The sequence below is a fragment of the Haliotis rubra genome, unplaced genomic scaffold, assembly GCF_003918875.1.
Source record: "Haliotis rubra isolate DU_JTF1 unplaced genomic scaffold, ASM391887v1 Scf120, whole genome shotgun sequence".
Lineage (NCBI taxonomy): Eukaryota > Metazoa > Mollusca > Gastropoda > Lepetellida > Haliotidae > Haliotis > Haliotis rubra.
The window spans coordinates 2,023,674-2,095,762 of NW_025765115.1; the positions used below are offsets into that span (position 1 = coordinate 2,023,674).

General features: G+C 39.9%; 1 protein-coding gene across 1 annotated transcript; it reads left to right on the top strand.

The window, feature by feature from the left end:
* The first annotated feature begins 9,807 nt into the window (after window positions 1-9,807).
* On the top strand, window positions 9,808-58,900 carry LOC124263576 (potassium voltage-gated channel subfamily C member 1-like). Its single transcript, XM_046698235.1, is given in 7 exon segments — window positions 9,808-10,919; window positions 48,160-48,381; window positions 49,018-49,136; window positions 49,138-49,294; window positions 49,296-50,144; window positions 51,270-51,474; window positions 57,988-58,900. Coding segments are annotated over 7 exon segments (1,848 nt in total). The 5' UTR covers window positions 9,808-10,640; the 3' UTR covers window positions 58,005-58,900.
* The last annotated feature ends 13,189 nt before the right edge of the window (window positions 58,901-72,089 follow it).

A 72,089-nucleotide genomic window follows, 5' to 3' on the forward strand; every position in this document is an offset into this window, starting at 1 on the left:
AAAAGGTTTTTATTCAAACGAAGTTTTGAGTTAACCATCTGACTAATCGTTGAGGCGATTCACAAAGCTATGTTACCATATATCTGCATTAATTCTAAAGTCAGACTTCACAACAGCTTAAAGGTAAATGTGATATTCATTATAGATTCATACAGAGCAATTGGTGTTCAATAATCTTCAGTAACCCATGCTTGTCGTAAAATGCTACTAACGGGATCGGGTGGTCAGGCTGGCTGACTTTGTTGACACATGTTATCGTCTGTGTAGATCGATGCTCATGCTATTGATCACTGGATTGTCTCGACCAGAGTCTTTTGTTTACAGACCACCGCCATATAGCTGGAATATTGCTGAGTGCGACCTTAAACAGCAAACCAACCAAATCAGTAATCGTACGACCTCTCTCGAACCCCGTATTATTACCATCCTTGTTGTGCTGTACAATTAAGGTGGAATAGTGACGAACATGCATGCCAATGTGTGTCTGTGTGTGCGTGCGCGTGCGTGCGTTCGTGAGCGAGTCGATTTGTGATTGCATGACTAATGCTGGTTTTATAGTGTTCGGAGCTGAGATGTCTTGCCGCAGTACTTACTGATACTCCTCTCAAACACAGTATAAAGATCCCGAGATGGCCAGTCCTTGGTACCCTTAATTAGAGCCCCAGACAGGTAAACAATAAGTATCATTTGTTTATTTGACGTGGCAGAAGTGGAACTGCCGCTCAGATTGCGCTCTCCAAGTAGACGGTCTATCCGCCAGGCCACTGTGGGCTTAAGTAAACAAAATAATTTCTTTTTCAGCATAGTGTAGAAGATACTAATTTCGAAATTTTGCTTCTAAGGCTTGAAACATGGAGTTACTTCCAAATGAAGCACTGATCTCATGAACGAGTGGCCTTATTCAAAATATGGTTAACATCTGGCTCAAGGACAGAAAAGAACAGTCATGTGTTACACGTGCTGAAGTACCTGTTCTTGAGGGTAGGTTTCATGAAAAATTCAATATTCCTGTCAATGCTATTTCCGTGGGACACGCAAGGTATAAAAAGCACGTTGTAAAGGTTAATAATTAATCATGTAAACATATCGAGTATCGTCTACCATGTGCATCACACTGCTAAAACAAGCAGTGTATTTCCTCAACAAGGAATATAAGGGGCAGTGGTGGTAGCCTAGTGGTTAAAGCGTTCGCTCGTCACGCCGAAGACCCGGGTTCGATTCTCCACATCGGTACAATGTGAAGCCCATTTCTGGTGTCAACATTGCTGGAATATTACTAAAAGCGGCGTAAAATTAAACTCACTCACTCACAAGGAATATGACTTTGGTGGTTTAGTGTGTGTTTACATATGGCATACATGGCTCATACACAGGTGTATTATAAGTACTCGGTGTCCATGAAACCGTTACCCCAGCTACATTCGCTGGAAAATACAAGTGACAAGTTTATTTTCGCATTTGAGGCCTCATGGCCCATAGTGCTAAGATACCAAAATCATACAATGCAAGACTACTTGACATGTTACATTTCTTTTGAGGAACAGATATATTTTCTTTATAAGAAGGGGCGGAGGGGTAGCCTAGTGGTTAAAGCGTTGGCTCGTTACGCCGAAGACCCGGGTTCGAGTCCCCACATGGGTACAATGTGTGAAGCCCATTTCTGGTGTCCCCCGCCGTGATGTTGCTGGCATATTGCTAAAAAGCGGCGTAAAACCAAACTCAGTCAGTCAGTCAGTCTTTATAAGAACAGAATATGCTGTTGACATTTAATGAGACAAAGTTATCAACAGATCCTAAATGACACTTCGAGCATAAGAGTTGGTTATGATCTTTCAAACGTTTAAAACGTAGTAACTGAGCATTATTTATGCGATGCACAATGAAATGTATAGTACACACTCTTAAGAGATCCCTTGACTGGAACAGCTCTAATACATACTTCTTACACATCATACAGTGCGCGAGAAATATTGATATACAATGCAAGACTACTTAACATGGTCAACCATGTTGGAAATTAGCAAATTGAACGAATTGGTAAATGAACCTGGTAATGTTCTATAGGTTTTCCGGAACAGTGTTTGTGCTGCTCCCTTTTACCAAAGTGTCGAATCACTTCGAGCTTTCTCCCGGGCTGAGGCATACCTCAAATACTGCTCAAGCTGTAGGTGAGAGAGTGGCTGAGCGAATTTGGTTTGACGCCACTAGCCATGTGGGGAATCGAACCCGTGTCTTCGGCTTGACGAGCGAACGCTTTAACCACTAGGCTACCCCACAAACTATAGGTGATACTCTATGAGATGACGGCTCATCATAACTTCGTCTGAAGAAATCCTACGTTATTTCACATTTGTATTTTCTCGTTTTCGTAGTGTTATTTCTTAATGGAATCGATGGCTAAAAGAAACCCAATTTGCACTGGTAATTTTAGCCAACACTAACCCTTGCAGATATACTTGCCCACGAACATGGTCAATTCATAGTGCAGAAAATATGGAAATCGTTAGAGTACAATATTCTCTATTGTCTTTGTGTGTGGCCGGGGACACATTTTCGAAATATGCCACGGGGCAAAAAAAATATACACTTGGAAACTGGATTTGGCCACACAAAAAAGAAACTATAGTTAGAAAAACAAAGTTGTCTGAACATCAGAAAAAGGGTCATTATTATTATTAATGACTATCTATAAGGCGCCTGTTTTCACGTACTTGTGCATGCTCAGGGCGTTAACACATTATTACCCCGGATACAACAGTCATATGACTTATCCCACCGGGTACCCATAACACACAGATGACAACCGTGTCAAATATACAAGGAAATAGATGTTGAAAACACATGTCCTGGTAATTTCAGCTTTTGCCACCATCAAACATCGGTGTATATTTCCTTTCGCGAGACAGTATTATGATCCGGTGTATAGGACTAAATCAATCGGGAGTGGTTTCGTGTTGGGATCAGATCACGCTCCTCAGGATCATAACACTCCCTATTTGCAGGATGAAAAGAATCCCCCCTCATAACACATCCTCCCCTTTTACATCCTGAATTATGTATTGTAATGTGTAGTTTTCTTCTTAAAACGTATCTTTGTAAACACGCCATTTTATTTCTCTTTACGGGAAGTCTGTTCTCCAAACAACTTTCAATAATAATAATAGCATTCTTGTACTGCGCATATGTCCATGTCTAAGCAAGCTTAAAGCGCACAAGCAATCGGATGATTATTACCCGGTTAACCTAAGCTGCGGATGAAGCGCTGGAAGGTTAATAGCCGCATGTCTTATCCCACCGGGTACCCATTTTCGGCTGGGTAAACAGAAGCAATTTTGAACAAACTCACTTGCATAAGGTTCGACCACATGTATCACACGTGCTTGTTGTGGGGCAGGACTGAAGTCCAAGAAACTCTCAGAAGTCAAGCTTCCACAGACGGTCATCCATCCAAGGACTCTCCGCGCTCAACGTTGCTTAACTTCAATTTATTGTGGCATGAGCTCTGCGCACAGGACCACACACAACAATAACTAACTACCCATTTCATGTTGACTACTGTGCTATATGGTGTTGTTCAGCAAAACAGACAGACAGACAGACAGACAGACGGACAGAACGCACCTTCAGGCCAACAGATGAAGCTTGGCAAAACCATCAGTGTGCTAAATTGGAATTTATGTGACCATCGAAGGCTTTAACCACTAGGCTACCCTACCGCCCCACCAACGACAAGAACAATAAATATTGCTCTGGATATTCTAGCATGGCTCGGTATTAACAAATTACAACGATTTAACAATACTGCAGCAAGGATTGTTACACTGACCAAGAAATCAGAACACATCACTCCTGTTCTCCATAGCCTTCACTTCACACCGTATCACCTTCATGCTCCTTTGTCTTGTCTTCCAGACTCTGTCCGGTCAGACTCCTGACTACAAAACTGATCTGATTAAAGCCTACACCAGCAAGAACTCTACGTTCCCAATCCAAAGCCCTGCTCCATGATACCAAGGTAAAAACATCCCGCTATGGAGAGAGACCATTTGCATTTTCAGCCACATAAGCCTGGAACTCTCTGCCCCAGTACCTCAAAGGCTGAATCATTGTCATTGTTTAAGTCCCAAACCTACCTGTTCAGACTTGCCTTCTCTTTGAAAAATTTCTGTCATCCCCCCCCCCCACACACACACACATGTGCACTTAGAGCTTGTACTGTGCATGGATTCAGCGCGTTACAAGTGGACTATTACTATATTATTACTGTATTGTCGGAGAGTGGAATGAACCAGAATGGTTGGTTGCCAACTGACATTCAAATGGTAGCAGCATCCGCTTTAACACATACATTGTTATCCACACCTAGGACAGAAATGGACACAAACCTGGGATTCAGTAGGACTTCCCGCTCACTGTACCACACGCGTCCTCGACCATCTGTAAGCCGGACACTGCAATCATGTTTTATAGGCACAGAGACATGCATGGGGACGGCAGCTTCCATTCAAAGTGAGTGATTGAGTTAAAATTCTTTACATTGCTCCGACAATATTCCTACCATATATGACCGCCTCCGCTTCCTCCTCCTCTTCCTCATCCTCACTAGGACCGCCTCCTTGGTGTAGTGGTTAGAGCGTCCGCCCGGAGAGCGAAAGGTCGCGAGTTCGATGCCCGACCGCGTCATACCAAAAGTATGGTACTTGTTGGTCCCTGCCTGGCGCTCGCTATTAATGGGTACAACAAGGACTGGTCGGCTCGGAGTCAGTATAATGTGTCTGAGTGGGGTATTCATGCTTCACTGCGGCATGGTATCGTAGTGTGCACTATAAAACCAGCTTAAGTCTGGGCTAGTACAAGCAGCCGCACATACACATACACACGCATGCACGTCGTCATATGAGCGAAATATTCTCAAGCACGACGTTAAACCCAATTTCACCTCACCTCACCTCCTACCATATAGCCACTCTTATGTATAAGATTTGAAAACAGAAGTAGTTTTGAAACTAATTTTAATACACTGTCATTCAAAGGCAATAGTGCACAATTTGTTTAGTATGGTAGCTTAGTGGTGAAAGCGTTCGCTCGTCACGCTGAAGACCTGAGTTAAATTCCTCACATAGGTACAAGGTGTGAACCCATTTCTGGTATACCCCGCCGTGATATTGCTGGAATATTGCTAAAAGCGGCGTAAAACCAAATTCACTCAGTCACACTCACATTTGTTTAATCGTAAACTACTATAGTGAAACTGTGGCGTTACGCCAATAATGATAATCGCTACATGCAACCAGATATTTATCTAAATATTCATTTTAAGGAGTGATACTTTTCATATGTTTCTAAAGAATGCTGCATTCATTTACATTATTAAATATATACACAAAGAACTTAATTAAGCACCCCCTGTACTTTTGCAATGATATGTTTTCAACATGTACATAAGACTTCTCGTAGTGACCATGATGGAAAAACATGTTTTTCTGACCCGTATGATCCTTTGATGCATGGAAAAACAACAAAGTGATTGAAATCCATGTTGATTTTATGATGACACTTGCTCATTTAAAAACCCATCAACACTGATTTTCATACAAAACCATGTCTGTACAAGTATGGCCCTGGAATGTTTAATGTTGAATTTATTGGTGAATATGAACATTCGAAAATGTCATTTTGCGTGTCTTACACAATTCAAGGTCAATACCGAGTGTAACCTCCATGTGACTGTATGGCAGCCAGCACTCTCCTCCTCATACCCCCTGATCCTCTGAAGGGGCAGTCTACGCCATTCCTCGTGTAAAGCAGCTTCCAATTGGGCCAGGTTCTGTACAGGAGGATCCCTTTGTTGCACAAGACGACCAATCATGTCCCAGATATGTTCCAAAGGGTTAAGTTCGGGGCTCATTCAATCGTGAGATATGTCAAGGGGTGCTTGACTAAGTTCTTTGTGTGGAGTTTATGGATTTTTAATGCTTAGAATGATTTATAAATTGACTTAAGTTTTTTTTCTACTTGGGGATTGCGACAACTATGCCCTGTGCCCTTAAAAATGAATACCCGGTAGATAGTTTTGTGGCATTTGGTGCCATTCTTAAGTTGAGTTATGGCATTTCCAAATACAAATAGTGTACATTTCGCATTTGTTTCCGAGAGAGTTATCCTATCCTGAGAGTTATTGGTTCTATCAAGAAGGGAGTGTTTCGATCCAGAGATGGGAGCGATTTAATTCTGGAATAATTTGAATCTGGAATGTATCAGATGTAGGACCATATCACTCTGGAGTGGATCTGTTATAGGATCATATAACTCTGGAGTGGATCTGTTGTAGGATCAGGCCACTCTGGAGTGTATCTGGTGAAGGATCAGGCCGCTCTGGTGAAGGATCAGGCCACTCTGGAGTGTATCTGTTATAGGACTATATCACTCTAGAGTGCATCTGTTGTAGGATCAGGCCTGGGACAGGATACCGTTATATACCTACTTCGCGTTGCTAGGATACCGTCATACCCTAACTGCGGGTGGCTAGCTTACTATTATACACTAACTTCGCGTTTGCTAGGATACTGTCATACACTAACTGCGGGTGGCTAGCTTACTATTATACACTAACTTCGCGTTTGCTATGATACTGTCATACACTAACTGCGGGTGGCTAGCTTACCATTATACACTAGCTTCACGTTGCTAGGATACTGTCATACACTAACTTGCGGGTGGCTAGCTTACCATTATACACTAATTTCGCGTTTGCTGGGATACTGTCATACACTAACTGCGGGTGGCTAGCTTACCATTATACAGTAACTTCGCGTTTGCTGGGATACTGTCATACACTAACTGCGGGTGGCTAGCTTACCATTATACACTAACTTCGCGTTTGCTAGGATACTGTCATACACTAACTGCGGGTGGCTAGCTTACCATTATACACTAACATCGCGTTTGCTATGATACTGTCATACACTAACTGCGGGTGATTAGCTTACTATTATACACTAACTTCGCGTTTGCTGGGATACTGTCATACACTAACTGCGGATGGCTAGCTTACCATTATACACTAGCTTCACGTTGCTAGGATACTGTCATACACTAACTGCGGGTGGCTAGCTTACCATTATACACTAGCTTCACGTTGCTAGGATACTGTCATACACTAACTGCGGGTGGCTAGCTTACCATTATACACTAATTTCGCGTTTGCTGGGATACTGTCATACACTAACTGCGGGTGGCTAGCTTACCATTATAGACTAACGTTTGCTGGTATACTGTCATACACTTACTGTGGCTAGCTTACCATTATACACTAACTTCGCGTTTGCTAGGATACTGTCGGGTGGCTAGCGTTATACCATGTATACACTGCGGGTGCTAGCTATACACGTTGCTGATACTGGATAACTGCGGGTGGCATACTATTATACACTAACTTCGCGTTTGCGGATACTGTCATACACTAACTGCGGATGGCTAGCTTACCATTATACACTAGCTTCACGTTGCTAGGATACTGTCATACACTAACTGCGGGTGGCTACTACCATTTACACGCGTTTGCTGGGATACTGTCATACACTAACTGCGGGTGATTAGCTTACCATTATACATTAACATCGCGTTATCTAGGATACTGTCATACACTAACTGCGGGTGGCTAGCTTACCATTATACACTAACTTTGCGTTTGCTGGGATACTGTCATACACTAACTGCGGGTGGCTAGCTTACCATTATACACTAACTTCGCGTTTGCTGGGATACTGTCATACACTAACTGCGGGTGGCTAGCTTACCATTATACACTAACATCGCGTTTGCTAGGATACTGTCATACACTAACTGCGGGTGGCTAGCTTACCATTATACACTAATTTCGCGTTTGCTGGGATACTGTCATACACTAACTGCGGGTGGCTAGCTTATCATTATACACTAACTTCGCGTTTGCTATGATACTGTCATACACTAACTGCGGGTGGCTAGCTTACCATTATACACTAGCTTCACGTTGCTAGGATACTGTCATACACTAACTGCGGGTGGCTAGCTTACCATTATATACTAACTTCGCGTTTGCTAGGATACTGTCATACACTAACTGCGGATGATTAGCTTACCATTATACATTAACATCGCGTTTGCTAGGATACTGTCATACACTAACTTCGGGTGGCTAGCTTACCATTATATACTAACTTCGCGTTTGCTAGGATACTGTCATACACTAACTGCGGGTGGCTAGCTTACCATTATACACTAACATCGCGTTTGCTGGGATACTGTCATACACTAACTGCGGGTGATTAGCTTACCATTATACACTTACTTCGCGTTTGCTATGATACTGTCATACACTAACTGCGGGTGATTAGCTTACCATTATACACTAACATCGCGTTTGCTATGATACTGTCATACACTAACTGCGGGTGGCTAGCTTACCATTATACACTAACTTCGCGTTTGCTATGATACTGTCATACACTAACTGCGGGTGGCTAGCTTACCATTATACACTAACTTCGCGTTGCTAGGATACTGTCATACACAAACTGCGGATGGCTAGCTTACCATTATACACTAATTTCGCGTTTGCTGGGATACTGTCATACACTAACTGCGGTGGCTAGCTTACCATTATAGACTAACATACCATTTGCTGGTATACTGTCATACACTAACTGCGGGTGGCTAGCTTACCATTATACACTAACTTCGCGTTTGCTATGATACTGTCATACACTAACTGCGGGTGGCTAGCTTACCGTTATACACTAACTTTGCGTTTGCTAGGATACTGTCATACACTAACTGCGGGTGGCTAGCTTACCATTATACACTAACTTCGCGTTTGCTTGGATACTGTCATACACTAACTGCGGGTGTTTAGTGTACCGTGATGTACACTAACTATCATTAGTTGACATGAGAAAGACATTCGCTCACACCGTATGAATTTAGCAGTACCTGGAGCTGTACGTTGCTGAACATGGATTAAACGCCGACAGACAGTTATACAGGACGTTCACGTCTTCCTCTTTGGTCAGATTCACAAACTCGGACACAGTGTGGGCGACCAAATTGCCATAATCTGGAGAATAATCGGAGAATACACTTGATCCAATAAGCTTTATGAATAACCTTGTATTAAATCTCCCTCCGGTGCAATTTAAATGTGTTTTTCATGCTCGTATTTATTTCATTCATAAATCATACTTCAATTGTAAATACGGTAATTGTGGTTTATTGAGCGTATAAACATACACGATCATGACAAACTGTAATTAAATTTATAATGCGCGATGCGCTGGCAAGACAATGTGTACACTTTTTTACATGTTCTCCGATACTGATGGGCAATCATTATTTAATTTCCCGTCTGGATATTTTTACTCGAACATGAATAAAATATTATGCATAGAGGATTTTTCTAAATTGCATTTGCATGTCCAAGTTGTGTAACGCATGCGCAGTCAAAGCAGCAACCGGAAATCGTCTGCATCTGAACACGAAGTGACAGGTACAACGTGAATACTGCGTCAAATAGTAACACTTCAGTGGTCACTGCCCAAAACGGAAACTATCGAATATCCTACTCAGAATTCTATCTCCTTTTAAAATGGTTGTAGTCATTTAAGGTAATCAATAACCGATGGCGTTGTTTAATAGAATTCGATTTGGGCTATTTAGACTCAAAACCTGCAAAACATGTTCGGGGGTATTGGCCTTAAAGCTTCCCATTAAATGACAGCAAAAGCATTGATAATATATGTCCCGCTAAACCTAAATAGCTTTTCATTCTCCAGTCACTCGGATTCAACTTGTATGTACCTGAAAGCATCTTTAAAGTTTTACTTATTTGATGGCAGGAGGTTTAAATGGTGACCGGTGATTGTATTGAGAGCGATATCACGACTCGGGATTTATTGATTGCTAGTCAGTTAATGGTGGTACGCAATTGTCCTAATCCTCGAGGGAATAGGCTGGTGCCTATTGTAGATACGGTCGACTCCAATAGCAGACGGAACGATCGGAGGGACAATAGCGCAGGTAGATTTCTCCCGCACCTGGAGGTGGAGAGTCGTTGGGTAGTCCATTACATACTGTCAGTCGCTAGCACGGGCCACGTCGCCTGACTCTGTTCTCATGTTTAGTTAGGACAACAGTTTTGCGAAGCCTTGAGGTTTACAAGTGCAGTTTGGTCTTGTGCTCTTACTAGGCAGAATTGGATTATTGGAATCTGTGTGGAGGAAGGTTTCGAGTTGGATTGTAAAGGTGTAATCAGGCAATGGGCAGTAAGAATAATTCTGGATGTCAAGTGCGTGTATTCCTGTGCCACATGGAATTGGTCCGTGTTCAGTTCATAGTTCCCGAACCAAGATAAATTCACAACACGTAAAACGTGTGGAGGAACAATACACACGCTAATATCAGACAGAACAAACCCCTTTTGAATAGTATTCCTGGACCAACTTTGTACCATTATAGTCGAACACTTATTTAAAACTTACATACTCTAAACACGATGCTAGTGGTTCCTTTATAGGAGCCAGACTGAACCCAAAGTGGATATCTTAAAGGACTGCGATGACCGGCTGAAAGAAGTTCGTATACCTATATCAGTGGACAAGGACATGGAGTCTCTACTGACCAGGGCCCGGAAGCTTGACCGGCGGCTGACCATCAATGTCGGAGGGGTGGCCTTTCAGACCCTGAGAAGCACCCTGGAGCGCAAACCGGGAACCCGTCTTGCCACCATGGCTATTCTTCACGAGCGAGACGAGAGCTGGGACCCTGACACCAAGGAATTCTTCTATGACAGACACCCGGGGGTGTTCGCTTCTATCCTACATTACTACAGAACGGACGAACTTCACACGGACCATAACATCTGTGGTAACATTATACGAGGGGTAAGTCCATGGAGTTTGTTTGATAGTGTCCTAAAGTTGATGTTAACAGGCTTCATAAACCTGCATTGCAAAATGTTTGATAAATGTCAGCACATACCAGTTGCGCAGATCGATGCTCCTAATGTCAATCACTGGATTGTCTGGTCCAGGAGAGATTATTAACAGACCACCGTCATATAGCTTGAATATTGCTGAGTTAGACGTTAAACAACAAATTAAATCAAATCTAAAATGTTAAACGATAAACAGAAGAGACGGCAGTAAATCATTATTTATTATGATACAAAATACTCATATACCAAAGGTAATCTTGCATGTAGTATTGTTTAAAACTATTTTGACATAAACCGTATGGAACCTATAATTGATACCCTTAATATATGTGTTCGTGAGTGGTGTACATTGCGAAACAGTGTTTGATTCCAGTCTTTTGCTTACTAACAATATTTGTTACTACTATTTTGTGTTACTTTCGTACTATCTGTAGTGGTTGAATTATACATGTATCATGTTTGAAGAAGAAGAATTTATTTCGGTATATAGGCCATTGGCCCGTGTACAATAAATGCAAAGTGGTATATGATATATAGACAATATGGTTTAAACATATACATAGGTATATATATACATGTCTCTTCTAACATTGGATAGAATTCCTTTTAGATAGTGCATGTTTAATAAATAATGAAATTTTTATAAGTAAATTCTTATCTTTGCATGTTAACAACTTATGATATTTGCTTAAAACAGATGGACAATTAAATTCTGGTAGGTATTTGCTTCTTAAATTTGCATATGCATCACAGACAAGTACAAAATGTAATTCATCTTCAAAATTATAGCGGTTACACATTTTGCATATTTTGCTTAACCCACTGTCATCTTGACATCTTACATTACATAGGAGAGGCAATTGTTGAATACGTAATAAGCATAAATAACGGCGATATTCCTTTAGATGTACATTAGAAATATAGTATTCAACATCCAGTAATGACTTTAATGATTTGTAATAAGATAAATGTGCTGATTCATTTATTTTGCTAAACATATTTGGCTTTGCAAAATCTACAAGTCTTTGTTTAAACATAAATACAAAATCATTTACACTACCAACTTCTTGGCTTACCCACACAAAACCAAATCCATACGTGTTTAACAATATTCTTATATAAGATGCCCAAGTAATTCTGCTACAATCATCAAGCTTTTGTATCATGTTTGCAGTGACATGTCAATCTTTGTAATGGTGTGCATCTTTGTACAAATGTACGTTTGTTGATTGCCGAAAAGAAATGAGATTTTGGTGCTATTTGTTACAAAACACAAATTATGGATGCTTCTGTTATCACTGATGTTAACATCAGAAAAACACAAATTATATATACGAAATAATATTATATTATATAAGCGTATAAGCGTCCTCGTACTTTAACTATAATAGTTCAGGGGAAAATTGTACTTTATTACACTACGCATGGGAAAGAGTGAACTGTGTTTCTTAAGCCAAGTATTGATACTAGTATACTTAAAAAATGCTTCTGTCTATTTATCACCCTTGCTCAGTACTTGTTAGTATAGTATGAGCAGCTTTTCATTTCAGATAATGTATTCTTCGCAACATAATTATTCAATGAAGAATTTCTATGGAAGTGAGCTGCCCTTAAGAAACAAGCTATGTCTTTGTCGCTATTGCAATATATTAGCTTCAGTGGCAGCGTATACCCATAGGAAAAGACATTCATTCATATTTCAGTACCTTTTTGTAACTAATTGGCACAGCCCTTGATTTTGTAGCTGTTATAACGAACAAAGGATGCATTGATTTCCTTCGACACGCTTGGCGTATATTTACACCTGTCCGTACTTACATCGAGTCACATTGTAAACAGTGACGGAGACAATTTTAATAGTTGATATGACACAGGTATTAAAGGCCACTGTCAGTGAACAATAACACTGTATTATCTGCCGAAAGAGATGTATTTACTTGAGCATGAAGTGTGTGTAAATTACATTAATGGATGTCATCATGTTGTTATGACACCGGGTGGTCGCGAAGGTACACACTCACATATATACTGAGAGAAACAAATAAAGGAACACAAGAAAATTCAAGAGTTCCTTTAATATTTTCCAGTGTTCACCACCAGCTTTGAATAGAGCTGTGGGAGGAAATCTGAGAATAAATAAAGGAACACTGCCATGAAGTGGTGTTCCCTTATTTGTTTCCCTCAGTATATATAAAGTTGTGCATGATGAACGGATTTATTGTTAATCACGTATGCCCATTATGCCATCAGTGTTGGATGCCAACTTACTGAATCAAAACACTGGAAGAATATTTCATATAAAATCTGAGTTCAATAACAGTTTATGAATATTTTGTGGTGAAGTATTATCTAATAAAGCAGTTCGTGAATATTCATTACCGAAATATCTATATTTAGGAACAAGTAGTGCAATACATTCAAATGACAGAATGTAAAGTTGTCTGATAAAACAGATGGTGAAACGATTTCTACATACAACTTTATTAAACATGCTACAAGAGTTATTACTGATGAGGGGCGAAACTTTAACTCGCTCTAATAATAACGTCAAGATGTACAAACTGGTAGAGGGCATTTCCACATGAAATATCATGATAGACGACAATTGGAGATTGTTGCAAGTGAATTTCACTTCACAACTGTTGGACACACCATGATGTCAGATGCAGCAGGTTCTACACCAAATAATTTCTTACTAGCAAATATGTTTACTTTTTCTCTTTGTTCAAAATGGCGCATGCCCTAAATTTGTGCCACATAATTGTATTTATCTTAACATAAGTATTCTAAAGTAAGACGTTTAAGATGTTTAAACCATGTAAGTGCAAAAGATTATTATACCTCACCTTTAACTTGCGATATCTTTACAAAACATAAATTCCTGGATAATCCTTCTACATGAAATATTACGACATAATACCAATAACTGTATTGACGTACTTCTTGTAATATTATGACGTACGAATCGTTCATGGAAAGTTATGAACCATTACGATACAAAATCCTCTTAGTATGGAAACACTATTGACTGTTTTAGTATATATTCCCTATCGGAAACTATTTAGTTAATAGACATAGAAAATGTGGAGCTTAAACTTGACGGGGCACTTAAAGATATCTAAACCGTTTTGTCAGGAAGCAAGTCTGAACGAAGAATGAAATTATCCTGCAGAGATTATTTAATGCTGACTATTTGCCAGGATATATTATCATATTTCAAAATGACATAGCACATTTGGGCATGTTATATTACAACATTTTGACACGTAATATTACGACATATAAGCGCAATAGAGTGTTTTAGTTCCTAAATCATATAGGGCGCTATACACACGTTGTATGTTAATTTATTATTTCGATTGTCAGCTTTTGGCGTGACATATCATCACATTTTGACAAGACATTGTCATATTTCTACATGACATTTTATCAGATTTTGATACATCACATTTGGATATAGCATATTACGACATTTCGACATATTACTACATTTTGACTGAATATATTACCTTCATGGCATCAACAGATTTGGAAAAGGCGTAGATATACTAACAGTTGACATGACATATTACCACAATCCTACATGACATATTACCAACTTTTGACGTGACGTATCACATTTCGACATGACATGTTGCAACGTTTTGACATGACATATTACCACATTTGGAATTATTGCCATATTTGACGTTATTTTTAGTTCGCAAAGATGTTACACGTTTCAATGCTCCCGGTGTTGACTTACCTTGCAATGCGTGTATGTTAAATATTTTTCAATCCTACCTTTCCGTTTGATCAGGCCTCGTGATATGTTCGATATATAGTCTTTGATCAGATGTCCGAACCATTTTGAACAAACATTTTACATTGGAGATGAAAGACAGGTTTAGTTACGTTCATGGTCAATAAACATTATATCGCTTCGAGGACATTATGTTTACTTGTGATATGATCAGGGTACCCATTATTCCGAAGTCTCGTAATTCTCAGAACCTCTCGGCAAACATATGATACGTACGCCTGGTTTGATAATGAAATATAGCATTCTACCACACCGGACATTATTTTCATCAATAATACTACCGTGCTTCAAATGAGGCTATTGATGTCATGTTTATCGGATCATTGAAATATTGTTTTTGTTATCGACACGAGGAAGAAAATGGAATGCTGATTATTCGATCGTTATATAAGTGATTATTTCATCGCGTTTATATCTAGATAATTATCGATCAGGGTGGCAGTCAATATCATAACGACTCCCAAGAACGATCAGCTGACCATGTAACATTTGGTGTGACACAGAGATAATATGCATCTTGTTTGGATGAGGTCTGACGCCTTCAGTAAGAGCTTGTGGAATTTGTTTATTGATATTAGTAGTTTCTTACAGATACAACCATACCCGCCATTTTCGATGATGATACAGTTATACTGTAAATATAAAAATCAAATATCGAATAATTATTGACCCCGTGTGTGTTTGTTTATGGTTGTGTACAGGCCCCCTTTGTTGATATTTTTTGTAATTTTGTAGGTATCCGATATTTGGCAAGGGTCACTATTTCTGTCTCACCAACACTTTTAACAAAAGACGAGTGACCAGATATCTTAGGCATCCGTAATGTATTGAGACTTCTTGATTTTATTGGACAGTTTAACTTGTTCATATAGTAAAAGTAACTGGATCTCTGAGACATCTTTGATGTATGGAAACATCTTCTTCTGAGGGACAATTAGTTTTTACTTATTACAACGAAAGTTGGAGCAAATTTGTATACTTGCGGGTAGGGCTGACAAAATGATATCAGGTAATGAACAGTTAGTGTCTTAACACCGCTCGTAATGCTGGTATTTATATATGAATGGTCTTTACATTTTAGGATTAAAAATTAATGAAATACGTGTAACACGTTTTACATGTGGCGAGTGCTAAGGTTTGTCTGTCGAACCTCAGCTCTTTTTGAAGATCTGTATTTGAAGTGTCATGGTCAGACCAAGCTCCCTGAAATCATCATCAAAATGATACAGACAAAAACAATTCAAATTCAAACAGCCAACACCAGCCCTCCCCCTCCAATGAAACAAGAACAACAACACCACCAACAACAAAAAAAACCCCCAAAACCCAAACAAAACAAAAAAACACCAACAAAACAAACAATAAAACAAATACCCTCCAAAAACCCAAACCAAACCAAACAAACAAACAACTCCCCCCAAAAAAAACCCCAAACAAAACAAAACAAACTAAAAAAATAATAATTAAAAACAAAAAACAAACAAAAGATCCAAGAGGACCAGTATCACGTTTTCCCACAATTAAACCGTGATATAATCACAAACCTCACATCATCAGAGCACTAGGCAGACCACATTTTCTGATTTCTTTCCTGACGCGTAAAGAGCATATGAGGGGTAAATTATTTGCCAAACACCAATGTGTGTCCCAGTGACAATACGTTAGTAGCACAGGGCTACCAAAGTAACATGAAAACAAAAAACAGTCCACATAAAATCAGTACTTCTGTTCTCAGTTTTATCGGGACTGCACCCTTATAAACCCTGGGGTTAATTACAGATTTTGCCCATTTTAATGGAGTAACGTTTTATCCAAATTGAAGCCCAGAACTTAAACACGAAAAGAGAACACGAAAACATGATACGGAGACTGAATCTCCCGTGTTTAATGAAACAGCGCGCAATGCTCACAGACGGAACAAGATAACAACGTTTTAACACATGGGTCTGATATATCATAAACTGTGAATTCAGAAGGGGGTGTTTCTGTACGATTGGTGATGCTTTTCCATAGTGTTTTAAGCAGTGAGAAGCACATCGCTAAATAAGCTTTTTAGGAGCTCTATTTCACCCATTGTGACTGATGATATCTTAAATCTAATGCCTGTTAATTGGCGATAAGATTCTTATTGTGCAAAACAACATTTGACTGTTTCATGATGCATGGTCTGCTAGTACTCTGGCTTCGCCATTGTTTCCCGCAGCATGTGATGTAGTGGTCGATACCTTTTGTATTCACTTGACCGATGTTGTGCTGCTTGACAGACCCACAATAATAAATACAGGTGAATCAATATCTAAATGTCGGGGTTCATGTTTTCTACTGGGGGCAAACTGTCTGACACTGCAACTGTGAAACATTGTTTGCCAGGACAACAGCATCAACAACGAAACGAGGACGATGATGTTGATGATGATGTTTATGAAGGAAATGATGATGATGATGGTGTTTGTGAATGCAATGATGATGTTGATGATAATGTTTATGATTGCAATGATGTTGATGATGATAATGTTTATGAAAACAATGATGATGATGATGATGTTGATGCATTCGATGATGATGATTTTGATGATTTTGATGATGATGATGATTTTGATGATGATGATGATGATGATGATGATGATGATGATGATGATGATGATGATGATGATGATGATGATGATCGTAAATGTACATGACGCTATATCATAATTACCCTGTCTTTGGATGGAGTATTCATTCAAATTTCATTCTCACCATTCTTGCTCTGAAACGTTTACTTTGGTATCTGGTACTCAATTAGCCTTAAGTAAAAGAAAGAATATTACGCTAAAGCTGACAGTCTAAGAATCATAACCCACACTACCGGTAGGATAGAACATGCTGATTCATCGTCTAGATTTACTGGACGCTCTGCCAACCGCCGCCTGGTTTAAAATATATATATTCCTTGATACATTTACAACCTTGTGAAACTCGTGACCATCAGGCTAACAGGCCAAGAATAACTGACAATACAGACACGTCCAGACACCTAATTCGTGAACACCTCTGGATTGAACATTGATGGCTTCATTTCTGTGGTGCACGTTTCTTTTCATGTGTCTTAAATACGAGTATGACTGACTCGGGGCTATCGACGTTCTGATTAGTAGGAAGGAGTATAACCACTGCTGACATTATCAACATGTATGCCTAGGAAATTGCCTGTTGTGTAGAGGAAACATAGTACAACTGATCAAAGAATCCACTGTGTTGATAATGGATCTGTTCTTCTCTCTATCCCTACCTGGACATTCGCACGAGGCACTGTTGGTCCAGGGTTGTTGTGGGTGTATGAATGTGTTTGTGTGCGTACGTGTTCGTGTTTGCGTGCGTGCGTGCGTACGTGTTTGTATGTGTGTTTTAAAGCTGTCAAAGAGTGTTCACTGCACGGAAATTGGCCTAGGATCAGTTTTCATACCTAAACCAAGATGGGACATCTAGTATATTTATAATGATACTTTTGTTGGGGATTGGGGTTCACGCATATCTGTATCCGCCTCTGCATCCACAAATTGAGGCTAGTAACCCTGATTGTAGTCACGATCAAGCTATTCCGAACGAATGCTAAAAGTACACTAAACTATACAGCTCATAGTTATATATTGCATGTGTAGCAGGGATAACTGACTTGATCTTTTGTATATATCGTCTGTTTTCTTTATTTAATTGTATGTTCATCTTTCCATTTGTTGCATCAGCCATCTTTCATATCATTATCTGTTAAATGTCCATTTGTTATATGTTGTCCGTGTTTGCCGTTGAACGCCGCCTCTTAATTTTCACCTTTTTATCTGTTTCCAGGAGCCTTGTTGACAAGGATTTCCCTTCACCTCTGTTCTATTTTTTGATTCAGTACCCACCTTCTGGGCTTTCCCTATTCTATTTATAAGTCACATCAAAGGCTTTCTTTGATGTGTTATCTGTCCTCTAATGGGCTATTGTGTCCCTCTGTCTACTTCCTTTGGCATACCTGTCTTCCACCTCACTCCAATTGCTGTTGCTGAGGTGGAAACATCTTTTCTTTCTTCAGGTATGGCCATTTTCTAATCCTTTTCCATCTGCCTCAATCTTATCTTAACTTCTATATAAAGGTGCTTAAAACTGTAATTTAAAACTATTAAGGGTAATATTTAATTTATAATTATAAACTTTAAAGCAATTAATTATAACTTGTATACATTGTATTGACCATGTACATGGACCATGTGCATGGACCATGTGCTCTCCATACATTTACAAATTTGTTTTGCAAAAGGTTTATTGATTACTTTGGCTAACTGATACTTGTTTACAATGCATAATATAGTTAATGTAAATTTAATATTTTAATGACTGACTCCAATTGCTGTTGCTGAGGTGAAAATCTTTTCTTTCTTCAGATACCTCAGCAACAGCCTAATAATAAAATCATACCATCATCACAATTGTTTTGTCTTGCACCCAACGGCCCAGAGCCGAAATTCCCCAGGCGACCTCGGCTACACATGTATAGCTATAGTATTTTCATCGTGTATCAACCCCATTTCAACCATTGATATTTTAATATAGCAACCCCAAGAGTATCAAACTCGTGTTTCATTTAGGTGTCCTCATGCTGTCCTAATAGGAGGCTTCTGTAAAACACTGAGTTGTAACATTGTTGAATTAGCCAGGGTTGTAGTCTGCTGCCGACCTTGTTCTGGCAAAATGATTATTCCTTAGAAATGATGCATCATTATAACTCCGGTTGAGCAGGAGCCGATAGAAATTGATACTGTCCCTTAGGACCCGGTCTGTGCATTATATAGAGCTGTTGTTCTCGTTAGTATTGAAAGACGTGTTGAGAATGGGTACGTATTGTCATGGAACAATAATTGTGTGACGTTGGTGGTGACACAAGCAAGTCCTATTGGTCATCAATGAGAAAGTGGGATTGTGTCAATTCATATCCCAGTAGGCTGGATAGTTTCTATGAAGAATAATTTGTCGCTGTTTTGCTGCTTTTGTTACAATACGGGAGCTTGACGATTTTTGTATCTATACTTGAACTGCCAGATAACCAGACCAGTATACAGATGGTATTAAAAGACACTGATGAATGAAATACAGTAAACGAATGATTGGGTCATTGACCATTTTTCAGATTGAAGACCTTCGAGACCAATTACCATGTCCATGACACAGACATTTTATGGTTGGGTCTTACAGTCCACAACGATCATACGAGAAAAGCGGAGTAAAGGTCACTGGCCAGGTCCTACTGTGTATTCAAACGCCGTGCTGTTCTTATTTCAAATAAGTGCCCTCACTGAAAATTACCTGCGCTCAGAGGTTGGCGTTTACGCTTGGTTATTCAGATTGATCGAAGATTCCCATGGCCAGGACCACCGTATGGGTATTAATGAAGGCGGCAGGTGACGTATGTTCAGCTTGCGTGTGTAATGCCATCAATGTCGTGTTGACGACGTCGATATCGTCCTAGATGCGATGGCAACATGTCTGACATATGTAAATACCCAACCCGCTCGACTGTAGTTTGTACCTTCCACTCCGTCTGGTGCCTTACGCGTGATGTGAAATGAGACATGGTTTTGACATGTTTGCTGTAAGCGCTGCTGTTTACAAGAACACATAACCTGTCACCAGATGGAATTCTCTGGACGTGCGTTTGCACTGGTGTATTTCGCAATGATACTGTTTATGGGTATGCGGGCATGTAGGTATGTAAATGCAGGGATCTGGCTAACTATTCTCGAAACGTCCATAGCCCTACGAACTTCTTGAGCCCATTCTTAACACATTGTCTACGATCAAAGTTAAGAATTCTTAGGGCTACGAACGTTTCGAGTATAAGGGTCCTGGTCGTTATGACGTTCGTCCTCACGCAAATATACTCGAATGTGTTTCCGATCAGTCTCCGAGATAATGCCGGAATTATGCGGCGTAAAACATCACTAACTCACTCCCAAATACTGCAGAGAAGATTGATACGTCACTAAGACACACGTTAGAATGCAGAATGGACTATGTATAGGCGCTGGTGCATGTGTGAGTTAATGTTATTTCACGAAGCAGATAGAAATATTGCAGACGTCACGCTCGAACGTGTGCAAGAAAAGCCAATGGTTGAAACTAAAAGTGCAGACTGAAAAGGACGTACCGTTTAAAGTACTTGTTCAGAGCTATCTTGCTCACTAAAACACAGGACCCGTTTAGATCCGGGTAAGAATATTTTTTCAGAAACTCATGCTTACCGTAAGAGGCGACTAACGGGATTGGGAGGTCAGGCTCGCTGACTTTGTTGGAATGCGTCATAGAAATCCAATTGCGTACATCGATGCTCATGCTGGTTATCACTGGATTGGTTGGTCCAGAATAATTATTTACAGACCGCCGTCATATAGGTGGAATACCGCTCTTGTAGCGTTAAATAACAAACAAACAAAACACTAAAAAAAGCCAAGCCAATAATGGATAGAAAGTATTAGAATTTGTCCGTCAGCATAACAGTGTATGGCACCCACTTATTTCCATTTTTCGTCCAGTTTTGTAAGTGATCATACGTAGGAACGCTGTAGTATTTAGGGTCTGGTCTACCTTAGTGTACATCTTAAGAGCAAAGAGAAATAAAGAAACAATACATCATAACTTTAAATGACATATGCATATTTCAAATGTGAATGTTAAGCGGATTTGTTCTGACAGAAATAAAGAAATGATTTTATTAGTTATGTATTTCATAAGGACATCACAAGCTACTTTGCTTTTGAGTAAGATGTTCAAGACCTGCGGATTACATCGGATCATGTCTCATACATGGAGAATGTCGGGCCTCGTGATACATTTTTATCAAACAAAGAAGATTATCTTATCAAATAGCCGGACTACCAACCCATTGCAAGATAATAGTGATTGAGTGAGTTAGTGAGTATGGTTTTTCGCCGCTTTTAGCCATATTCCAGCAATATCACGACGGTGGACACCAGAAATGGGCTTCACACATTTTACCCATGTGGGGAATCGAACCCGGGTCTTCGGCGTGATTAACGTACGCTTTCACCACACGGCTACCCGACCGCCCTGCAATATGACAGCCTTTGCAACCGTAACTTTTTTGAACTGAGAAGACAAACTCACAGGCCTGTTTGTTGCGTGATGTAACATCATTTGGTGTTAATGGACTGGTATAGAACTCAATATAGATCCAGTTTACTTTTTGATCATTCTGACATGAATCCAATCAATTACGATATCAGTCATCAATTGGTATGGAAATGCACTGCTACACTATTGTCTGATACAGCTGTTTCATAGGAAATTGATAACGAACTTTTTTGGTTGAATCGATATAATATATGATGCAAAGGATATAATCTTCCACTAAACATGTATCCTTTCCTAAGTACAACAGAGTGTCAAAACATATATTTATTTTCGTTTCAAACCATCGATTCCAACTGATTGATCGACCAGATATAATCCCACGATAAGCCCTACATCATAATACACTCTTTGTTGCCAAATTTAACCAGGGAGTGGGTAGACCTCAAAGCTGGAATCGATCCCTGAAACGGAAATTGAGAACACGTTTTTCGTGAGCTGCTTTTTAAGACCTGTCTGTCAGGATTGAGAGCGCTCGACACACGCTGAGACTGCGCAGTAATCCTGCTCTCTCACAATAATCCTACCCTACACGAACAATTTGCAGTCATTATGTATTATTCACATGAACGTAGCGAGTTTCGTAATTTATCCATAGTTATCAGGAATAGAATAGTATAAGCACCACCAATACTCGTTGGCTTATGTACGCTAGACTGCTGACCGAATACCGAAAGCTAGACTTGCACAAGTCTTTAAGGTAATAACTAATAGTTTAAATGATAATGTCTAAAAGGATATAACTATCCATCTAACAGACTGGCGTCCTGTCCGCTTATCTAGACTTGCCTACACATCCATGGGCTCAGCCTTCAGTAGTACAGCCTTGGAGCAAGGCTAACCGAACGCCTGATAGAACATCTGCATGCGTACCAGATAAATCTGAATTGGATGACAATAAACTTTTTACAGATACCTGTAAGTAAAGGTTTAAACATTCCGACGTTTTATTATCCGTTCAATGTTGAAACGCATCTGCACTGGTTGTGTGTTGTGCACATAAAAGATTTGAAATTAACAATTCATTGTTTGGCCAAGAACAGAGGACATTCCGCAGAGGCATTGAGATCAGTATAAATCCGATATATGTTTATAGTTCTATTAGTAAATTTGTTTCGAGCATGTCTCAGTTATCGATTACCACTTAAAATTTACACAGTGGCAATTAAGGTAATGTGTGATGTGTCGTTCGCCCTATGTTAGGAGACATACAAATAAAGTACTTTGCTTCGTTCCCATGGGAACCGTGTTGTTTACTTGTACACGTTTCTCGTTGTAAATATTGATACGGCCATTGGTTATGCTGCATGAAGACTTTTTATTATGAAAACGTGACTGGTATGATAACCTGTCTTCTCTGAATCCAGGTCCATATGTAATGTCATGAATTCTGTGAGTGAGTGAGTGAGTATAGGTCTACGCCGCTTTTAGCAATATTCCAGCAATATCACGACGGGGAACACCAGAAATGGGCTTCACACATTGTACCCATGTGGGGAATCGAACCCGTGTATTCGGCGTGACGAACGAACGCTTTAACCACTAGGCTACCCCACCGCCCCGATTTCTGAGAGACCTACTCAGATGAACATCAGATGATGAATATTTCATGCCAGAGAATCGCACACATTAGTGCCCTTGTGAAGCAGTGTATCGTTGTGATATATAATAAATGACGTGACGTCATGCTTTTGTTATTTCGACCCTCTGATATAATGCGTCCCATTTACGATTTTGTACAAACATTGTGTTACCATGAAACCAACAAAGCTTTACTATCCTTTGTTGTGGCAGTAATCCTGTCACAATGCATGTGTTAGGTAAAATATTGTTTCCAAGTGTAGAAACATATTGATTAGCTTGGCCAGATTCAGTACTTTTAATGCCTCATCTTATTTTGTTATTGACAATATTCTGCATCGTATTGATGTATTTAATGATACTTGCTTCGTCGCCCTTATATGAATTTGAAGGTGTTTCTTATATGATGTTTCTTATATGAATTTGAAGGCGTTTCTTATATGATATTTTTATATGAATTTTAAGGTGTTTCTTATGCATTTTAAGACTGGTGTTTCTTATATGAATTTAAGGTGTTTCCTGTATGAATTTTAAGACGGGTGTTTCTTATATGAATTTAAGGTGTTTCTTATATGATATTTTTATATGAATTTTAAGGTGTTTCTTATGCATTTTAAGACTGGTGTTTCTTATATGAATTTAAGGTGTTTCTTATATGATATTTTTATATGAATTTGAAGGTGTTTCTTATATGATGTTTCTTATATGAATTTTAAGGCGTTTCTTATATGATATTTTTATATGAATTTTAAGGTGTTTCTTATGCATTTTAAGACTGGTGTTTCTTATATGAATTTAAGGTGTTTCCTGTATGAATTTTAAGGTGTTTCTTATATGAATTTAAGGCGTTTCTTATATAAATTTTAACGTGTTTCTTATATGAATTTTACTTATATGAATTCTAAGGTGTTTGTTATGTTGGCTCAACTGCGTCTGCGTGTTGAGAATGTACTTTAACTTGTACTGCCGTGTACTTCATGGTATTTGAATTCCTGCGAATGTCGTTAAAGTATCGAATATGCATTAATCACGCCACATGCATACATGTCATATCCACCATTCCATTTACCGTGTGCAGAAATAGTTCGTTAAATGGGAAGTTAATTGATTATGAAAATTGTTCGAATTTACCAAAATTAAAATAACATTAAACGATTTTTTCTATTTCAAAATCTTCCCAAAAGTGATTTGGATTTTAAAATCCGACCCCTCTTTCGCTAGAGTTATATAACGAGGCTTGTAATCGAGATGGTTTCAGTTGGGTTTCCAAGGCTATTAAACAAGCGACAGGAGAAACGGCTCAATGCACTCAGTAACACAGTGATCAAATGCGAACGGCTATGGATCAAGTCGATTTACATGATTATGGTGATCAATAATCGATCTCAATTCTTGCAGATTGTTTATTACAGAACAATGCCTAAGGACCTACCGACAAACACGTGACCAGATGAGAACACGAGCAGATTTACGACAACACTTTACATAGTTGGATTCGATACGGCTCTTCAGAGTTCTATCGACACCAGTGTTGCTTTTGTGCTTTTGTCCGTATCCTTGATCGAGCGATGATTACGTGGATTGATAGAACCCGTATCAATACATCGGTACCACGTTGACCTTAACATAAAATTACCCAGGTACACAACAGGTGACAGAGTTATTATGGCCCGGGTTCGAAAATACACCACGGCAGCCAGATCCGTGTGCACAAAGTGGGCTCAGAGTTTCGTTTATTGTTCCTGTTCCTGTGAAGCTTTGCGACAGTATTCACCCAGCAGTGAATGGGTACCTGTTTATTGTTCTTGTTATAGTACAGGCTTTCCAGTGAATGGGTACCCGGTAGGATAAGTCATATGACTTAACCTTATAGAGCCTCACAGGCAGTTTGGGTTATCCGGGGTATTATTGCCTTTGAGCATGCACATGAGCAAGATTCTCATTGTCCAAACCCCAGTCGTCATTGTGTCTAGCTGATTCCCATTTACACCAACAGTCAGCGTAAGATGTGGTATGTATTATTCACTGGATTCTCCACTGGGAGATTGCCGAATGAATTACAAAACAAACGAATTATAATGAATATTTAACCTCAAGTGGCAGACAAGCCAGATGATCTACTCAGTCGGTGAAAGCAATGTTAGGCGTACATTGTGAAGGATTGATTTTGTAAGTCCCACACCAACTCAACAATTTTCAACATCAGTATCATGAAAGAGTCTACATTTTTAATAAGTTCGACTTCCTTTATATAACTTAACGGTTTTCAGAATATCGATTGCATTGGCGTCTTGGTGACAGTTGTTGCAACCAAAACAGCCTTGTCAACAAATATACCAGTTTTGCCAATTATTCAATGGGTTTTTATGATAAAATAAATACTGTTCCGTAGTTCCACTTGAAGAAAAAAAAACCCGTTATTTTTTCCCAGGGCACTGTCAAGTGTTAAGTGTTTTTATGCAAAATTGGAATCTCAATAAGGTTGAACCATTAGAAAACGTAGATGTAATCGATAACGACAGGTATACTGTAGGTATACAGGTGAGCGTAGGTCGATGTGTGTGTGTGTGTGTGTGTGTGTGTCTCTCTCTCTCTCTCTCTGTGTGTGTGTCTCTCTCTCTCTCTCTGTGTCTCTGTGTGTGTGTGTGTGTGTCTCTCTCTCTCCCTGTGTGTGTGTCTCTCTCTCCCTGTGTGTGTGTCTCTCTCTCCCTGTGTGTGTGTGTGTGTGTGTGTGTGTGTGTGTGTGTGTGTGTGTGTGTGTGTGTGTGTGTGTGTCTCTCTCTCCCTGTGTGTGTGTGTGTGTGTGTGTGTGTGTAGGAACCGTGCCACGGTTCGACGTATATTATATATATACCCCACGCAGATAGGCTATACTGAGACTACGACGGTCATGGTCGGTGGGGGTAGATAATGGTTACATCGTTCGCTCGTCACGCCAGGGTTCGATTCCCACATGGGCACATTATGTGAAGCCCATTTTTCGTGATATCACTGTAATATTGCTAAAAGCGGCGTAAACTGACTACAACTCACTCTCTCACATAAAGTGGCTAATATGACTTATATACAACGTCAGCATAACATCTCAAAGTTGTCAGATTAAGTTCCCGGATTATGTGTGTCCCCCTCCGGAACAATAGCTCAGTGGGTAAAGAAAGGACTCGAGTCTACATGTGGGAATGTTGTGTGATATACAACAAGCTATACTATATTTACAAACTAAATTTACAGAACCTGGCGCATCCTTGATAACAGAAGCGCAAGTATCTCCATTCTTCTATGATATATGACAAGGATCCATTCGCTACAATCACTTCATTACAAGCCCGACAGAATTTACACGACCTAAAATGACCTTTCCAAGCTTATTACGACTGTGGTAATCTGGACTGCGCGCGTTGATGACGGGAGGCGATCTCAAACCTACGAGTGTGCTACCGATAACTGTATGTGCTGAATTAGTAATACAGACATTGAGATGGCGATGTCATTTCCGTGATGAAGCTCCCAGTGGGCTATGGGAAATTAGGGGGCGGGTAGCTCAGTCCTCATTTTATGTGCAATTCTATGATTATATTTGCCAGATAAGCAAGACATATTTTTAATCGAAACTATGAGCCTATATTAAAAAAAAAACACGTTGAAATTTCTAATTTTAATTATTGTTGTGTTTTAATGGTCGTTCCCAATGAGACATGGTACTGTCACCTCCCGAACTGAAAAACGGTTGAAAGCGGCGTTAATGCCCAACCCACTCATTGTCCCAATGATTTCAATAGTATTGATAGATAGTATATATAAAGGGTAATATGGAGTAAATTAGGGACATTATTGTTGGGAATCGGGCAACGAGCGCACCCTACGACATTCCTTTGTCCTCACTTATCTCCTTGTTTCTGACATAATCCGCCTAGAAAATAAACCGATAAGCTAATTTTCTACCGCGGAGCATAACATCCCTTCTAGAATACAGATACACGTCTCATGCGTAAACCCTTTGTAAATTCTTAAGAAAGATAATATTTTACTAGATGCTCCTAAACAAGACCATGTGGTTCCATTTCGTTTCAAAGCCGATCCGTTCCATCACCAGTTGAGCGTATTATTATTGTACCTGTCCTTGTTATACATAATACTCATGATAACTCTGTTTAGAACATTCTCGTTAAGAAACAAAGTCTACGTTTTTACTTTTTCAATTTGGTTTTGTCTTATATTCCTACAAGAAAGGATCCGATATTCAATAAGCTTGCAAAACTCACTCTCTCGAAATCTTCTTAGTATTTTCCACCACATTCTTTTAATGTTATCATTTTCCTTTGAAGAACAAAATTCGCTTTGAGGTTAACCCAATCATTGTCCATTAACTAGGCCGGACTGTGTTTCTGAAACTGTTTTCCAAGCTCGCTCGGTAAACTTACTGTAAATCTGCACGGTGAAAAGAGTGTTCTACAACACCTTCTTTTGACGTGATTATTTTTCTTTGAACAACAGAAATCCTTTTGAGGTTTAAACAATCATCATCGATCAACAAGGTTGGGTTGTGTTTTAGTCGATGTAATCTATAGAAATAGAATGTCACGCAGCTCCTGAAACAATCGATACGGTAAAAACCTGGCTAATATATTGGTATACATCCTCGAGGCAATCGGACTGGTAAACAACCGGCTTCAGACAGTAAACTGTGGTTTATGTCACCATGGTGCTTAACATATGGAATATATCAAATCACTGACCAAAGCTCTGGCAACTGACTGATGATTCCACAAGACACACTATGCGTTTGCTATCTCGTTTCCACGGCTCCGTTTAATCTTGATGAAGTACGACTAAAAAGCTACAATACTTGTGAGAGATGGTCTCCTAAAATTAGCTCAGACCTAGATATGGTATCTCGATATACACGACGCGTTGCGATCGTGTCTTGAATAAGACTAACCTTGTATTCGATAGCCGTGGAGTTGAGATTGCGCCATGACATAAACCCAGTCCAGAATATGGCAGTGGTAGAGCGACAACCGTTTCCTGAAAAAGACCCCAGTCTGAAATACGATAATCATAGAGTTGAGATCGTGTCGTGAAATGAACGCAGTTCAGAATACGACAGTCGTAAGGTTTAGATCACGCCCTGATGGAAACGCAGTCCGACATTCGTAAGGTTGAGATCGCGTCCAGAAATGAACTCAGTCCAGAATACGACAATTCGATTCCCGAATGGATACACATTGTGAAGCTCATTTCTGTTGGCGATAGCCGTGCTGTAACATTGCTGAAATATTGCTGAAAGTGACGTTAAGTCTAACTCAATCACTCAAAGACACCCACCAAGCACAAACAAACAAAAACAGAGTCTGACCTTCTAACCCCCGCCCACGTAGTGGAAGACATGCGTGTGAATATGCATTGCCAACAATACCCTTGCATGTTCAGTGGCCATACAAGAGGCAACCTGATGAGAAGAGCAATTGGAAAACATTAGGACATCGATAAGATTCCATGTGATATTTGTATTTGGTTGTATCGTCCAGCCACGTGGTCTGCTTTTGTTGTGTGTAGATAAAGAAACACATCTAGTGACACAGATAGATCAATGTTCGATGTTATATGGACTGTTCGCGTCAAAAGTGGCCTCATGGCCTCTGGCGGGCGTCAGTAAACATGTTTTCTTGGTGACGGAGGCTCTGGTTCGGAAATAGGTGAAGGTCGCGACATGTATATTGGTTAGTATGAGTGAGTATTGTTTTATGCCTCTTGTAACACGGCGGGCATACAGAAATGGGTTTTATGTAATGTATCCAAGTGGAGAATCGAACCCGGGTTTTCTTCTACTCTGGTTTTGAGTCACACAGTTTCCGCCAGAGACTGGTCGAAGGTTTTGAAAGGAGGAGGGGTGGAACAGGGTTTGAAATGTATTTTCATAAGATCCATGACCGAGGGTGCAGTTGACATGTAAGGTGTCTAACAAAAGGGGGAGGGTAGGATAGGATAAAATTCTTCTCAAAATTGCTACATAACCAATGGTAATCTGATATGTGACTGGTAGCGCGTTTATGTCGTTAGTGCGTTCGGGCGTCAGTAGATGGTACTACAGTTAAATACCAATATGACCGTTCCACATTGTCAGGGCACATGTAAGCTCAGGGTCTCCACTCACCTTGTCCGTCGAGGAGTGATAAGTCAAGGAGTGATGGGTCGGATGATCGTGACTCCTAACTAACCACATTACATTCATGTCTCTATTGATCTTCTTGTAACTCACGACATTCTGTCACAATTCTCTCCAAACCTTAAAGCACTCATGAGAATAACCGCAAGTTTATATAAGGAATCCGATGTCATTTTCTAATGGTTTAGGGGTGCATTTTACCTTATAAAATGTATAGCCGTCCGGTGGCGTGCACAGGGGCTTGTAACGCTAAAAACTGTCATCAAGGTATGTACCGTCACTAACGGGGTCTTAGCACTATATAAAAGGAAAGGGATGCAACGAGGTCAACACACCAAGTTCGTTTCCCATTTAAAGTATGCACACATTTCAAGCCAATAGATTTACCTACAAAATAAGACATAGAGCACAAAAACCGAGGCAAACTTTGGGAGCTAGGGTCTTCGGAAGCTCGAAAAATCGTGATTTCTCTATTCCGAGCCAAAATCCCTGCTCAGAATTCGTAGCGGTAACTCACCCATTTTCTTGTTTATTTCACAGCATACGCAAACGACAAGCATCAAAGCATGTTGAACTGATGGCACCTGTCAGCGCGCTAGTCGCCATTCTTTCGGAGACACTTGCATCTCACTGTCATAACGAGTTTATGTACATTTATTCATCGCAAACAAAATTGTGTCGTGCCCGTTCGCCATTGATGACCTTGGCCTTAACCTGCCACGCGCTGAAAAGAGCAAGCGAGCTCATTGGCTATAAATAAAATATGTCCCATCAGATCGCTGACTCTTTTCGACGACCCTATTAGTGACAGTACATACCTTGATGGCAGTTGTTAGCGTTACAAGCCCCTGTGCTGGCATAAGTACTCATAATATCAACCTCAAGTCCAGACTCGATTTTAGGTCGTCGTTATGGATGGGTGAGTATGGTTTTATAACCAGCCAGGCAAAACATGTTAGCAATATCACTGGGGGTTGCATAAACCACGTTTGACACTTTGTTCACCTGTAGAAATAAAACCCGAACCATCGGCGTGACGAACGAACGAACGCTTTAACCACTAGAAATCAGAAACATCCGTGTCCAAACATACCCGGCCCACCTCACCCAATATTCCCCCACCCTGCCCACCACCCCACGTATCTATCTACTGAATCCCTAATCAGCTGGTTCCGCAGGTATTATGAGCCAATGAATCGAGACCCCCGCAGAGCTGTCCATTATCACGTCACCGCTCAGTTTTACCTAGTTTACAATACCCCCATCAACGCAGCAAAGTCGCACGGCCATGTCAACTCCCGCCATCTAACAGGACAAGCATGACACGTAGTCAATATCGCCTGCGATGGAAACCCACGGCAGCTGTCCGCATGTCAAACGTTGCCATTGTGCATGTCATTACATAATACGGCCCGCAGTCGATTAATTGTTACTATATATAGTTTGACAACACAGTTGATCGCCCGATTGCACTCATCAGCAAAAGCATTAGACCTTTGTAATGTAAGAGCATTTCAAACGCTTTAAAGAACCAGTACAAGATCTCGTGTTTGAAAACATCCCGTGTAAGAATTAGATTTGCATGACTGACATACCAAAGCAACTTCTTCGTGTTGGACAACACAGCACCTGAAGACGAAAGCAATATCGATTGGCAACTTCTTTATTGCAATGCTAACACCGTTGTCAGTCTACAAATTTTGTTCTTCATCATACCAGCTTCTAAATGTCAATCAAAGAGAAAATACAGTACCTTGCTAAGTTGCCTCTATACGCATCAGTTGCCCGTTGTAATGTGTTTTGCGTCGTTTTATAGAAACAGCCAGATATGTCACTTTCCTAATTACAAAGCAGACATTTTTTTTATGGACGATAACTATTTAATGTGCTGTTATAGCTAAATAGCAACTATACCCGTAAGTAATCATGTCGAAGCAAGCCTTCCTCGGATGGCCAGTGTAATGGATCATGTTTTACGCCGCTGGCAGTGGTATTTGAGTTATACCACGGCTTTGGACCTACTTAAACAGTTAAGTCAATACATTGTACCTACACAGGGAATCAGACTCAAGAAGAGCCAGTGCTTTGACCACACGTACGGACGTGTCTGTCGTGATTATAACGGACATGTTTTGGATTTCACTCGAATACAGATTTTCTCTCCTAATGTAGGCTTTGTTATAGCTCATTTCGCTGTTGAAAGTGACGGTATATGTCGGACGCAAAATACCTCCCGACGGTTCTGGAGAGGATTATCGAGATATATTTAGGCTTTATGAATAATATGATGTTATTGTATGATGAAAATGGACAAAGAAATTGGACATCTCATGTTAAGAACTTCTTATTCTCTATTGGCTTCGGAAACGTTTGGAATGCACAATATGTAGAATCACATACGTCATTCATTCAGTTGTTAACCATAAGACTTAAAGAAATATATCTTCAAACATGGTGTGAGAAAATATGTTTGTCAAGTAAGTGTTTTTACTATTCAAAATTTAAAAAAGATCTATTCAATGAAGTATACTTATCATGTGTTAATATAAAGAAATTTAGACGATCACTAGCAAGATTCCGATGTTCATCTCACGATTTGTTGATTGAAAGCGGCAGATATAAAAATGTTAAAAGAGAAGAAAGAATATGTACACTTTGTCGTTGAAATGAAATTGAAGATGAATATCACTTTCTCCTCATCTGTCCATCATATAATTCAGTACGTTGTAAATACATTAAAAGATATTACTATATCCATCCAAGCATCATAAAATTCTCTACTCTTATAAGCAGTAAAAATCAAAATATATTACAAAAGCTGGCCATGTTCATCCACATTGCAATGTTGTATAGAACAACAGTTTTATCACTGTAATGTAAATATATTTATTTATCTAATTCCCCATTATATATGTATATGTACTAAAGGCCTGTGGCCTCTTCAGTACGAAATAAAGATTGAAAGACAACACTGAAAGAGTCTGCACACAACAAGGGTGAAATGTGTGACGCCGTGATCTTACTGTATAGTCCTAAAACGGCAAAAACATTACTCGCTCACTCCCTGAAAAATTCTAAAAGGTTCTATTTAAAATTTGAATTCAGTAAAACGTTGAACGTTGGAAGTATAACCCGTGGTAAGTACTTTAGGTGTTATATCTCATTGTTTCAACAATCATGGCTTTGAAGATAGCTCTGTGACGGGTGCTATTTTAGTGATTGTATACGCCGAAAATCGGCGGATATCCTAAAATACTCCAGTATGAAGTCAGTGTATAATTGTGTATGATGGGGTTTACGATAAGACGCTACAGATGTCCTTGTTTGTCTCGTATCAATACAGTGTATGCCTTATTTCGGCGTTGACAAGGGACGACGTAGACGGTTGGGAACGACATCGCCCACGCGGAAATATGTCCACGGGCGGGACAACGTTGTATCGTGTATCTTCCATTGGCATCGAGCTAGTTTCTCAATTATCTGTTATTAGCTCCCTGGAAATGTCCCCGTGTGATTTATTGAATGACATTTGTCGATAATAAACCTTTACCTCAGTAATGACAGGCTGTTCTTTTAGAGGAGATCAAAAGTTAACGCAAATCATTTTGAAATGGAATATTGCAAAGTCAATGTCTTGAATCTAATCGAAACTCTAAAAACACGTTTGGGTTATATCACATTATAGTAATAGTTGTGGAACATCTACTGCATCCCGCCTGGCTGCCTACAGGTGGAGGAAGTTGCGATGGCACTGGCGCCAGGAAAGCAAATGAAATGAACAGAAGATGGCGAATAATTGCAAGGTTAACACTAGTCGAACGTAACTGTGCGTTAACACTCCACGCGAACACCCGTAAGGGAGGCTTACTTCACGCGAACACCCGCAAGAGAGGCAATATTATGCGTGAACACCCTTAAAGAAGGATAACTGTACGGCCTAATGCACATATAAACGCTCCATGCAGTTTTACAGTACGTGAACACTTCATAGGGAGATGTACTCTATGCTAACACCCGTAAGGGAGGCTTACTCCACGTGAACACCCGCAAGGGACGCTTACTATGCTTGAACACCCTTGAAGGAGGATAACTGTACGGCCTACTGCACATTAATCGCTCCAGTGAGTTTTACAGTACGTGAACACTCCATGGGGAGATGTCCTCTATGCGAACATGTGTGCTGGAGGCTTACCACATATGAACACCCGACTGCACACGTATTACTGTACGCCTACACCAGTCAGGGAGATAAGATACACTTAACAGTAAAAGAAGCAAGTTTAGTGACAAGAAATATATTCAGGAATTTGCTACATGTGTAAATCAGTCGGGGGAAAACGTGAAAAAAACGTAGTAAGTGCATGTGGACACTTTTAAGATTTACGTCACACAAACAAACGATGAGAAGATTTACGTCATGTAAACAAAGGCTGGAAAGATTAACGTCATGTGAACAAAAGGTGGGAAGATTTACGTCATGTGAAAAAACACTGGGAAGATATATACGTCATGTGAACAAACGCTGAGAAGATTAACGTCATGTGAAAAACGCTGAGAATATTAACGTCATGTGAAGAAACAATGGGAAGATAAATACGTCATGTGAACAAATGAAATAAAAAAATACGTCGCGTGAACAAAGGCTAGTTGAATTTACGTCACGTGCACAAACGCCAGGTGATCTTCCCGCACGCAAAAACCTGCCGGGAGGGCCGTTTGGCATAACCGGGAAGTGCATCAAACGTATGTTTATATTACGTTTTAAGTTTCATTGTATAATCGTGGCAGTGCGCTTAATTCTTTTGATATTTCGCCGCAGTGCTTTCGCCATCGATTAGCCCGTGCACTCTTTTCCCAGCGCTCTGTGATGTTTGTCAGACTCCGCCAGCCTATCGACGAGGTCTTAATTATGTTGACACTTACTACACAATATCAAAGCCATTGGAAATGAGGGGTAACAGGCCGGTAAACCGATGTTGTTATGTCAACTAGTCACTAACTGCATTCAATTACAGGGTTTGTCGTTGGTTACATGCATTTGGCCCAGCGCGGTTACAGGCTAGATAAACCATCTCTGTAAACGACTAGATCTAACATTGCTGTAAGAGACTATCTCTATCACTACTGTAAGAGACTTGATCTTGCATCAGATTAAGTTACAGCTTAGACCTAGAACCATTGTAATAGCATTTAACTGTATTGACGAAATCAAACACAGTAAGAGACTAGATCTAGCATCAGACTAAACCTAAGACCGTGGTTAGAGACTACATCTAGTACCATCATAATATGATTGATTTAACTGTAGCCGACAAAATCTAACACTGCTTTAACAGACTAGACCTAGCAACACAGTAAAAGACTAGATCTAGCATCAGACTAAGCCTAAGACTGTGGTTATAGACTAGATCTAGTACCATCATAATATGATTGATTTAAATGTAGCCGACAAAATCTAACACTGCTTTAACAAACTAAATCTAGCACCACACTAGCTGAGTATACCAAGTCGGGTCATAACATACTTTCATTTAGCAAATCAACAGATTATATCTTGCACCATAGTAACATACCTGATCTAGCACCATTGTAGCAAACTCGTCACTGTAACAGACTAGATCAAGAAACACTATCCAAATTAGATACAGCACCATTGTAATAGACCAGAACCAACGCTGATGTAACATACTAGATCTGGCATCATTTTACTTACTATATCTAGCACAACTGTAACAGACTAGATGTGACACGACTGTAACAGACTAGATCTGACACCACTGTAACGGACTGGATCTGAAACCACTGTAACACACTAGATCTGACATAAATGTGACAGACTAGATCTGACACAACTGTAACAGCCTAGATCTGACACGACTGTAACAGACTAGATCGGACACCACTGTAACAGACTAGATCGGACACCACTGTAACAGACTAGAGCTCGCATGACTGCAACAGAGTAAACCTAGCACGGCTGTAGCAGACTAGATCTGCATCCACTTCAGCAAGACTAAATCTAGCGCTTCTGATGTTACCACGATCCTCTGTCACAGGTGGCCACAATCATGAATCGTTAATCATGAATCGTCTGTCTATTTGTATACCTCATTGATCATGTTGTATCGATGGAAGACATTAAGGTTCTATCAGATTATTTTACAATTGTTAATGTTTTTAGAGGAAGACACGTGTTTGCTTGGTAGCGTCGTGATCGTGTTGTGAACACTGCCCTTTGAAACTAAAGCGATCGGGAGATCTTTATATACTGCGGTTGACAGTACCTTCACACCACGAAAGCGCAATGTAACCCCATATTCTTGTTATCATGTTATGGCAACAATGGTAGTGATGACGCATGTTCGTGACAGGTGAAATCATAAATATTAATAAAAATACAATATAAATGCTGTCTCCTTTGTGTGAGAGAGATATGATCTCTAAATATGCCGGGAGTTGAAGTCATCGACCGCTAGTACTGTTGCTTCATCTCAGTAAGACCGCCCCATGGTCTAGAGGATGGAGTTTCTGCCCGGAGAGCCGGGATTTCGATCCTGGTGGCGTCATACCTAAATGCGTTAAAAGATGGTGTTTTTTGTCACCCTGCCTGGCTCAAGGAATAATAGAAGAACAGCCGGCTCCGAGACACTAATACTTTCTGAGTGGGGTAATCCTGTTTAAACTACGGCATGGTATCTCAGAAGGCTAGCGCAATAAAACAACATTAGCCCGGACAGTACAAGCAATCATACGCCCCCATATACAGACACGTGCATGTACGTGGCTACACAAGTGGAAATCCTGTAGGAATTTCATCACATGCTCTTACTTGATATCAGGTCTCAAATAATTCCTGTTCTGTGCACAATGCATGTTTGCAAAATCGACTTCTCTTCAAAAGTTTAGACTCACTTTAAACACTCACTATATGGTTACATCGAAGATTGATTTCTCCACTAACTTGGGGAACCAACTGCAAACTTTATGCAGATGTGTTGCACGAGGATCATGCATCAAATTGCTGAAAAACATGTGCAAATATCGTGCATGTAATCAGCTGCGTTTTGGTGTAAAGTTTTGTTAAGAATTCGCCAATTTTCACTGATTTTCATCATTGACTGAACTCATGACAATACGCTTTTCAACGTTACGAATTTGTTTTCCAATACATCAGTTCATGTGTAAACAGTACTCCTAAACAGTATGGAACATTTTGCAAAATTCAGTTTAGAACAGTTGCCTGAAGTACGTGGCTATATTTACACTAGTGAGTCTAAATCTTTTATGAGAAGTATATATTGAGATTGGATCCTTACGGTGTGATCAATATCACCGGGTGTTCATGGTATCAGTCACTGATTTACCTAATCCGACATCCGATGATTTATAGTTGTTGCATTTATGTGTTTCCGTGGCGTTGATGAACATTGCACATATCACAAACTCGGCTCAAGTAAAACCTGCACTAAGACATGGCATGGTACACAAACAGAGGAACTATCGTTTATGAAAATGATGCATGATGCTATCCCAAATCATGGCTTCTACAAGGGGGTTTCATATCCCCTTACTCATTTTGCAATGTTCTTGGGAAACGTGTGAGCGACAGGTGGTTCCGGTAGAGCGGCAATGCTCATGATGTTTCCGAACACCTGGTGTCAACACTGATTTCTAAAGAACAATTCGTATCATTTCAGCCTGATTTTGCTTTTTACGCCATTTGCAGTCGGTTTCGGAATATATTGGACACTGATTTTGCCTTGGTGCTGACGTTGTTAATACATTTCAAAGATCATAAACCCGCATGCATTTCTTTTGAGAACTGTCGATGATCGTAATATAACACGCAATTCACGTGTGTAAACACTGGGCATCGTTTTGTCACTGTCATCAAATTGGGACATGTCCTCCACATATTTACCATAAAACTAAACCGTATCATAGCACATTTTAACTTCTTGGGATACAATTTAAACTTGATTTTGGCGATATGATAAATCTTAACCAGCGACGTTTGGTACACCATTGACATTTTAGGTAATATAATCGTCGGATGTGCAATTCGTACTCAAGCAGGCTGATGAGTTTTTTGGTAACAATTTGATTCGATTTGATGACAGCACGTGGAGCCGTTCAACCAATGTCAGCTCATCACAGTCTTATGATGGTTTCTATCACAGATATTTGTTTAGATGACCATTGTATAAACTCGTAAAAAATGAAACATCTAAAAACTTATACAATATATTGAATGGACTGTGTGAGATGAAACGAAACGTCACCTGACAACAGGCTGTGGCAGAGGTTCAATGCTGGCCGCATGGAACTCTGGGTAGGAGAGTGTGGGAGACAGTGATTGGTGTCGATGGTCAACATTTTGGGTGTGTTGATACCTGTTCAATAGTCGTGGAACGTATTGCCCATAGCACGCTGCTTTCGGTCACTTTCCAGTAAGCCAGTAGACACTCCGCACGTTTCAGACTCCACATTGCTAGTTCATACGGAAACAGTGAATACAAACACGCAAATCACAACTGTATGACAAGTAGAATCAATAAGCTTGACAGAAATAATGTCCCACAGCAATTAATCGACCTTCCTTGAAAGTGACAAACTGACACCCTATGCAGGTACTTTGCGCTACTGCGAGCGGGCTTGCAAACGATCGAATATATTTTGGTGTCGAGTTTTACAGACATAAATGCCCTGAAATGAGGTGTTTGTCGCCAGCACTTATCTTTGTTATAAATAACACTTGTATTGACAATTATACATAAACTTGAGACTCGTATTTTAGTGTAATACGCTCATGTATTTATGACGCTATTATCCTATCCTTGTAATGACTGTTCACCAATGTTAACGTGACATATGGAATGTCACCAAGAATCCGCTAACGACGCATTGTCGATGGAATGTTCGAAGCATTTGTGTACTCTTCGAACATTCCATTGGTTTCAAACATCTTTGAATAGATTTATCAATAAGGCTGCTTTTCCCGCTAGTGATAGGAGTTAATATGACCAATGTTGAAGCGCCAAAGTAGAAATCGCAAAGATGTCAATATAACCTGAGGATCTGAAATGCGGGTTAGTCGCAAGATACGTATACACGTAGCGTTGCTCCAAACCTTTATTGAATGGATATGGATATCTAGCAATTCTATCCTTTAAAGAGGCAAGTACAGATAAACGGACAGTAATGTCAGTCTGTTACAGGGGCAGCTAATGTACATTTATGAGAAATTATCATTAAAATCTAATAATTAGTGCTTAAGAGGCTTGTGCAAGTCTGCTATACAGACTAACATACTCTTTAACAGGTATCAAAATAATGACACCACGGATTCGATTATCTAACCATTTTGTTATTGATTTGTATGTTTTAAGAACAGAGTCACACGTTTTGAACGATCTGTTCACATTGCCTAGTCGTATATTGAATCTTTCAGTTATTTCAAATCGTATTTTTGTATCTTGAATCCTTCACTATTGAATTCTGGTCAAACAATTGTCATAGCTGATATCATTCTTTATTAAATGTTTTTTTTATTATCATGATCAGCTACAAACAAACTGACGCATTCTCCATTCAATTGTGAAAAATACTTGTGATGTTAATAATGACGTGATGCCAGTTGGCAATGCAGCTTCACCTCGTAAAGTGATAGGAACGAGTGAGTGAGTGAGTAAGTGATTAAATGTTCCTTTAACCCGCATCAGCAATTTAGCAGCTATTCGCAGCTATGATAGGAACGACGTTTAGGAATGTTTACCCATATATAAAGAAAACAAAACTGTTTGAGTGAGCTATGTTAATGTACATACGTCTCTCTATTTCTTTCCTTTCTGTAATTGTATGTCTTCATTGGAAAAAGCATTCGTGTAAATCTTTGGAAGAGGATGTTCTAAGTTTTGGTAACTTGTACTCAGTCCTTTTCTTGACAATAAAATTTGCTTAAGAAAAAATAAACGCATATCCCAGTACTGATCCTTTGATGTAGCACTAGCTAACTAGTTAGCCCAGTGGTTAAAGCGTTCGCTCATCACGCCGAAGTCCCGGGTTCGATTCCCCACATGGGTACAATGTGTGAAGCCCATTTCTGGGGTCCCCGCCGTGATATTGCTGGAATATTGCTAAAAGCGGCGTAAAACCAAATTCACTCACCCCATCGATGCCGAAATACCCTTTTCTAAATAGAATAACGCCTTATTGTTAGAAAAACTTGACCCTTCTATTCTGTAATCTGTGCCATGATGACGTTGTTTGTGTTTTATGTTTATATTTATTTATATAAGTCTAACATTATCTCAAGCTCGACCCATGTATGTTCAACCATAGTTTCCGTTACGATACCAAATGTTTCAATAAGCCCACATCAAAGAAACTAGCGAATCCTTTACTTGACATGATTAATGGGGTGTTGGACTTCGGCAGTGAAAGTCTTTTCTGGATGAATTGTGTCTAAAAGCTCGCTGCGTAGTCAGGTCAATTATTTACCCTATCCCAGCAAAGTGAAATGTGATGTACAAAAAACAGTCAATTTACTGTCAATGGTGCGTGAGTCGGTGAGACGGCTATTAATTTTTCTCTGGCGGAAACGCCTCGCGTTATTTATACATCATCTATTGCAGTGTTGAAATATTCAGAGAACCTAAGAGAAGCATCCTAAATGAATTGGACGTGAACTGGGTGTTGGAGGTCGATACGTTCATCTGTTGTCATGCAGCTGACCTGGGGATATTTTGAATCATAGTTTACACATGGCTACAAAACATGCGTTACTACCACTTAAACCTTCATGACCACTACCACGCAGATTTACAAGGTTACAACTACCACCACTACCGCCACCATGACCACAAAACACATTACTACCACGTATCCACTTAAAATATACTCAACAAGAAAGTTAAGGACAACCACAATTTTCAATATTAAAGCAATTAATAGTTCATATTATGATTCATATAAAACTTACATATTGAATATTGGGGTGGTCCTGGACTTTCTTGTTGAGTATATAACAACTGCCAAGATGATTTACATGATTACAAGTACCATGACCATGACCACAAAACAGATTACTACCACGCAACCACTCAAAACGTAACCACTACCAGGATGATTTACAAGATTAGAACTACCACCACTACCATGACCATGACCACAAAACAGATTACTACCACGTAGCCACTCAAAATGTAACCACTACCAGGATGATTTACAAGATTAGAACTACCACCACTACCATGACCATGACCACAAAACAGATTACTACCACGTAACCACTCAAAACATAACCATCACCAGGATGATTTAAAAGATTAGAACTACCACCACTACCATGTCCATGACCACAAAACAGATTACTATCACGTAACCCCTCAAAATGTAACCACTACCAGGATGATTTAAAAGATTAGAACTACCACCACTACCATGACCATGACAACAAAACAGATTACTACCACGTATCCACTCAAAATGTAACCACTACCAGGATGATTTACAAGATTAGAACTACCACCATTACCATGTCCATGACAACAAAACAGATTACTATCACGTAACCCCTCAAAATGTAACCACTACCAGGATGATTTAAAAGATTAGAACTACCACCACTACCATGACCATGACCACAAAACAGATTACTACCACGTAGCCACTCAAAATGTAACCACTACCAGGATGATTTAAAAGATTAGAACTACCACAACTACCATGACCATGACCACAAAACAGATTACTATCACGTAACCCCTCAAAATGTAACCACTACCAGGATGATTTAAAAGATTAGAACTACCACCACTACCATGACCATGACCACAAAACAGATTACTATCACGTAACCCCTCAAAATGTAACCACTACCAGGATGATTTAAAAGATTAGAACTACCACCACTACCATAACCATGACCACAAAACAGATTACTACCGCGCAAACACTCAAAACATAACCACTGCCAGGATGATTTAAAAGATTAGAACTACCACCACTACCATAACCATTTAACAGATTACTACAGCGCAAACACTCAAAACATAACCACTGCAAGGAAGATTTACAAGGTTACAGCTACCACCAGTACCGTTACCATAGCACCCATCAGCACCACTACCATGATAGCCACTGTCACACAAACCCATCTAATCACAATTTGCAACTCTACAAATACCACCGTTATGGCCATTAACACGACCACAGCAGCTATACCCATACACACTATAACAACGGTATCCATGGGTACCACTACCAACTGTACCACCACTACCACCACCAACACGACTACAGCAGCTATACCCATACACACTATAACAACGGTATCCATGGGTACCACTACCAACTGTGCCACCACTACCACCACCAACACGACTACAGCAGCTATACCCATACACACTATAACAACGGTATCCATGGGTACCACTACCAACTGTACCACCACTACCACCACCAACACGACTACAGCAGCTATACCCATACACACTATAACAACGGTATCCATGGGTACCACTACCAACTGTACCACCACTACCACCACCAACACGACTACAGCAGCTATACCCATACATTACACTATAACAACGGTATCCATGGGTACCACTACCAACTGTACCACCACTACCACCACCAACACGACTACCGCTATACCCATACTATAACCGCGGTATCCACGGGCGACCGCTAACGCTGATATATTGCTGAGTGCGGCGTAAAACTAAACTCACTCACTCACTACCACCGCTACAACCACTACCACAACCACAACCACCACTACCACATTCACAACCACGATAACCACTACAACCACCACCACCACTCTCAATACGATTTACAAGGCGACCGCGGCAATAGCCAGCATAACCGAACCACTACGACAAAGCTTATGCTTCCAAAATGTCGCAATCATGAAGGCCCGCAATCTCCGACATCTTGTGACTCACTATAACATCATTACTTCAATAAATCATAAAGATGGCTGTGCTATAAACGTAGCTTATAATGCTAAATCCTGAGTTAGAGCGATCACACAAATCCAAGAATCTCAGTGTTTGTTCCTATGTTGTTCTCTCAAACATGTTTGAGATTTATTCCTTGACAAGTCTTTTTCCATATTTGACTTTCTATTAATTTAGTGATATAAATAAACATCGCATGGTCTGTAACTTGAACTGGTAAACGACCTCTGTGTGTTCGTTAAAACAATCATTTGATAATATCCTGATAAAATAATTGTGATAAATGCACCCGAGGAAATTTTAATAATTGCTCGAACAGATGAAGAATGTCGTTGAATTACATCCTACAGTAATGACGTTGCGCCCTACAGTTCATAAACAAACATCGAGGGTACATCAACCCATGGGCCCCGAGGGACCAGTGAACAACGTATTTATCTTACCAAACACCTTAATGTTAATTTTGAATTGTTTGAAGCACGGGTACAAATATTTTTGTAGCCATCGCTAGATTTTGCTGACAAGGATTAATGATTTAGAGTTATCTTCCTTCCATCGATTTGCATTCGCAAAACATCGGTAATTTCCGTACATCATACGTGATTCAATGCCATTCGAGATAAAGAATTACTACCACGAAGTACCAAATGAGTTGCCATTGACAGCGGGGTACATTGAAATGTTACTCGCTTGTAAGCAGGGTACATTGAAAATAACAGAAGAGTGCTCAGCCAATCAGAAAGCGACATTTATGTGTGAGGTAAGATAATGCGCAATGCTCTTATACCATTTATATGGTATACATTTTAAAACAATGGTAGTATATTCTCACTAAGTGTTTTATTTATAATGTTCATTCAATACTTTATTTTGTAATATGCTTTTTTATATTTCATAAGTTTTATATGTTTAGTGTCTCATAAGAAAGTAATTGCTGGATGACAGTTTCTTATATAACTATTTTGCATGCCTTGATTATACCTATTGTAACTGTCATGTGACACTTTAATAAAATACTTCTGTCTGTCTGTCATGTTGAAAACCTACCACACACACAAACACACAGACACAGAGACAGACATACATACACACTCTAGCTCGTTCAGCGAACATAGATGACAACGACCATGCATGTTGCCATTGAAAATGGGCACAAGTGTGGGCACTTTCAGAAACAGAATCGTTTGATAGTCTGACAATGGCTTAATTGAAGGCAAATGTCACTTCCTACTTGTATATCAAATTTATAATGATGTTATAAAAAGAATTCATAAAGTAATATTTCTATCACCAAAGAAATGGAAACAGATACTGCAATGTATTAAAGACAATTATTGAAATACAAATGTAAATGACATGTAACAATAATGTTAGAGATATATCTATGTACATAACCCATGTGATGAATTTAGGAAATGCGAAAATGGAATGAATTTGTAACACCCCCCAGATCATGTACTTTAGATCTGTGGCTTCAGAAGTATTATAAATAAAGCATATCGATGTTGATAACAACGGTTTTATACAATTCAGGAACACCACTATGTTAAGGATTCAGACACGAATTATGTCCATACACACAACACATTGGGTGGAAACACGCTCTAATGACATTTTGTGGCTTAGATATTGTTTGAAAAAGAAACATACCTTTGCATTAATTTCAAAGAGCATTGTCATGACATGGAATTACATTTCTCTGACGTTTAATATTAATGGCAATTTATCGCTTCAATTTTGATTTATTGGATTGTCATGGAAATATATGTAAATACCAAAACCATTTAGAGTGTTTTGCTAATGGGTGAAATTGATTTTATATCCCATATCTAATTTGAATCAATTACTTTGAAACCTTTGAAGTAAAGGCAAACAGATTCATGGCGATGTTTTTGTTAAATTCGGAAGCGACTGTGTAGGAAGACTCAGGCAGTGATGTGAATGCTTGCATTAGGCGACCAACAAATGTTCTCTGTAAATATTTCATTTAACCATCTGAACCTCAGGTAGAGTGAGTGAGTGAGTGAGTATGGTTTTACGCCGCTTTTAGCAATATTCCAGCAATATCACGGCGGGGACCTCAGGTAGAAATGAACTTCATGTGTTATGTAAATAACAGACTCAATGTGTGAGTTTTTTCTCCGATTATGATAAACTTTCATTATATTTATCTCGACTTCGTGATAAAGGGTTACATTGCAATAAGGATACATTGTGCATGGAAGAGTTGATGTTTAATCTTTACTCCACTTATGGTACAATGTTTATATATTCATCTCGACTTCGAGTTAAAGGGGTACATTGCAATGAGGATACATTGTCCTGGAAAGTGCAACTGAAAATGAAGGAACGGCAAATGTCTAATAATATATTGTAGACGTCTTAATTAACAGAATATACATTTGGACTTGGTATCAGACAAGGGCACAGAATGATAATCTTTATCCGTTGCTTATCTATATGTCGGAACTATTCCTATCGATGATGGCGTGGACAATATAGTTGTCAATGAAAGATGTATTGATGGTGAGTTCCTGTCAGTCTCTCAGTTCAATTCACACGTTCACACTAAAAACCAAATGGATATTTTATCGATTTATATGGGATATTGATTGATTCTGCTTGTGTGAATTTTACTTGTGTTTCATTATTTACTGAGTTGTTTTGTCACTTTACGCGTAGAATGAGCATTTGATCAGTAAGCGTGAAGTTTATTTTTACGAGTAGAATTAGCAAATCGATGATATTGTGACGTAAACTGTATGATGATTTGCGTTATCGAGCCATTTGTGAACAGCCGTACATTGTTAGTTATTTTACATCTTGATTCAATATAGATATTGGATGTTCAATATACCAGATTCAACTGATCACATACTAAATATTATGAATTATACAAACTTGTATGAAATGTGAGTAAATAACATGCAATAAATCTATACCGTAGAGAAGACGGATGCACATATTAAGACAACTGACTATCGAGTAGGTTCATAATCTGGTTTGCAGTGTAATTCAAACACGAACGCTTCAGTAATCACAATATTTATAGGACTTGAGTTAATACTGATCCAAAGCATCGGAGATCGCGTCAGATGAAAGTTCTAGCCAACCAATCATTACCAAGGCATCTTATCCTCCAATCGAGGGAAATATTCAGAGCAGCATATCCAACTTCTTTATCTAAAAAACGAACATAATCGGGCAGTTGGAAATGGAAAATAATAAAGGTTAAGCTGTAGTTGTGGATAATTTATACGCATTGTCGTTCTGGAACCCCAAAGTGTGGACTGTTAAGGGCATGTTTGAAACACTTCGTGTTTCCTATTGTTAAGATCAATCTTTTTAACTGAATTTGAAAGAAACGAAGTCGCTATAAAGCTGGCATTTGAATCAGGCCAAACGTCCATGATTCTTCTATCAGGTTCACTCAGGAGTCAGCAGACGTAATGTTTGTCATATATGGTCACGCTATGGTATTATGAGTAAATGATCTGGTTTTAACGAGACTGAGTTTAAAATAGTTTGGCTCATACTTGGTGAGATCCGACGTCATCGGCGTTGCAACGAAAGTATGTTCATTACTCGTCATGTTTCGCTGCTATTTACAGTGAGGCGTTATATATACTTTCGCTTTGATCTAAGGACAACAATTGCTGTCTTGCTACAATGAATAATTGATCGCTTCCAGCTACTAGCTCCCCGACTCATACAGAACATATCAGCCAGGCTTTGTACCACTATTGAAATGGTCGACTTCGACGGTATGGATCAGCAGCTTCATTACGGATGACTTATTACTTATTACGTAATTTGAGGGTACCTCACCCTGAAGTATTGCTTTCGCATTTCATATCAAGTTTATGCCACAATAGGGAATCGAGCAATACATGTACATGTAGTTATAAATCATTCAACTTTACTAGTGGCACCATTAACATTTCTGCTATTTCTATTGCATGACAGCAGACTACGTAACGTGACTACGGTACCGGATAATTCCCCAATCAGAATCTATTTTGCAAGTACAGCTAAACATCCATACTGCAATAAAATATTTACACTATGAATTGTCACTGGGGAATACTTCAGTTACGTAAGGTAGGACTAGTTGTTAACATTTTTTCCATGCATCCGTTATATACTAAGCAGCAAAATAAACGTCAGTTTTAATTTTCCTTTGCAGAAACGGATAACTGTAAACTCATTTAATGATTTGAATGTATATTTTGAAAACATCTCCACCTTTACCTGAGCAAAGGCAGTCCTTCCCAAACTCAGAATGGAACCCAGGAAATGGTCTCAAAGACGCAACCTGATCTCGGAGATGGTACGGTGTTTTCCATGTTTTTCATGCAACAGCGGTGCGCTACATCGACCAAGCCCTCAGACCCCACGTCATACCACCTTTTGCTCGTCACCGAAACAACATTTTCCAGCATGATAAGCTCTGGCCCATACTGCCAGAGCTACACGGGACTTCCTACAGCAGAACGGTGTCAACAGTATGCAGTGGCCAGCCCTTAGTCCTAATTTATACCCAATTGAACATCTTTGGGATGAAATTCAGAGGAGACTGAATAATGTCATACCAAGGCCGAACACTGCCGATTTATTGTGCCAGGCCTTCCTCAGAGTGTGGTTCCATGTGCCAATGACCTTCATCAATCGATTGGCGCACTCCATGCATAGACGCTGTGCTGCAGTTATTGCCGCTCGTGGTGGTCACACTAGATACTGAGGTCAAGAGTCTGAATGGACTGCAAACGTTCACGTAATGTCTTGGAATTGTTCTGAGTTATTCATTGATGTGTCAGGATATTGTACACAAAAAATGTTTTTGATCCGCTTATTATGTCCATTTCCGTAATGATTTGATTACAGTACCTATCTAATTTTGAATTCGTACTGACGGTTTTTTTTTGCTGCTGAGTATTTTGTAAATGTTGGTGCGTTCTTTCTTATAATGTTTAGGTACTTAAACTTAAAATTACTTGAGACTCACAATGACGGGGTGAACTCTAATAAAATGGACTCGTCTTATTTACTAAATATGGGACTACGAAATTTAGGCCATCGATAACAAATTAAGTAACAGCCATAGTTCTCCTAGATATTAGCAAATAAGTACATCACAACTGTGCATTGTTGATTTCAGAAAACGGGATTTTTTGTTTCCCAAGCAGGAGAGAGTTTAACAAAATCAGCAGTATTTCGTTTACTCTATGGTTCATTCCAGTGGTTAGATAGGAAGCTATATCTGTGTGCCGTGAGCTTTAACGACCCACAAGAACAAAACAAAACAAAACAAAGAAAAAAGACAAAACAAAGACAAGTAACTTGAATGCACATTAAAGTGACGTCAGGGCAAATAAAGCGACATATAACAATAAGATCGCACTGTACCCTGATCACTACACAGACAATCGGTCACGATAGTAGAACTGGAATTAGACCTGATTTCAAATCCATATAATTTATTACATACATGACCCTGTTTCAGGAGCTGGAGTTCTGGGGATTAACGGAGCTGGACATAGAGCCATGCTGTTGGGGCAACTACAGTCGCTTCAAGGAACACAAAGACAATCTGGCAGACCTTGATGAGAACTTCACTCTGGGACTGGACGAGAAGGCGTGGGGGGAGAAACCGTCGTCACTGCAGAAGTTCAAGAAACGTATTTGGATGTTTCTGGAAGATCCTGGATCATCAAGATGGGCAAAGGTGTCATTCTTCATCATCATAGCATCAAAACAACTAATTTCGTAAACGTGTTTCTATTGAATTTTAGCCCAAGGCCAGGGCCTAGATTTTCGAAGCTCTCTTAGCGCTAAGATAGTCGTAAGTTAATGCTAATGTATGGCACTTACGACTATCTTAGCGTAAAGAGAGCTTTGAAAATCTAGGCCCAGGTTTCACTACACGCTACGGCTAGATAAGTCTATATTAAGCCAGCATGTCATGTAAAACACCTCACAGTTGGTCAAGGATGGACAATCTTTCCTTAAAGCTATTCTCTCTCTCCGCGGACACTACACGGCAAATACAGCAACAGTCTGCTATTATTTCTGAGTGGAAAACACATACGTATATGGTTATATGCCTTTCCGTCCATATTCAGTCTGATATTTTCGTGTCCGTTGTTAAGCTCCTTGGACATTTTAACTTAACAGCATGAAGTTAACGTTTTTATTCGAATTTATATTTAATATAGACAAGGGCAACCAACAGGTTAATCATAGCGAGTGGTTATGATGACAGATTGAGGTAATATCTTCAACATTGCAGATACAGAGTGTCCAGTGATGATTGGAACATGTCATGACTTCAACAAATAGACTCCATAATATCTTGTTACAGGTGTATGCGGTTGTGTCAATGTTCTTCGTGGTTCTGTCTATCGCCGTCTTCTGCCTAGAGACCCATGCCTGGTTCCGCGTGGCTCTCCCTGGTGTGACGCTCCCCAACACAACATCCGTGGAGATCACTAACAGGGGGGGACGGGGCATGCTGCTGCAAGGTCAAGGTCGACGAACTCCCCAGTTCCCTCACCGAGCCACACGACGCCATGAAATACCTGGACTATTTGTGTGCGGCTTTCTTTACATTTGAATATCTCATGCGACTGTTCTTCGCTTCCGAGGAAGCTGGTATTCATACGCCAGCCTCTTAACGTCATCGATATTTTATGTCTCCTTCCGCACTTCATCGCCATCACGATTAAGACCATCAACCCTGCAGATTCCGCCAGTCATTTTCTCAAGTCTGTCCTGGCTTTAAGAATTGTACGAGTCCTGCGTATCTTCAAGCTAATGAAGCACTACACAGCCTTCAAGATTTTAGTGTACACAATTAAAGTCAGCACTAAAGAACTTTGCCTCATGGTCATATTCCTCTTTAGTGGGGTCCTCATATTCGCCAGCATAATCTACTATGCGGAAAATGCAACATTCAATAATATCCCAATTGGTTTCTGGTGGGCTCTGGTAACCATGACGACGGTCGGTTATGGTGACAAGGTACCAGTCTCAGAAGGAGGGTACATCATCGGATTTATGTGTGTGTTGTGTGGAGTATTAACGGTGGCCTTCACTGTCCCAATCGTGGTCAATAACTTTACTCTTTATTACGCGCACGCGCAATCAAGGGTGCGATTACCCGAGAAGAAACGGAAGGAACTACAGCGGAAGCTGCTACTCAAAAATCAGAGAGCAACAGACTTTATTAAAAAGTTGACAATTAACGTTGCGAACAGAAAGAAAAATAAAAGCGAATTCAGTGTCATAGAAGATATGAAGAAGACAGAACCTTCTACCGACTCTAATAAAGGCATTGGGGCCAGCTACAAACCTAAGACGGCAGCTGAGGATCGCTGGAACCGGAGTCTTCAGGGTTCCCGTATTACCACAGTGTCAGAATGTGTCACTGAATCTATGGAACTACCAAACTCACCAATAAGTCTGACCATAGACGAAGGACAGAAATCGGTGTGTATATCCTTTGTGTATACCAATTCATAATGCTTGTGTTTTCATAACATACCGATCCGTGAAGATCCGGGGTAGAATTCGTCTTCTGCAGCCATGACTGTCGTAAGAGGAACTAACGGGGTCGGGTGGTCAGGCTCGCTGACTTGGTTGTTGCATTGTATCCCAATTGCGTTAGTCGATGCCCATGATTGATGTCAATCATTTGATTATCTTTACAACGGCTCTCACATAGCTGGAATACTGCTACGTACAAAACGTAATATCTATTATTATTATTTCAAATTAAGCAGCTGCGCGTTTAATACAGGTGTACACAGAACAAAAGGCTCCATCCGTGAGTTCATTTGAATCCGTGAAGATCCGGGTTAGAATTGGTCTTCAGCAACCCATGTTTGTCGTAAGAATCGACTAACGGGATCGGGTGGTCAGGCTCGCTGACTTGGCTGACACATGTCATCGGTTCCCAATTGCGTAGATTGATGCTCATGTTGCCGATCACCGGACTGTCTGGTCCAGACTTGATTGTTTACAATGCGCCGCCATATAGCTGGACATTTGCCGAGTGCGGCGTTAAACAACAAACAAACAATCATTCATCTCATGTTGAAGTGCACCTGTTGCACGTTTTGCTCGTGCGTAATAAAACCCACGTGTAGTCCACCACACATGATTTGAAAACATAACCTAAACAAAGTGCTCATACTTATTCAGAGGGGTCACCTTTGAAGTCTGGGGTTTCTCTTCTATGTCTACTAGTATACTCATTATAACATTATATACTCGGGACCGTTGCATCTTAGTTCTTAGTTCTTGCACCTTAGTTACTGAAGGGAGGACTGTAGGGCTAAAACCGCATGCTGGAATATCCCCTAGCCAATTCTATTTATTTGCGTTTGATGATAATCAAAATGACAAAATGTCGTATTTTCATTTTAAAGTGGTTTGATTTGGTATTGACTTTACAATTCTTCAGTACATGACTATATTTCATAATTTTTGTAATTCGCTGCCCACAATGCACACAACGTTTGGTATACGTATGCTATTAATTGAAGACATAGAACCCATTCTGATTGCATGTGACTTCGATGTAAGCATGACGTCGACACCATTGTGTTGAAGGCCCAGCAGATTGAGACGGAACAGCTGCTGAGTGACCTGCATGGAAAGAACGAAAAGTTAAAGGAAGAAAGGCGGCGTCAGCTGGACATGGTGAATACCAAGAGGGAGCAGAAACGCCAGGCTAGGATGACCCCTCGGCCATCCCCTGCACCTGCTGCAGCTGCCAAGTCACAGCCTGCACCTGTAGAGACGCCTGAACCAGAAAGTAAGTGTGTGTCCAACAACAGGCGTTGGTCTTCATAAGGTATTGGTGGAGAACCAGAAAGTAAGCATGTGTCTAACAACAAGGTGTGGGTCTCATAAAGTATTAGTAGAGAATCAGGAAGTAAGCATGTGTCCAACAACAGGCGTTGGTCTTCATAAAGTATTAGTAGAGAGCCAGAAAATAAGTATGTGTCCAACAACAGGTGTTGGTCTTCATAAGGTATTGGTGGAGAACCAGAAAGTAAGCATGTGTCCAACAACAGGTGTGGGTCTCATAAAGTATTAGTAGGGAACCAGAAAATAAGTATGTGTCCAACAACAGGTGTTGGTCTTCATAAGGTATTGGTGGAGAACCACAAAGTAGGTATGTGTCCAACATCAGGTGCTGGTCTTCATAATGTCTTGGTAGAGAGACCTGATCCAAACAACAAGTGTGCGTCCAACAACAGGTCTTGGTCTTCATAAAATATTGGTAGAGACACCTGAACCAGAAAGTAAGTGTGTGTCCAGCAAACAGGTGTTGGTACAGTCATTTACTATTGGGGACTCAAGAAGCATACAGTAAGAGCGTGTGAAACAGCAGATTTAGTATCCTAATGCATATGTACTGTTGGAGATACCAAAAACCAGAAAAATAGGTCTTGGTATCACGATATGTTTGTAAAGTCCCCCGAAACAGAAAGTAGAATGTGTCTAAAAGCAAGCGGTGTTGATATCAAAATGTTCTGTCTGAGTCTCTTATTGTGTACTAAATACGAGAAGGTGTTAGTATCAGTGTTGTTTAAAGCCGTGTCCAGAATTCAACAGTCAGTACGTCTCGATAGATGGCAAGGTCGATTTTATTAAACTTTGGCAGAGTCTCGGCAATATGGTTTTGGCGATATTTATGTAAAAACAAAAAGTTCTTGTAAAATCCCAAACGTATTTGATAAGTATGTACACGTAACCGCTGCCGATGTTGAACACCACGCTGTACACACAAGACCATTGCAATTTTCAGGCGCTACTGTGTTTCTTCGCTTTGTGTCGTTACGATGAAACCAAAGGTATTAGCTTACATTAAAGGTAAAATGTTTCTTAACATGGACAAATCATTCATACACACAACAGATTGAGTGCTACCCAAATACCCGCTTTCCTTACACTCGTACATATTCATAATAATAATAGTTCTAAAGTGCTATTCAAATTTATTCACCTGAGTAATGGCACAGAGTATGTTTGTATGTATGCGTTTACGAAAAGCAAACAAGCTTTAAACTAAGACGAAATAAACATTGTTGCCTGGCGCTGACCTAAACACGGACAAATGAAAGAGAACTAGAGAAAAATCACGTCTATTGAATTTATTCCCTTGCAAAACGTGGCTAAAACATAAACGCTTTCTTGTTAATGTCATTCGTCTTCGATCGGTCGTGCATTACAGATTTTTACGTTTACATAAAAGTCCCATTTCACCGTCCATACGAGTCTGCTGTTTACTCTCAAACCTCTAGAAGTAATTGGAGAAACATCAATAAAGTCGGTATCGATTTAATAGCTCCAAAATCAATATGATTAGACGTTACAAATAACCCTCGATCAACAAACGAAGACAGCTTAATCTTCTTTGACCACCATGATGTTCGTGGTATACGATGAATAAATATTTGAATGTTTTGAACGCTGTAAGTATAAATCGTCACTTGGAATATACAATATTATTTCGTTTCTATGGTAACCTTATAGTTCAGTAGGTATAATCTAACATAATATTGGTAGCTGGTCGTTATGCGTCGTGAAATTTCCTGTTTGTATAAAGATGTTCTATTTATGTCAGCGGTAGAAAGCCCACGAAAGGGTAATTAGATATGAGATCACTTCCATCAAAAGCGCTTTATGGATTGTGAATGTGGCACATGATGATGAATTGAAACGGTAACTCAAAATATCACGTGCCAAAGGGTCAATACATTGACAAATGTACGGACTATTGGAACTTTGGCCAAACATGTTTCATTTCAGGGTATCAAAATGTCAACGCTGCATCACAACGCCAGATTGAGACAGTATGTCGCTGATGCATTTGTCGAGACTAATGCAGGTTTAATAATGCTTTCCAGCGTTGAAACCATGCCACGGCACCGTGAAGATCCGGGTTAGAATTGGTCTTCAGCAACCCATGTTTGTCGTAAGAGGCGACTAACGGGATCGGGTGGTCAGGCTCGCTGACTTGGTTGACACATTGGTATTCCAATTGCGTAGATTGATGGTCATGCTGTTGATCACTGGATCGTCTGGTCCAGACTCGATTATTCACAGACCGCCGCTATATAGCTGAAATGTTGGTAATCATGAGTGTCTGGGGTCAAAACCAGGACGAATGTGTTTTATAACCAAAGAACATCGGATCCTGCCACAGCAAAAGTACATAACCATGTTAAGAAAATAGCTACAACCAACTGATTACGATCTTCAGTCAGACATGGTCGTTGGTAGTTCATTAGGTGAAAGAAAACAAATGTGAAAATGTATGTTGTTACCTATTCTACAAATTCAAAATCCAATGTAGATTTCAATTTCAGTTTAGAATAGAACAAAAAAATTCACATCGATTACAAATTTTAGCTCCTGTGTTTGAAGTAAGACAGGCTTCTGCAGGTAAACCTAATGTGAATTATTTCCTCAGCATACTGAAATGATATTTTTGTCAACTGATTAAAGACTATGATTTTTTAGACGGTCCAAGTGCTTTACAATTCCAGTTGCTCGTCGTCTTGGTGATATCGATCAGTTAAATATTACACAAATGTCCTCGAACAACACGAAAAGCACGCTGTGAGCCTCCTGAAAATTTAAAATCAGTGAAAACCAACATCTGACAATCTGACAATAGCAAAGTGCGCGTGCCAATCAGTGAAATGTCCTTAAACCCCAAGGGAACACTGCTCCAGTTGACAAGGACAGATACTTGTTAATAATGTAGTGCCGATCAAACCTACACATTACACATGGTAGTTGTTAGATTTGCATCATGGGCTACAGAAGTATGGCAGACAAAATGTATCACCCTCACAATATACATTTGTAACTGTGCCATTCGTTCAACAACACGATTAGCATGTCATCAGCTGCCTTAGGTATCAGTCGCACGTTAATCGACAGTCGTATAAATAAAACTGGAAAAAGGCTCGTCTACATCATTGATTATCGCGAGGCATATAAATTAACGCAAAAGAAGAACGATTTGGCATTAGAACATATATTGATGGTAAGTAAGTATGAATTAATTATTACATGTCATCACATGTACGTTACAAACGTGAGCTCCGGCCGAAAATGTTTAATAAACGCTCGGTTGACAAGGAAGCATCGTGTTTGGCCACCATCAGCTGTGACACAGAAATTTGACATTAGAAGGGTCAAAACCCTTTTCCACATTCATATGAAATCTCTTCTAAAAACAGAGTCATTGTACAATTGTGACTATATCGTGAGTATATATTTGTTTCAGCAGCATTACAGCTGTATGGTGTTGTTTGTAAAGAAATCTAGTCTGCATCAGACAATCCAGTGATTGTCACCATGCGATACGATGACAGAGCATGTGTTTATGATTCATTATGAAATAGTGATGATACCAGGTGTTCGCGGAAAGGTGATCGTATCCTGCCCCGCCTGTGGCACCTGTCATAAACATAAGTATAATCAATGGTTCACTGAAATAATTCGGGAACGTGTGGTATAAGTCAAAATAAGGGATTGCATCGGACATTATTTGTGTCACTGAAGCATCAAATTTGGAAATTTCCTCGACGTGTCTACCATAAAACATCTTGAAAGCTTTACTGAGGCGTTGAATGTTGTAACCTTGATCAAACTACTTCTGAGCAAGAGCGGTGTGGAGCTCCTGGAAATCCTGATAAAAAGAGCACGCTCGATTGTACCTCAAAAGTTGTGAAATGTAAACACCAAATGCTGGAGCTGGTGGAATATTGCCCGACATGAAAGGGAAGTTGACTATTGGAAAGTTGAAATCATCCCTTCTGTCATACAGCCTTGTGGAGAGGATTTTTATGCAATTGATGTAAATATGAAACAGTTGAGACGATCTCACTTGTCGCCTTAATTTCAAGTTCTGGAGACACACGATGGTCGATGGGAGCTTGTGGGGTTTCATTCAAGCTAGACCAACGCAGCTGGATCAACGTCACGATTTGAACAAGGCGACCAAAGCGACGTTTATTTCCATCCCACACGTTGGAATGACGACAGACAGTTGTTCTGTTCCCCTGGGGATACATTGTCCTGCTGTGAAGTGATATGACGTCCATGGGTCTGAAAGCCTGAAGGACAAGAGGACGGACATTACCAAGGTATTTCACACCTTCGATGAGAACCAGAGGAGTCATGTGATTTGCAGTGTTGGCGCCCTTCACGCTCACGCTACCTCCGCCGAATGTAGAACGTTCAACATCCCACGCGCCACAGTAATGTCCAATCCGACGTGCGCCTGCGAGGTAGCTAAGTATTTGAAGCATTCGCCCGTCGTGTCAAAAGAACAGGTTCGGTTATCCGCTTCGACACCATGTGTTGATAAATACGCTGACGGCCATTTCTGGTGGCCCCTGCCGTGATATTGCTGGAATATTGCTAAAATCGGAGTAAACCCCAACTCACTCACTTTAAAATTTTAAAAGAATATTGCAACATGAGGTTCCGCAAATGGGCAGATCATAAAATAGGATCAATTAATGTATGGACAATCTAAAATAAGCTTTTCCTGAATATCTTTTCAGTTTTTTTTATGATATCTGGTCATGGCCATGTGTCCCATACTTATACATTGCCGCATCGCTCAGATCACTTGTGGGTGGGGGCCTGAGCAGGTGAGAACGTTCGAGTCTCCATATTAACAAAGGGGTGATGTCCGATGCAATTCCCTATTTTTACTTCCACCATACGTTCCCGAATCATTTCAGTTGAACAGTTGACTACAATTTGCATATGTTTATGACGGGTGCCACCGGTGGGGCAGGATACGCTCACCTTTTTGCAAACACCTGGTATCATCACTATTTCTTAGTGATTCATGAACACATACTCTGTCATCGTATCGCATGGTGACAATCACTGGATTGTCTGGTTCAGACGCGATTTCTTTACAAACAACGTCGTACAGCTGTAATACTTCTAAAACAAATATATGTTCATGATATATTTACAATGGTACTATCAACTCTGCTTTTAGCAGAGATTTCTTATGGATGTGTAAGGGGTTTCGTGGCTTTATTTACATACACGTAGAATGATACAAAGCGAGTGAGTGAGTTAAAATTTTAATTCACATTGGCAGTATTTCAGGCATATCGTGACTATATCAAGTTATATGTTAATAATAATCATAGGTAAATTATAAAAACCTGTCAACGAAGGACAGTAAAATAACTAGGTTTATAGCGCTGCGCTGCGGTTTACCGGTATTTACCGGTTCAGACATGAAAACGATACGTATTGCGATACGCTAATCGAAAACCGGTATTTTGACATGCATTCGGAAAACGTCGTAATATTCGGATATTTCCGTTTTGTTTTTCCACAGAGACAATGGTGTAGTGATGATGATGATGGTTGCGATAAATGGTGATGTTTGTGGCAATGGTGTGGTGGTGATGATGATGATTTTGGTAATGGTGTGGTGATGATGGTGATGAAGATGTTGATGACTGTGGCAATTGTGGTGATGGTAATGGTGGTGGGAATGATCGTGGTGAAAATTACATTTAACTGGATTGTTAGGTTTGAAGTTGTGTTCTTAACTTTTGTTCAAGTGTTTCGCAATGTTTTGGATCTAAATGTTTTAAATATTTACCTATAACCTTAACATACATCCAAAACGTTGCGTTATATCCGATCCATGTAATCTAACATGACTAGACCATGACTAGACCTTTGCAGATTCTATTAGTTTTGTTTGGTTAGGTCCCACCCGGGATTCGAACCCACACCCACAGAGTCAGGCACCTAATCGCCAGCACACTACTTTCTAAATGGCATTGTGTGTTCCTCCCCAAGTAATCGCCCGGAACCTGGACCTGGACTACATATGATTGTTGTGATATGTTGCATGTATAAATATCATTGCCATGCTGTTTCCAAATATAACGTTAATGTATGTGAACATGTTTCATTCCACGACTTGTTCTCATCACGATAAAGCCGACCCTTATCTTCCTCATGTGTTTTGTCTCGACTTATACCTCTCTTCGATTTACCTGCACGCGTGATATGCGCAGTACAGTTTACCAGTACACATAATATGACCATCGCAATATTTGAACGCCCGATGATGTCAGATGCTGTCTCTGTGTGTTTGCATATGAAAAATATATGTGAGACTGACAATATTTGTTTATCTGTAACAGGCCTATTCAGATCCATCGTCTCTGGCCTGCAACCTAACAACAACCGACGCAGGTACAAAGTGCCATTGTATTAACTCAGTACAGAAGGACAATATTATTTCTATTTGCAGATGGTGAGACAAAATGAGAGACAATGGAAGCCTTCGCAATCAATCAGGGTTGCTGTCAGATATACGTCGATCGCACCAGAACATACACAGTAACCTATTTCACCAAACGTCGATCGACATCTTTGATGCTTACAAAGGATGCTAATGCTTCTACTGGCTCTGTAATTGGCGTATTCTTTTCATTGCCAATTTACACTGGTCATCCGATGGGTTATCAATTACGCACCGCGTTTAGCAATTGATCGTTTTGTGTCATCTCTTGCGGACAATGGGATTGAATTATTTCACGGGTTATTTCCGACTCAGATGTATTGAACTATTATCAAACCCCTGACAGTGAATGATTGCAATAGATTCCACAAAACAAACACGCTGTGCAATTGAAATGCTGGTAATATAAAAGGCATATTGACGCCTTTATGTGATTGTTTTATATGATAACATGTAATAGGAAACATTAAAAGGCACATAATATTCTCCATGTAAATGACAATGTCACATGATATATATGCACGATGGAGTGAATAATTAGAATTTAAGCCCCGTCAAAAACTATTACATTGCCAAACTGGTATCATCTTTAAGATAAGAGTTCCAAATATTCGACAACCAAAAATGACCGTTATGCTTTCCATCCTGTATGCATTGTCAATATATGTAGTGACAATGCATTCATGTTTGCAGTAAAACCCATATATAATGAGCCACAGCTGTCTAATCTCACAGTCATATTTTAGTATTCCACTTCACACTGCTATTCCAGTAAATGACTGTTTTGTACATAACTTCACATGTGTAAATACGGTACATTTACATATAAGGTTATCAATTAATATTGAGCACACATTTTATGGCACACTGTTCAAGCGGCAATTGATATACGTGATTTTGCAGTTAATATACTGATGGTTTGGTAATTACCGTATTTCCTCGGACGTATCGTGTCTTTCGGACATTCTAATGCTCAATGTTCCGATGCACAAAGCGTTCGTAGCGCTAAGTCATTTGTAAGTCTATGGTAAAATGTAGAGTTAAGAGGTCGTAACGTTACGAATGCTTTGTGGATCGGGACCAAGGCTCTTATTAAAGAGCTACGATTCACATGTGAAGCTAATGGAATGAGTTCACAAGCTTGACACAAAAATCGTGTGACATTTAAAATACACGGCGTTTGCTGGAGATTGTGACTATTTTCTTCCAATCTAGTTATATCCGATGCCTACTGAAGGGCCTGTGTCTTTATCGGAGCACTGGCGTCTGTTGCATACATGTGATGAATGGCGGTACTATTGAACCCAGGTCGCATCTCGTCTATTTGAGGAAAACGCTATGTTTGATGTCAGAACACACTCCCTTTATTGGTATTGTTACAGTACTACCGGGCTCTCAATATGCAAATAGTAATTAATCATGCGTATTGTGTGGTATGATTGACATCATCCCACTGACTGATATGTACATACACCGAGGGACAGGTACTGCTACAATGGGCCGTAATACGGTGACCTATTGTTGAAACTGATTACTATAGTTATTACAGTTCTTCTGTCATTATCAGCCCACGGGTGGCCTTGCACCATCCAGATATGGTGATTTTAACACTATGGCAATTCAAGTCTGACAACTGATGGAGTAAATATTATTTTCATAAAGTGAATTATAATTGATAACATGGTATAACCTTTAAAATACCCGTTCGGGAATGACACGGATTCTCTCCCTTTTCTGAAATGATCTGCTTCTTTCAAGTTCGAATGACAGCTACAAACGAGCAATGATCTTACCAGGCCGTTAAATATATTTAGTCAGTGATAAACGTGGGATGTATTCACAGTTTTTACAAACATGTATGATGAATGCAACTTTGAAGATTTCATTTTACCAATCACCGCTTAATTACATTATATCAAAATATACTAACCGCCTACATGTTCAATTTACAATGTTTACCATGTTTGTCGATTTTCACAACCATCGCCTACCAATTTGTCTCAGCAGGAGCACCTAAACGATTTGTTGTCGATTTTGCTTCAATACAAGTTCCACAACATTGTTTCAAGAATTTATTGTTTGCAGATTTTATGCACCTGAAAAAATGGTAAGCTAAGATTAGTTAAAATTTTACATTTGGTTTGGATATAGTATTTATTTGGCTTGGGACAAACCACTTATATTTTTGTTTTCAAAGATATATACATTAAAATGAAAAAAACAAACGAGATGATGTAATGCTGCATTTTGTAAGTGCTTCATGGCAACAGGTATTTGTCTATGCCTCCAGATGCTTCTTCTGCTGCTTCTTGTATTATTTGACATCATATTTTACCCGAGTCCATCTGGAGAAACATTCAGTGTTCCTCGACATATTTCGTACATTTTCCACATATTTCGTACATTATCGACATATTGCGTTCATTATGGACATATTTCGTTCATTATCGACATATTTCGTACATTTATCAAGATTTGTTCAATACACGTTTTCCAAATGACACTCGGCGCTCGTCTTAGAGATAAAGAAGATGTGGAGGTTTCTAACTGCAGCTTACAGAGGCAGTGTGACGCTGATTTCTAATCCCTGAATAGATGACTTATAAGCTGGCCAAATGACTTCACCAAAGGTTACAGACATCACGCCACTCACCGTCTCCGTTCTTTATGTTGTGCAGTAATATCACATAAATCAATTAACTCATTCTGTAGAAAGGTATGTCAAAAGTAATATTATAAGTTGTTCACTGGTCACGAGGGGGGCATGGGTTGATGTACCCTCGAAGGGCGAGGGGAACATAAACAAACATCGAGGGTACATTAACCCATGGGCCCCGAGGGACCAGTGAACAACGTATTTATCTTACCGAACACCTTAATGTTAATTTTGAATTGTTTGAAGCACGGGTACAAATCTTTTTGTAGCCATCGCGAGATTTTGCTGACAAGAAAAACAGATTTAGAGTTATCTCCCTTCCATCGATTTGCATTCGCAAAACATCGGTAATTTCCGTACATCATACGTGATTCAATTTTATTCGAGATAAAGAATTACTACCACTAAGTACCAAATGAGTTGCCATTGACAGCGGGGTACATTGAAATGTTACTCGCTTGTAAGCGGGGTACATTGAAAATAATAGAAGAGCGATCAGCCAATCAGAAAGCGACATTTATGTGTGAGGTAAGATAATGATTAATATTAGCCTTTATTTTACATTTCACTTAGGATCGATAAAGTGCCCCCTGAAAACATAAATTTATCCCGTCATAAAAGTTGAAAATGAAAACGGTGTTTCAAGGAACCTTGTATGCTGTTCTAAAAGAAGGCAGGTCATCCAGTCAGGCACTAAATGCGTGTCATATGAACCAAAGATGTACCATATGTCCAAGTCTCCAAATATTAGCCCGTTTGAGAGTTAGATTGTTGCCGTGACCTTTCAAGCCTATGCGATTTCATAATCAACACCTGTATATATTGTGGTTTGTTAATTAGAGCATATTGCTGCATATATTTTTCTCATGCATAATTTCAATTTGAATCACATTTTTAATGCACGTGTTGCGTACACAGGGAAACCACGCTAGTCCGTATCACGCCATCAGAAATTTTCAAGATTCACAAATTTTCAGATTAATATGTCTTTAATGTCGCTGTCCAAAGTTCCCCTAACCAGGGCCTAGATTTTCGAAGCTCTCTTAGCGCTAAGATAGTCGTAAGTGCCATACATTAACATTAACTTACGACTATCTTAGCGCTAAGAGAGCTTCGAAAATCTAGGCCATGGGATGTCGAGATGTCGGGCTTGATGGCAGGGTTTCAATCTACAGCGACGCTTCCTCCGTCCGGACCACGTGATACCTATCGTGAACCTCGTTATCTGAACAGTTTGAAAACAGCACCCATGTGCGTTAATCCGGGGGATTCCATTAGGACAGATATCGATAACTCCCGGAATACCGCGTTTTCACTTAATAAGATTTTATCTGAGATGATTACCTGCACTGTGAAAGGCTATATCGAAATGTATTATGTTTAACAACAACATATTTGCTTATCTAAAAACAGAGATATAGCTATTTCATCATGAAATTTATTCATGCCAATAATGGTTGTCACCCCCTTCAATATTTTTATTGGAGAGGGGGTGTTGGGTGGGGAGGGGGTGACAACCATTATTGGCATGAGTATACATATTGATTATAAATAAGTTTTGTACTTTGAGAGGGTTCTCTTTTAACCACCCCTTTCATGCACTTCATAGATGACTCGACATTGTCTTATAACTGGTAGGGAATTAAACTCAATCCATTGGCGTTATGCGTTATTTAAGACCCCAGGAAACTGATTGCACAGTCGCTGAAATGTACATGTATCCTTATCTTTAGAGCACAGCGAAATGCTTGGTCCAACTGGAGTTCGTCATTCGTGTCACGTGTGGTTCAACTATACCTTAATAACGCACTCCTGCGATATAGATACAACAGTGTCGCTTGTATCTACACATACACTGCGACGTGGCCCGTAGACGTAGGGTTGAAAGCTAAAAGTGACATCTGCATGAACTGTTCACTGTTTGACTCGACTCGACTATTTGGTTCTGCCCTCAGATAGATATCGGAGACTGACAATACTTTACCGGGAAGAAAAGAAACTTGGCTTCAGTTATTCTTAGTCCTAGCTTATCCTTTGTATCTCGAAAAAGTACCGCCACTCGTACTCGAGGTGTGTGTGGTTTTCTGTCTCAAATAACGTCGATACGAGTTCAGAACATTTTCTCCTTCTTCTGAAACGTGTTATTTTATGAAGGAAACTATATGAAATGTGTTGAACCTGACGGGAACGACATACCAAGTAAAGATTTGTAGGAAACGACATGCCCATGTTATGGGTTACGGGCAAGGAAATGTATATGCTGTGGGTTAGTGGAAAGGATAGTTTATGTAACTGGCTAGAAACGACATACATATATAACGGTTACAGGTAAGAACATGTGTATATAACGCGATACAGGATATCACATGTTCAGGTAACTGATTGCAACGAACGACACGTTTATGTAATCGATTTTAGGAATCGACATTTCTGTAACGAGCTGCATAAGATGTCATGTTTCTGTAACTTATTACAGGAAATGACGTGTTTATGTAATCAGTTTCATAAAACGACATCTCTGTAACGAGCTGCAGATGACGTGTTTCTGTAACTTATTACAGGAAATGACGTGTTTATGTAATCAGTTTCATAAAACGACATCTCTGTAACGAGCTGAAGATGACGTGTTTATGTAACGGATTCGAGGAAATGACGTTTGTGTAATATCCAGGAAATGACGTGGATATGCAATGGGTACAGGTGCTCATCCCTACGATTGTCACGTCACCTGCAGTCAGCACACGCCAATAATGAGAAGAAAGAAATATACTTTTTGTGTTTTACTCCAAATGTTCAAAGGTCCTCTGATTCAGAATTTGGTGATTTTAGATTTCGTTATCATTGAAACCATTCCGTCCAAGACATGTACTGCTGTTGAATAAAGACATGTTATCATCTTGTTGCAGACCTTTGTTATTGCATTTAGTTTTGTTTAGATCCTCCTTTGTGGGGAACAACAATAATGCTATGTTAAAATCACCTGTGGCACTTTACCATTCTTCGGTAAAGGTCTTCGTTTCCCGGGATACCAATCCAAGAAGAACAGGATATTGTACAAAAAATCTCATGGGCTTATCTAAAGAACACCCAAAGAATACGCTGCATTTTAATAGAATGTAATGGACTTTCGGAATACAGGTTGACGTTTTCTTTTTGAAGTTTACTTAACTTCGTTTTCAAAACTCAATTTATGGAATTTATGGTAGCATTTAAAGCGACTTGTGCTTTGTCCTAGACAGTCTTTGATTCTACAAATATGTATGTTTCGCAGTTGGTTTGTTAGATCCACCATATAATGTATTAGCTGAGGGTACTTTCTGCACATCGCTTTTGTTTGAGGCCTTAACTCACTGGTCGGTGTCAACGGTAAACGTTATAGCGGTCACTAAAGACTTGTCCGCCAACAACAACTGGCGTCAGAAGACGCTACAGAAGATTCCAACCAGCTATCGAACGTGACCTGGGGATATACTTGCCTGGTGCACTTTCTAATTAAATTAACTTCGTGATCAGGCTTCCAGGTCTTCACTATCACTTACCAATGCTTTACACACACACACACACACACACACACACACACACACACGCACGCACTCTCTCTCCCCCTCCCCCCTCCCTCATTCTCTCTCTCTCTCTCCCCGGATACATGATACATTATGGTCTGAAGGTCAAGGAGTATGAAGGTCATGGTATTGGATACAGATTTAGGATACAGGGTATGTCGTCCGTTATTTTGAAACTAAAACCAAAACGTTTATAATTTATAAAAATAAGTTGCACGAACAATCCCGGTTTCTGATATTTCAACCCATGCTTGTCGTAAGAAGCGACTAACGGGATCGGGTGGTCAGGCTTGCTGACTTGGGTGACACATGTCATCGTATCCCAACAGCGTAAATCGATGCTCATGATGTCAATTACTGGATTGTCCGGTCCAGACTCGACTTTTAAGTGCGGCGTAAAACAACAAACAAACAACGTTACACCGGGGCCTCACTATAATCTCAGGCTCCGTAAAATAATTATAAGTGTTCACCATCTAACACAATAATCCAACACGCCTGAATTACTGCTAGTGTATGGGAACTATATTTACTGCTCGCAGCGGAACAACTTTCAACGGCAGCTGTGATGAGGTGTGGGCAGTTGGTCCTTTATTACCTGGTATGAGTGAGTGAGTGAGTTTAGTTGAATATTCCAGCATTATCACGGCGGGGGACACCATAAATGGGCTTTACACATTGTACACATGTGGGGAATCGAACCCGGGTCTACGGGGTGACGAGCGACCACTAGGCTACCCCACCGACCCTGCCTGGTAGGAGACATGGTTAAAGGGGCCTTAACGTAACTGCATGCCGATTCCTGTTATTCGTATCACACAAATCAAGTCCACGTTCAATCCGTCCGTGCAGTAAAATCATCTGAAATCAACCTACCTCTGATGCGTACGTACAATATTTATATTACGCTATTTGCAAGACCGTGTGGCTGCAAGATATATTTCACCAAGATAACAATGGGTTTAACGTAGCAACAACAACCACCAACAATAATAATGATAACAACAGAACACAACCCACCAATTGATCAATTTATGTGGAGATCAAATAATGATCCTTGATTAGGCCCAAACTAGCAATCGTAAACTCACAAACTTAAAAAAGCACACAAGTCTGTACTTTCAGCAATATTCCAGCAATATCACGGTTTGGGAGACCAGAAATGGGCTTCACATATTGTACCCATGTAGGAAATCTAACCCGGGTCTTCGCGGTGACGAGCCAACGCTTTAACCACCAGGCCACCCCACCGCCCCTACCGAAAATTGAAAGTAAGGCTTTCTGGTTAATGTGCCGGATCAGTTACTTCACTGTATGATATTGCTCCCAGATTTTGCAATGAATTTAATGAGATTGTCTACCATCTTCTCAGTGGATGAAGCGTTGGAACTAACCCAGAATCGTGATGGCGTGACACGATCGTTTTATTACCATCCTCTTATGTGTCTAAATTTCGGGTTTTAAAATGTGCCTCTTTCCTCGTTCGAGGTACAACAACTCCATCTAGTTCATACCCGTGAAGGTCTGGGTTAGAATATTGATCTTCAGTAACCAATGCTTGTCGTTAGAGGCGACTAACGGGATTGGGTGATCTGGTTCGCTGACTTGGTTGACACATGTCATCGGTTCCCAATTGCGCAGTTCGATGCTCATGCTGTTGATCACTGGCTTGTCTGGATTTACAGACCGCCGCCAGATAGCTGTAATATTGCTGAAAGCGGCGTAAAACTAAACTCCAGGCAACCAGGCCTTTCTTTTTGCCCACCAGGAGTCCAGATCTCAATGTTAAAGAACATTGTTGTAGCCATTATGGGTCGCAGAATACCCCAGATCGATCCTGCAGTACAAAATCGTGATGTATTAGAAAGAATCCCTCCATTAACAATGGAACCCAAGAGGTCAACGTCGAATTCGACGTCAGATACACTCAGTGAGGAAGAGGGCCAGGGATGTTATTGCAGTTGCCGGAGGTTACACCAGATGACACTGTGCTCAGTTATGGATACTAATGTAATTTCTTGAATTATGTATGCCACAATCTATAAATTGACCGTTAATGTTAACGCCAAACGTACATAGAAGCCAGCACAACAAAATGAGTCAATTTATTGACAAGTTTACGTCTCTCAATAAACTACAGCTTTGTGTATTTTTCGCGTTTACGTTTGTAATTTAAGTAGTTTTTTAGGGTCAATTTACCCAGATAGCAAGTCAATCTGAGGTTTGGATATGGTCCTTTGCTGTGGTTAAACGTAACATACTATGAAAACTATGGGGTGTTGCGAAAGTCTTTTCCATGTGTATGTAACACACAGGCGTGCAACGGATGACCCACGCGTGTACCATGCATGCAACACGATACCGGGTTCCAGTTGATTTTAAAGAAAGGATGAACCTGATTGTTTACAAACTGCTGAAGTCCCAGCTAATTGACAGACTGTTACTTACTGTCCACTTACACATTCTGTTAAAAGAAAGCGTTCCGGAGGCGAGAGGCATTTTTTACCTCTCCGCAGATACCCTTGGAGACGGCAAAAGGATTGATCTTTAAGTGACCCAATCAGCACTTTAAATAACCCAAAACCTTGGCCAAGAATCTATATTAGGAGATAGCTCTTTATCCGATGAAGAAGACATATGACGTTTGCTGAAACTACTTCAGGCTTCCTGAAGTTTTAGATGAAACAAATTGAGCGTTTTTACAGCCCTGATATAATAATACAATTCAGCAACCCTGCCCCCCTACCCGACACCGAGCGTCAACACGGACGGTACTGCAGTGGAAACCAGACTCCAACACCACGGTTACAGGGAAGTTACACTACAGAAAATACAGACTATAAGAGCCATGATATCTTAAAGAATAAGTGCCTGGCTTGTTCGGCAAAGGCGACTTTTCGGAATTCAGAGGTCTATAGAACCAGAGTGGCCCATGAGCCACCGCATACTGGCATAAGACTATAGGCAAAATTACCAATATGAGTCTTATTTTTCCATTATTCACTGCCACCGTTATAGTAATAATATTCTGACGTTAAAATGTCCATGCACATGGGATGGCATGACCACCCGATTGATAGAACCGGGCCCATTGTACTACCCGTCTACCCGTCAGTGTGTTCCTGACTCAGGTCCTTTGCCTTCAACCACCAGAATCCCGTCCTCCACCGACACAGGGGCGCAACCCACCTCAAACTGGTTGCCCAATTTGGTCGCTGTTTTTCTACCAGCAGTAGGGTGCTGAGGACCTACTCGGGTCCACACGGGGGAAGAGCTATTAGCGTTACCCAGCACTCACCACGAAGAGGTTGCTCTTCACGAGTGCCACTGTTTTCTAAACTCCAGAATGTATGCACATGCTTTCTACATAGGATAAAGCCAATTGTCTTCATTGATCCTATTTATGAAATAGTTCTTAACAAATGTAAATATTAATATGTAAAAATAGTTTTTTAAGTTGGAATAGTAACTTTAAATATTGTTGCAGCATTACATATATACTTAGAAAATAAATGACAAATTAAACAAAAAAAAACTTAGTATTTGGAAATTACATAAGTTAATTGAATATGACAGTCAATGGCCAAATATGAAAAGAACACGTTTTTGATATAATTGATAACGCATTATTGTTTTATCGATAGCATTACAACAACATTCAATACATACAATTTTCTAACATGCATTTCACGTAAACAAATCAACGTCAATCAGTTTTCAAAAATACATTTTATGACAAGCACTATCCGGCACGATAAAGCTACAGTTGAGTCAAAAATACATTATACGTAAAGAAAAGTACACATACCTTTTCGAATGGTCTCGTGGCTGTCAGTTGTCGGTAAGGAACCAATAATGTTTTCAGGAATAACAAACTTTCGTTTGTATCCAGATTTTTATGAGTGAGTGAGTGAGTTAAGGTTTTAAGTCACATCGGCAGTATTTCAGCCATATCGTGACTATATCAAGTTATATATTAATAATAATTATAGGTAAAGTATGAAATCCTGCCAACGAAGGACAGTAAAACAACTAGAGTATCACATATATAAATGTAAAACTAGTAATATAATCTAAAACATTTTAACTATACATGACAATACAATATAAAATCAGGCTAGATAGCCAACAACCGAAGGTAGATCACCATACTAAAGACCATGGGCACTTACATTACTTTTGCTACCTACATGGATTAACACCATCCCTTCAGCTGTCAGCAATTTTTGACAATCTACCCATAACATTAAAATAGCATATATACTGCAGTTTAAAACCGTAGTAAGTTTAAATTTACTTGAATTGTTTTGGGACTTACGTTTCCTCGCAGGACAATGACTTTACAGTACTTTAACCCCCTTTAAGGATACAGCCACTAACAATATCAGTTGTTTATCTAAACTACCAAGCATAAAAAAATTATCTATTTACACAATCAAAATTTTCTAATAACTCTATTTCTTTTAAAAATGCAATAATTAAACGAAAATTAACATTATAAAAAAGATCCTGAACTGTTTTTGCACTGAAATATTTGTCTCTTGTGATGGACAAATCAATACAGTCAAGCAGGACATGCTTGACCGTGATTCTCTCATCACAAGGGATACAAAACGGAGGATGTTCACCTTTTAACAGATATTCATGGGTGTATCTTGAGTGGCCAATGCGACATCGTCGTATGATGACCTCTTCAAATGTGGACTAACAACCCAAGTAGGTGTAAGCGATAGTTGGTTTAATTTCATGTATCTTATTTATACCTACTTGGGTGTCCCACTTCCTTTGCATTAGATCACGGATATAAGATCGAATGACAGCTTCGTAATCAAAGTGTGGAATAAGAAGTGGTGTCACAGATTTGTTGAGTGCTGCCTTAGCAGCAAAATCGGCCATTGTGTTACCAGAAATGCCAACGTGGCAAGGTAACCAACAAAATACGATGTCGCATTGGCCAGTAGTATCATTATATAATTCAAGAATTTCTTTTAAAAGTGGATGTTTACAAGAAAGATTTTAACAGCCTGAAGGCACGAAAGAGAGTCCGAAAAGATGATATATTCTTTATATTTAGAGTGGTTATTAATATAAGTTAGAGCTGTTAATATGGCATTGACTTCTACTGTAAAATTGAGCTGTTATTTGGTTGTCGAGAAGATATTGTTCTGGATCCAATGACAGTGGCACAGTCAGCTACTCCGCCACCATCCTTGGACCCGTCAGTAAATAAGGATTTGTATGTATTATATACTAGGCACATAAAGAAACTGTGCATACAAAAACGTTGTTGCACGTGCATTCCGGGAAAGAGAAACAGAGCAAATGAATGCCACACAATACTGTCACTTTGGACAGCTCAACCCCTGCCCTTGCGATCGTTCAAAAAATTAAACGGCTATTGAAACGCATAGCACGCCAAGGCTCACGTCTGCACAACGTCATGAGGCCATTGGGATGGTCCGTGGGGGAATGTCTCAACGACAAGTGGCTGCACATTTCGACTGCCACCGGAACACCATTTCTGCACTGGTGAGACACTACCAGAACACAAATGACGTCATCGATCGGCCACGTTCTGGACGTCCACGTGTAACAACGCCAAGACAGGACATATGGATAATGGTGACCCATCTTAGCCACAGGTTTCAGACTGCAGTGATGACTGCCCGAACCATCCCAGGACTTCGCCGTATCCACCCCAACACAGTTCGACAACGTTTACGTCATCACGGGATCAGACCACGACGTCCCGCCATACGGCCTATCCTGACGCAACGTCATCGACAAGCTCGCTGAATGTGGTGCCGAAATCATGTCCGCAGACCCTTGTTTTGGTGGATAAATGTTGTTTTTACAGATGAGTCCAGGTTTAACATTTCCCATAGTGATGGACGTCAACGTGCCTATAGACGCGTGGGAGAACGGTATGCACAGGCCTGTGTCTTGGAGAGGAATCGCTTTGGTGGTGGTTCCGTGATGATTTGGGGTGGAATAACAGCACGCCAACTCCTTTGGTGATTGTTCAGGGCAACTTAACTGGGTGTGGGCTACAGGGATCAGATTCTTCGACCTGTGGCAATTCCTTTTCTGCAACGTCATGGCCCTTGGTTAACATTCCAACAGGACAATGCCCGCCCTCATACGGCAAGGGTTGCTATGGATTTCGTGCAACACCACAACGTTGGACTTACTGCCTTGGCCTGCAAATTCACCGGATCTCCCCGATAGAGCATATTTGGGACGTCTTCCTCATCCGCCAGATAACGTCCTTGACCTTGCAACAGAACTTGAGAGAATCTGGCGTGACATCCCACAAGCCTTCCTTGCACGTTTGATAGGCTCTATGCGTCGTCGATGCACTGCTGTTCTCAATGCCGATGGTGGACATACCCGTTATTGAGCTTGTGACATGGTCGTTTGACCCTGTCCCGCTTTGTGGACTCTCGTGACGTCATTGTGATTGACTTTTCAATTCTCCCGACTTGTTATGGTCTCATGATCCCTCCATTAAAGTTTATATGTACCTTTGACATTGTTATCGTACTTATCAACTGGTATATAATATTTTGACAATACAGTTTCTTTATGTGGCTAATATATACCAAATGTGTGGTTTTGATATCATAGCATGAAATATCGAGGTAAAAACACAGAAATAAGATCAAATTGGATCAGTCACTATACCATCCAAGTATTTGAAAATCTGAAAAAGCCTACACTGCTGGGATACTTTATTACAATCAGATAAGAACTACCGGGGATATTTTCAAATAACGGCATCTGATGGGCATTCACCCTTCCTAATGTCCCACTGATTAAATTGAAGAAATTCTGCAAAGGTGGACAGTAGCCCAGTCCCCGTCACGGTCGAGGGAGTAGGTAGTGATCAGCCTGCAGCATGGTTTCGTAATTAGACTGTTAGCTAGAAACATTAATCGCTCTGGATCAGTTTTCCTTTAAAGCATCATAAACTAGGGATGTGACAAGGATCCCATGCTTAATTTTGCATCAGTGGTCTGTGGAATGGATCAACATTGCATTACCAAGAAAGGAGTACTCAGTAAGAAAACCTCTCCGATAAAACTTATATGAATAATTAACCATTGTTGTAGCTTTGAAATTTAGGGGTCTTACATCTGTAGGAGTGCTTTCTGCCAGAGATGTATCCAGAGGGTTTTGAATCTGGTCAGCTCCTAAAGAAATAGGAGATTAAACTCATAACATTGTCAAGAACTAAATTATAATTCTCTTTCAAAAATATATTAAATGTTTTCTACCTTTGATATGTAACTTTATATACACCCATCAGCATGCCAAGTGTCTCCAGAAAGTCATCGGAATCCTCTCGTTTGTACAGGTCACTCCTAAGTTGTCGGTAACTGCATTACTTGTGTATGGGGCACTCAATGTCGACATCATCATGAAGCTGGAATTGAACTCTTTAACATTTAATACATTTAAGATAAGTTTTATACTTATACCCGCACATGCAGCATTAACATCATCACGTATCATGTTTATGCGATAAAATGCGATGTTGCCCTCTGTTTGTACATCAAGGTATGTCGAATACTTATCAATATTTGTAAACGCCTACCTCAGCCAAGGATGCTTTGGCGTTGCTGGTTAAATTCGAATTTCCGAGAGGCCCATGTCTACTTGGGAAATATTTAGGAAATGACTTGAAAGTGCGACAACATAATCCGGTGTCCGATTTAAAATGTTTTTGAATGAAACCATGACACAAAGAATATTTATTATGAATGAATACACCATCCCTGCGTTTTCGTTCTGCATAATCTAGAGTAGTTCCCTTGAGTTTCAAAACAGGAATCGAAACACGAAAAGAAAATCCCGCTCATCAATTTTGCACACATGTATCAGGGGTGGTC